Raw genomic sequence first — 72,089 nt, forward strand, 5'->3', positions numbered from 1 at the left:
GCCATCGAACCCATCATGTTCAGGCCAGAATGTAACCAGTATCTTATGTTCAGGACTTACTCTTTGGGTTTCACTCACCTAACAATTGTTCCATTCCTAAAGCCAATTTTGCCAATCCTTTTCCCTTGTGCAAACAGGCCAAGTGATTTATTCTTGCTGCTGCAAGGTCCCATCTAAGAAGCCGCATCACAAACACGAGTACTGAATACCTCAGGACTCAGAAGCACGGGGACCTTTACTCACAGTGTGTGAGCCCTGTAGATGCCAAACAGGTCCCAGAGTAAGTTGTCTCCTCCCGAACATCCCTGTCTCCTGGCTTCTTGTACTTAGGGATTTTACATGCTGTCATATTGGATTGCCTTCTTTTTTTATCTTTTTTGTTCGTTTGTTTTGATCCTCTCAAATCTGCTCTCTTATTAGTCTTAATGAAGCATTGATTACTTCATTTCCTCACTCTCTACAAAATTTGAATTGATTTTCAAAATTCTCCAGGATAGTGCCTAACCCATCTTCCTTTTCTATTACTGTATTAGTCAGGGTTCTCTAGAGTCACAGACTTATGGGTAGTCTCTTGGTAGTAAGGGAATTTGTTGTGATGACTTACAGTCTGTAGTCCAACTCCCCAACAATGGGCAGCTGTGAATGGGAAGTCCAAGGATCTAGTAGTTGTTCTGTCCCTGTACAAAGGTAATAGATTCCAACAGATGTGCTGACCAGTAAATGCAAGCAGGCGAAGAAGAGAGAATCTTCCTTCTTCCAGTGTCCTTATATAGTGGGTCTCTAGCAGAAGGTGTGACCCAGATTAAAGATGTGTACCACTATGCCTGTATCCAGGACTTGTTTTGCCCCAGGCTGACCTTGAATTCAGAGATCTCCTTGCCTCAGTCTCCTGGGTCAAAGCTACTTTGCCTCAAGCTCTCCATGCCAAGATCCAGGTCAGAAACATGTATCTCCCAGCCTCAAGACCTGGATCACAGGTGAGCCCTCCAATCCTGTACTGTAGTTCATTCCAGATATAGTCAAGTTGACAGCCAGGAATAGCCATTACAGTTACTGTCCATGTCATGAACTGACACAAGATAATTGTCTGTCATTAGAACGTCCTAAATCTCTATAGTGTACTGTCCCCACCATTTCAGGCACATGACCTTCCTTTACTGCTCTCTGCCCCAAACTGATAGGTGTAACTCTGGAATCAGGGAGTGGTCAAATCAGATCTTTGTAAGCACTGTGCAGAAATCCTGGGGAATTCCGAAGAGACTGTTAAATATGGACGGTGCTGAAGTAAATGATAATTTTAGAAAATCCCTAAACACCTCCATTTCATGAGTCAGAATGCTAGTAGTCCATGTGTGCATGGGTGTTGTTCACAGGGAGGGCCTGGTGGTACCTTTCTAGTTTTAGGATATTAGTACAAATGGCATCTTTGTGATTATTAAAGAGTGCTGGCAGCCTAGCAAAAAAACAAAACAAAACAAAAAACAAAACAAAACAAAACAAAACAAAACAAAAAACCCAAAAATGTGTCTTGTGTAATCACAGAGACATTTAGGAAGTTAGGAAAACTAGTTACCAATTCCTGGCCCTAGGCTGCAAAGCACATTAGACAGGGTTTGCAAACACTCTTACAGAGTTTAGGATGTATTGGTCATTTTTCATGTATCCACATTGATACTTGATAAGGGCGACTTAAGAAAGGAAGGGTTTATTTGGCTCGCAGCTTGAGGCATAGTTCATCATGGGAGGAAACTCAGGGTGGTAGTACCATGAGGCAGCTGGTCACATTGCAAAAATCTGCAGTCAGGGCGGTCAGGAAGCAAGGAGAACTGCATACCAGAGCTCCCTTTGTATTGAGACCATGACTCTAGAGCACAGGATGGTGCTGTCTACCTTTAGGGGGCATCTTCCTACCTTAATTAATGCAATCTAGAGGCTCCCTCACAGAGGTACCCAAAGGTTTGTCTTTTAGGAGATTCTAGGTCCTGTTATGTTGACTATGAACATCAGCCATCAGAAGAGAACATCCCAGCTGAAAACCACGGAAGGCAGAGATCTCAGCTCTGCAACTTCACGGGCTCGTTCTCCTCCAGCACCCCTGTGATGGTAGGAACATCCCATGGAGTGGTTATCCAGCAGCCTAGCTGACTGACACCTTGATTTCAGTCTCTTCAGACTGAGCAGAGGAACCAGGACTTCCAGCCCACAGAACAATGAGATGGTAGATGAGTGGTCTTCAAAAGATATATGATCTGCTATGTTTATTTTGTTTGCTTATGGGAGTGCACATGGACGAGAGAGCAACTCGTGGGTGTCGGTCCTATCCTTTATCCTGTGGGTCTAGGGGATCAAAGTCTGGTTGTCAGGCTTGGCAGCAAGTTCTCTCACCTGCTGGGCATCTCCCCATCCCAGATTATAATCTTTGAAGTCACTGTGATGGTTTCTAATAACTGATAGAAGTCGTCTGCTCTGGGATTCACGGCATCTGTGGTAGACCAGCCTGTCCTGTGTCCCTTCCATTTGGGAGACACTCTTATGCATTCCTTGTCCAGTTCTTATGTTGCTCTCACTCAAAGCATCTGCTTAGATGATTGTTAGCTAGTTTCATCATCATCATCATCGAGAGAGAGACAGAGAGAGAGAGAGAGACAGAGAGAGAGAGAGAGACAGAGAGAGACAGAGACACAGAGAGAGAGAGACAGAGACAGAGACACAGAGAGAGAGACAGAGACAAAGACAGAGGGAGACCTGGAGTCCACATAAAAAGCCAGAAGTAAGGTTGAATTCACTTGTAAGGCCATTCACCTAGAGCCATGCACAGAGATGCCTGAGGTCTGTCTCAGCTGTCGTCCCTCAGGGTTTGTTTGTTTGTTTGTTTTTTTTTTCAGATAGTTTCTCACTGACTGAAACTCCTAAATTCACCCTCCCATTGCAGCCTCCCAGGGCTGGAGGTACTAGGGCTTGTAGCCACTTCTTTCTTTTTATGTAGATTCCACCTCTGAAACCAAGCCCCTGTGTTTGTGGAGCAAGAACTTGAGCAGTCGAGTCAGCCTTGGAGCCTCAGGTTTTAAATACTATTTTACGAGTGCTTTTTATCTTCCTTGTAAATTTGTTAGGAGGTAAACAGAGCTTAGTTTACTGGTCTCAAAGTTTCCTAATTTAGATCTGGTTTTGCTCAGCCTCCTGTGAACCAGTAGATTCAAACCTTGGTTTTGTAAGGGCAAGTTCTAGAACTATTATATTCTTCTGAAGCAGGCTGGCTCTCTCGTGAATTTTTCTGAATCCTTGTTGTCTTTTTTCTTCATATGTTAATAATCCATGTTTCTTGTATGCTTTTTTTATTCCCTTATCTCATTGCTTGCTTTTTCTTTGCTTCCTAACTTGGGATTAGATATCCATCACAATGTCTCAGGCACTGAAGAGTCCGATATAATGACACCCCTCTCCTACTCTGTCCTTCAAAGCCAGGCCGTGGTGGAAGATCAGTTCCACATTTCCTGGTGTGTGCTTGAGCCTCCTGAGGCAGTGCAAGGCCAGCCTGGGAGACTTACACTCACTGTGATATCAATGCCCTTCAGGGCCCACATTGAGACTGAATTCCTTTTTCTCCTGTTTTCATAGTCTCTGCTAACAATCTTGGGATCCTGGATTACAGCTAGAGAGACACTGTACCCCGGACACCTTCCCTGACTCCCCAGTTCTTGAACCTTCAGTAAAACTTGGTTTCTATCTTGCTCGATCTGCCCTCCTTTGAAGGCTTGTGTGAGTGTGTGTGTGTGTGTGTGTGTGTGTGTGTGTGTGTGTGTGTGTGCGCGTGCGTGCACACACGCATTCATGTCTGTGGAGGTCAGAGAACAATATCGGTTGTTCATTAGATACTGTCCACCTTGGGTATTTGTGATGGTTTGTATATGCTTGGCCCAGGGAGTGGCACTATTAGAAGATGTGGCCTTGTTGGAGTAGGTGTGTCACTGTAGGTGTGGGCTTTAAGACCCTCATCCTAGCTGCTTGGAAGGGAATATTCTGCTAGCAGCCTTCAGATGAAGATGTAAAGCTCTCAGCTCCTCCTACACCATACCTGCCTGGATACTGCCATGTCCCTGCCTTGATGATAATGGACTGAACCTCTGAACCTGTAAGCCAGCCCCAATTAAATGTTGCCCTTATAAGAGATGCCTTGGTTATGGTGTCTGTTCACAGCAGTAAAACCCTCATTAAGACAGTATTTTTTGCTGTTTGTTTTTTAAACAGGGCCTTTCACTGATCTGAAATTCCCCAAATGAGGCTGCCTAGAGAGCAAGCCCCAGGAATCTATCTCTAGTTCCCCAGGTCTGGGATGACAAGCACACCTTACCCACACCCAGATCTCTATAAAACAAAACAAAACAAAACAAAGACGGACAAACCACCCTCTGACAAATAAGCGTGGGTTCTTGGCATTCAGATGAGTATGGCTGTGGAAGCCATGACCCAGGGGCTAGACGCCGGTAAAATCAGAAGGATTGTCAAGTGTTCCAGAAGGCAGAGATTTTTGGGACAATGTGGGAAACTGCACAGGTATGGGCTGAGTTTAAAGGGGGTGAAAGGTGTAATTTGGTGAGTTTAATTACGTTGGGGATGTGGAAGATGACGTGTTTGACCCCCAAAGGCACCTTTAAACTGAGAATTCCCTCTAGTTTACCTATGGCACACGAAAGGACACAGGCACCAGACAAAGACATCGCGCTATTCTGGCCCTCAAATGCTGCCATTCTCAACAGCACGCGTTTCCATGTCAGCAGTGCCACCGGAGTAGAGCTTGTGATTTAGAACTGACCATGGATGCCCTTAAAAATAGCATTCCTACACACATTAATTCAGTGAGTCCTTAGAAAGTCTAGCTCAATGAGCTGCAATAAAATGTTCACCGGATGGGAGAGAACTCAAAAATTCCGAATAAGGCAAAGCCCTAGAGTCTTTCATCCAAGAGGAATATGAACCGCTCGCAAACTTTCTCTGCTGTTAAATTACATTCTAGTCCCAACTGTGCATTTGGCAACTTGGGCCTGTAATAGGTGCTCAGGGAATGCAATCAAAGCAAGATCAATGTACCTTTTCCTAGAGGTATTGGGCTCTCACCAACAAAATGCAGGCAGGAAGAAAAATGCTGACAGAGCGCTCCGGGAAGGCTGTGTAGCAAAGTGCCAGCTCAGCAGGCCTGTGGATCTGAGTTCAGATTCATAGAACTCACATCAAAACCAGCACGGTGTAGCACATCTGTAACTCTAGTGTGGGGGACACAGAGACAGGAGAATCCCTGGCAGTCACCAGCTAGTCAGTCTAGCTGATTTGGTGAGTTCCAGGGCTAGTGAGCGAACTTGTCTCAAGACACAAGAACAGCTTGAGGAAGACACAGTGTTGACCACTGGCTTACACAAGCACCTACAAGAAAGCAAGAAAACACAAATGCACACACACATTGCACACACTCTCGTGTGCATGCACATATGATAATACAACACACCAGCCAGAGAACACGAGCATCTGATCTAGAAACACTCATCATATAAATACACTAATTTTATTTGTAGGTTAATGGACCCTGTCCCTAGACAAGCTTTATAATCTACCGAAAAACTAAGTAGACAGTACGAAGGACTCTCACACCCTCTCCCTTCCCTGTTTATTCTGTTAGCACATGTCACATTAGTGGGACACATCCTTTAAATTTAATAAGCAGAAGTTGATACATTATTATTGAATATGATCTATGGGTTACACTGAAGCCCTATTTTTGTGTGATAAAGTAATATATTTTGACAAATGCATAATGTTATTTATCTGCTAATACAGTATAGAAAAAAATAGTTACATTTCACTTGTAATTTTCTGATAACTTGTGATGTTAACCAGCTTCTGATGCCTTAATGTATGAAGAATCTGTTCAAATATTTTAACTCATTTTTCCTTCTTTTGAGATTGGGACATTTGTCTTCTCATGGTTGACTTTCAAGACAGAGTTTGCTATAGGGACTGGAGTGTGGTGAAGCTGTTAGCAGTGCTTATTGTTCTGGCTGAGGGCCCAAGTTTGGTTCCCAGCACTCACTCAAGAGGCTGACAAACGACCTGTAACTCGGGTACACGGGATCTAGTGACCTCCTCTGGCACCTGCAGTGTGACACACGTAATTGTGACTGTGTATGTGTAAGTTTGTGTGTTTGCACATGGTTTTGCATGTGTGTACATGTACACATGTGTGTGCCAGTGTGTATGTGTGTCTGTATATGTGTATGCGTGTCTGTGTCTGTATGTATGTGCATGTGTGTATGTTCGTGTGTGTGCACACATTTTGCATGTGTGTACATGTATACATGTGTGTGCATGTGTGTCTATATATGCACATGTGTGTATGCATGTGCATGTGTGTGTGTGCATGCACGTTTTTGTGTGTGTGTACATGTATACATGTGTGTACTGGTTTGTGCGTCTGTATATGTGCATGTATTTGTTCATGTATGTGTGCATGTTTTTTCAAGCATGTATGTGTGTACATGTGTGTTTGTGTGCGTGTATGTATGTGCATGTGTGTATAACAGAGTCAACCTTGGACATCATTTGCACTTTGTCTTTTGAGATAGGATTTCTCATCAGCCGGGAGCTCTTCACTGATTGGACTAGGCTTGTTGGCCAGTGTGCCCCAGCCACCCACCTCTTCAGTACTAAGATTGCAAGCATGTGCTGCCACTTCTAGCTTTTTACATGGATGCTTGGATCAACACAAATCCTCATGTTTGCATGGCAAGCCTTTCACTGACATCTTCCTTGTTCCAGGTCAGAGTTCTGGTTTTATAGAACTTGAATTCATTAATTTCCTCTTTCGATGAATAGTGTCCTTCCTGTTGTACAAAAAGCCAATGGGGAGTTTCATGGATTACGCCTGCTGTATATTCTAGAGGTTCTGTATCGTGCATTTTACATTTGGAGTATGATGCGTTTTGAATTCATTTTTATTGTGAAGGGGAAACTTTGTCTGCCTGTGCTGTTCTTACACATACTTCAGGATGTTCCAACATCATTTAGTGAAAGGCTTTTTCTTGATGTATTAAATTGTCTTTGTTTCCTTGACAAAGGTCACTTGATTATGTCAGTCCATTTCTGTCTCTCTATTTTGTTCTATCAATTCAATATTCTGTTTTCCTTCAGTGCTACACAGCCTTAACCACAGCTGCTGCTCTAAAGAAAGTCTGGAGGTCAGGTGTTGAGAGAATTCCTCCAATTTTGTTTTTATGTGATGTTTTATAAGGTTACTATCACCGTGATGAAACACCATGACCAGAAAAATGTGTGGAGGAAAGAGTTTATTTGGTTGGTGTATCCTAAATCACAGTCCACTGTGGGAAGCCAAGGCAGGAATTCAAACCAGGAGCCTAGAGGCAGGAGCTGAGGCAGAGGACCTGGAGGAGTGCTGCTTACTGGACTGCTCCTCCTGTCTTACTCAGCCTGTCTTATAGCACCAGACTAGGGATGTCCCCACCCACAATGGTCTGAGCCCTTTCACATCACTGATTAAGGAAATGCCCCTACAGGCTTGCCTACAGCCAAATTTCATGAAGGTAATTTCTCAATTGAGGTTCTGTCCTCTCAGATGATTTTAGTTTGTGTCAAGTTGACATAAGACTAGCCAGAGCATGTAATGATTTCTTTGTAAACTTTTCTTTTGGAGGGGAAAGTAGGTGGTTAAAGATGAGTTATATATTTACTCTCTTTCTCTCCTCTTTCTGCCTATCCTTCCTCTCCCTCTCTTCCCTCTTTCTCTCTGTGTACATGCATGTGCTCGTGTGTGTGTGTGTGTGTGTGTTTTGTGTGTATGCATTCCTATGTGTTTCTGTCATGATATACATGTGAATGTCAGAGGACAACCTTGACTGTTGACTTTTTCCTTCCACCTTATGTGAGACAAGATCTAATCATGGCGGTACAGACCAGGCCAGTGTTCCTGGACTCTCCTATTTCTGTTTTCTGTGTCATCATAGAGGCAGTGGGATTGCAGCTGTGCATTTTGTTATACGCCTCTATGTGTGTTCTGGGAACCCAAATTCAGGTCCTTGTACATGTGTGGCAAGCACTTTACCCTCTGGGCCATCTCTAGAACCCTACTTTCTTTTGTTCTTGGGGCTTTTGGGGGGGTGTTGTTATTGGTGTTTTTGTTGTTGTTGTTTTGTTTGGTTCTCACACCTGTCTTAAGTTTTTATTAAACAAATCTGTCACTTAGTTGATTAGAGTTACTGGGAGATAATCGTTGAAGCTATTGCGAAGGTCTTATGTCACTGATTTCTTTTTCAGAAGGTTTGTCATTTGTGTATAGGAAGGCTATTGATTTATGTTGTTAATTTTCTAATCCTGCCATATTGCTGAAAGTGTTTATCAGCTTTAAAAGTTTCCTGGCAGAGGTTTTAGGGTCTTTTATAGTAAAATCATACCATCTGGAAACAAAGATACTTTGACTTCTTCCTTTTCTATTTGTATCTTGTTTCTATTTTTAGTGGAAGGACTTTGGGTTTCTTTCTGTGTAGGATGATGCTTGTGTGCTTGCTGTAAGTTCCCTTTATTACATCAAGGTATGTCCTTTGTGTTCCTAGTCTCTCCAGGGTCTTTGCATGATGGAATGTTGGATTTTGTCAAAGAACTTTTATGCATCTAATAGAATGAAACTTTGCATTGATTCTTTTGTCTTTTTTCTATTTCATTGATTTTAACCCTTAGTTTGGTAATTTCTTCCCATCTACTCTTTCTTTGAAGTATTTTTTCCTGTTTCTCTGGAATTCTCAAGTTTGTGTTAGTTTTTAATATGAGATTATTCATCTCTCTCTCTCCCTGCCTTCCTTTCTCTCTCTCTCTCCCTGCCTTCCTTTCTCTCTCTCTCTTCCTTCCTTTCTATCTCCTTTCTCTCTCTCTCTCTCTATATATATATATACATCTATATAGATATAGATATAGATATAGATATAGATATAGATATAGATATAGATATAGATGATATAGATACTCCCCAGTGTAAGGGACTGTCAGGGCAGGTCGGAAGGGGTGGGTGAATCGGTAGGGGAACACCCTCATAGAAGAAGGGGGGAGGGGGGTAGGATAGGTTGGTTATGAATGGGAAACTGGGAAAGGGGACAACATTTGAAATGCAAATAAAAATCCAATTAAATAAAAAGTAAGGCTAACATTATGTGCACTTAGCAAGCCTGCTAATTTCCTGTTAGATTTAAAAAAATAAAAAACAAGATCCAAAAGTCCCCTTGTTTTTCACTGGAGAAAAACCAGTGTAGCACATGTTGAGTACCAGGATGTTCATTGCTAACTACTTTCCCTCTTAGCCTCTCTTGTAGCTAGGCTTGTCCTGTTGCTGCACTCTGACCAATGAGAGATGAGAGTGAGAAGAAACTGACACTGAAACTTCTGTGGAAACTGTTACTTTCCAACAAAATAGAAGAGATTTTTTTCCCTCTCTAGTTGTATCCTGGTTGTCTGGGATTGTAGAATAGAAATGCACCTGGAACCGTCGCAGCCATGTGGAGGTGGGGTGATGAACATGTGGTAGCCATGTGGAGATGGGAGCGACTAACCTGAGCTCAAAAAGCCAGCAGCTCACCCGAAGGAACTTGAGCCCTCCATGGATGACCCACAATACAAATGGTAAGAATTCAATGCAAGAGAATCCTGGGATTGAAGACAAGTTACACTTCTGGTTTGGGTGGTGGTGGGGGCTGAACACACTACAGATCATCACCAACGTCTCTCGTCTGTTTTTTTGTTTGTTTGTTTTGTTTATTTTATTTATTTATTTATTTATTTATTTATTTATTTTGTCTCAGCATTCCCTGCTCATCCTACGAAGAATGGGCAGGGAGTTGGACATTAAGATGAGTGCCAAAAAAAAAAAAAAAAAAAAAAAAGAGCTGAAATATTATTAGTGTTGAACCTTGAGGAAAAAGAAGGTTGATGCTGCAATGAGAAGTTTCCATATTGACAGTTTTTTCTTTTTGTAATTTAGTTATAGTTGAGACACACAGACATTAAATTATAAGATAAAGTCCAGGTGTCCCGAGTGATAAGGCAATGTGACGTGCACAGCTGGATTCAGAAGTATGGCCCATTCTGTGGACCAGGGGCAGAGCACGTTTACATTCACACGGCTGCACTCTGTGATGTGTCTCCATCAAGCCTAACCAATGCGATTTCCTGAACGAAGACGTTAAGGCTGAGAATGCGCTACTCTCTCCGGCTCTGGTTGACCAATCAGAGTGGAGCGTGCTCCGCCTATGAGGAGTGGGTGAGCAGTCAGCACCGGTTGGAAGGAGAGGCTAAGAGACAGAGCGAGAATCTCAGAAATTCCAGGGGAAACAGCCCAAAGTCACACAGGCATGTAGACAATGCTAAAAACACCAACACTCAAAGAAAATATGAAACAATTAGTATTTACTTTATATTTATAGAATAGTTGTTCTTGAATTATATATCAAAAGAGACTAGAACTCTGTTCGTTTTAAGAGGAATACATAAACAATATAAGGATGAAGAAAAGCTAGTAAGAATCTCATGGGAAAATACATTTATGTAAACTCTTAATAAAACCCAGTGTAACAGAGGCTAAAAGGATGTTTTGGCAGTCAGGAGAATGTGATGGTTTGAATTTGCTTCACCCAGGGAGTGGCACTTTTAGGATGTGAGGCCTTGTTGGAAGAAGTGTGTCACTGTTGGGGTGAGCTTTGAAACCCTCCTCCTAGCTGCCTGGAAGACAGTAGTGTTCTGTTTGCCTTTGGAACAAGATGTAGAACTCTCATCTCCTCCAATGCCATGCCTGCCTGTGTGTGTCTTTCATTCAAGAACATAAACCATTGAGGCAGGTAGTGAACATGCTGCTGAAATTTATCAATAATAACTTCTACACACATGCACATGGAATTAAAATAAAACGAAATGAGTGACAAGTTTTTAAGAAATAAAAATATATAGCATGGCTATATAAATATCAGTAAAATGTATTTAAGGGGAATGTGGCATTGTGGAAGAAGAATCTCCTCAGAGGACAAAAGGGAAAGCAATTATATCTGGAACAACTTAGGAAGTCTGAACTGTCTATCATCAAATGATAGTCTTCAATTAGCCAAAGCAAGCATTAGTGGGTTTACAGAAAGTAAATTACAAATCCAAAATTGTAAGGAAAACTTTCTACAAAGGTATCTGAGTAATTAAGTTACTTCAAAGGAAATATTTAGTAAATTTATAGAAATTGTTAACAGCTTCGCTGTGGTATAATGATATGCAGAAACATTTACATTGGTGTGTACAGTTTGCTGTGTTTGATATTATATATACACATTGGATGTCATCACATAAGCAAAATCAGCCCACGTTTCTTTTTGTATACATGGTGGAATGTCTCATGTGAAACCAACCATCCTAACAAATTTGTACATGTGCTGTACCTTGTTCTTGTCTATAGATAACAGTGATAGTTGACACTGAGCATCAGCTTATCTCTGGGCATGGCTGTGAGGGATTGTCTTGATTACAGTAATTGAGATGGGAAGATCCAATTTAGTTGTGGTCTGTGCTTCTCACAGACTGGGGCTCTGGACTGAGTAAAAGGGAGAAAGTGAGCTGAGCACCACCTAGCCTTCATTCCTCTCTTTCGTGACTGAAGACACAATGTGACCAGCCATCTTGTCGTTTGTCCCCATGACCTCCCTGTCCTGTTGGGAATCACCTTACAGCAACATGCCAAAACAAACTCTTCTTCTATTGAGTTGCTTTGTCAGATATTTTGCCACAGCAATCAGAAAAGGAGCTGACACAGGCTTTCTGCTGATCAGATATACAACTGGTCTACCTCGGGTAACTAAGACTTTGTATCAACTGAGCAAACAACCATTTTCCTCACTGGAACCAGCAACCCCTGCTAACTACTATTCTATTCTCTGTCTCTATGAATTAATCAGTTCATATCCTTGTTATAAGTGGAATACTGGACTACTTGTCCTTCAGCTGACTTAATTAACACAATATCTTGCACTTTTATCCACATCTCAGAAACTGACAGAATTTCTTTCCCTGACAAAACAGAAAAAAACAAAAACAAAAACAAAAACAAGTATCCACTGATGTACAAATACAAAAAGAAAGTGTGGATTCTATTTACAATGTAATGTTATTCGATCTTTAAGCAAATGGGGTCAATGAAACAGGGTAGCATGTAAATAAAGGCTCTTACTGACAAGCCTGGGGACCCACATCCAATCTCTGGAACCCTTACAGTGGAAGGAGAAGACCAACATCTGTGAGTTGTTCTTTGACCTCTACAAATACACCATGGTGCACACACACATGTACACACACACATGCATAATATTTTAATATGCATTAATAGTATACTTTTCCCTTGAAAAAATCTTTTCTCAACCTAAGAAAGCATCTTCTTTTCTAACATTTTTTCTTACTTTAGCATGTTGTTTTACAAGTCGGTAACAAAGTCCCCATAAACAGTAAAGAATTGGTATCTAAAACATTTCGTTTCTTTTTCTATGTGTAAAATTATGTAGTGAGACAACCTTTTAGGTTGTCTTTAGATCGGAATAACCAAAATAGACTCTACTCCAAAGAAAGACAGACAGGAAATGAGCTTTTTGGTGATTTGAGATTCCTGGTGCTGCTGAAGAGGTATGTAAGACAACAGATGTGTGAACTGCAATCCCAACCCACAAGGAACTGAAATATCATGGGACCGGGGCTTGTCCAAAAGATTGTAACTCTTCAACCACAGAATCAAAGATACTGAGACAGGGAACGTGCCAGAGGAAGATTTCACAAGTTTTCCAGTAGAAACCACTGGCCAGAAATAGGACATGGGGAAGCAAATGAGTTCAGTAGAGACCCTGCAGAGGAACACCAGAAAAGGTATCAGCGATGGGAATAAAAATGTCAGGACAGTGTGTGTTGAAAGGAAACTGCTCACCTGATGAAGTGGAGGAATGAAGGTGCAGAGTGGAGGAACGAAGGGGGTGGAGTAGAGAAATGGAGGGAGTGGAGTGGAGGAATGGAGGGAGTGGAGTGGAGGAATGAAGGGGGTGGAGTGGAGGAATGAAAAGAGCAGAAGGGAGGAACGAGGGAGGCAGGGAGAATACTGGTGTCTCTTTAGAGGACCCCACTCCTTGCTGGCCCAAATCCTTCCATGAGCTCTACTTCTTGAAGATTCTGCCCTCTCCCAGGAACACCTGGACTGAGGCCAAGGTGTAATACACCAATCTTTTTGATTACTTGCAGGACTATTAATAGGGATAATTAGGTATACTCTAAATGGTCACCACTAATAAAATGTATAAATAAAACTGGTAAGATGAATCATCCGTGAAGATACCTGATCCCTGACCACCTGAGTTTGAGCTCCAGGATGGAGGAGAGACCTGACCCCTACACACTGTCTTCTGACCTCTAAACACACTGAGGCTCATGTGTAATCCTATGCATGAACACATGCATAACTCAAAGTAGTAGGAAGGCTTTTCAAAGCATACATAAACCATGGTGTAGTTATTCAATAGAAAGCTATTTCGGTGGAAGTTTATTGACTAGAGCTGCTGGGTTGAACAATAGATAAATGTCAAAATTTAAAGATTTCTACTCAGGACATCTATGGGTATACTTAAATTACAAAGGTTTTCTATTTGGTGAATAGGATGTCGTGCAATAATGCTAACTGTGCAAATGCTGTAATTTAGTTATTTCAAACACATACACAAGCACACACACACACACCTAGTGCCTCATCCATGCAAGTACTGTATGACTAATCTATACTTTCAGCCTGAAGAGAGAAAAAAGAAAGCCAGAAAATTATTTGTTGGCATTTGGCATAAACTGCATGTGTGTGTTCTTAACTCTGGGATGAGACATGAATGGCCTTGTAAGCCTAAATTTCTTAAAAACCTGAAGCTAATAGAGAACAGATTAAAGCTACTCAGAGCTGGCAGTGTTTATTTTATGATTCTACACAAAATCTCATCTGTTATACAATATTTCATGATGAAAAAAGGCAACAGCTAAAAGGAAGATAAATGTAAACGGAATTCTCCAGTGGCTCACCACCAAAGTCTGGTCCTTTGGGCTTCACTATTGACAAGAAGCTTGGCACCCAGTGCCTTTGTCATCAGTATCAAAGTGCACGGATTATGATATATTCATTCAACATAAAATTATTAAGGTTAAGAGGTATTAAGGAGAGCCACTGTGGTTCACAATAGATGCCAATATCATCACATTTTAAATAGATGAGTTATTTTTATTTTTTGATTGCATGTGTATGTCTTAGTCACTCACTGTTCTATTGCTGTGACCATAGACCATAGCGACTTACGGCTTCAAAGGCTAGTCCATATCGTTGTGGTGGTGAGAATGGCAGTGTGCAGGCAGACATGGTGCCAAAGAAGTAGCCAAGAGTTCTACATCCAGAATTATAAGCAACAAGAGGAGAGAGAGAGAGCCACTGGATCTCATTCGGGTATATGAAACCTCAAAGCTAACTCCCAGTGACATGCTTCCTCCAAAAATAGCCATACATACGCCAAGACCACACCTCCTAATCTTTGTCAAGTAGCACCACTCCCTAATGACTAAACATTCAGATATATGGAGGCCATTTTTATTCAATGGATAAAAGGATATGGTGGGGTATATAAGCCATTGTGCATAGGCGGGGATCAGAAGGCAACTTGCAAGACTCAGTTCTCTCCTTTCACCATGGAGGTCCTGGAAATTAAATTCAAATCATCAGACTTAGCATTGCCTTCACCAGCTCAGTTAACTCCTCCCCTGTGCACCCCAGGATGGAATGTTTCTGTTTATACGACATTGATTTAGAACACCTCCAAATATCCAGGCTCCAAACCACACAGCCTACTGTTTTAGAATGAGGATCCTTTTTCCTATTTGCTGTGGGTGTGCTCAGAGAGTTAGAAGAAGCCACACAGATGGACACTGAATTGACATTCTGATGGTGGCAGAGATGGTGAGAGGGTTCCTTCGCAGAGCCGAAGTTGGGATCCACCCACTCAGTCCTTTCCCTCTTGGAGTAGCACCTGTACCCGAGACCCCAAGACATACAGGAACAGAGAAAACCATGAGGGAGAAGGTCCAATGGACATGCACTTGGTTCTGTCTCCATATGTCAAGTATGACAGCCCTCCCATCCCTCAGACAGAGGCTGCAGGAAGCTAACCTGTAACCGTGCACAGAGGATAGTTGGAGAGTCTCCTCCAAGAGGATCTCTCATGGGTCTTCTCTGAGGATGAGAGAGAAGATGTCCAGGAGACCTTGGGCAAGGGGCTCTTACATGGGAGGGGTTTAGTAATGACCTCAGTTGTGGTGGTTTGAATATGCTCAGCCCAGGGAGTGGCACTATTAGGAGGTGTGGCCTTGTTGGAGGAAGTGAGTCATTGTGGGTGTGGGCTTTAAGACCCTCATCCTAACCACGTGGGAGCCAGTCTTCTAGAGGGCTTCAGTTGAAGATGTAGAACTCTCAGCTCCTCCTGCACCATGCCTGCCTGGATGCTGCCGTGCTCCCGCCTTGATGATATTGGATTGAACCTCTGAACCTATAAGCCAGCCCCAACTAAATGTTGCCCTTTTAAGAGTTACCTTGGTGATGGTGTCTGTTCACAGCAGTAGAACCCTATTGAGATGGCTGTATTGCTTACATTATTGAAATCTTAATATCACTGCTACCTTTGTCATCAACAACGGCCACCTGCACTCTTCCCTGATTTGCCTTCTTTCAAAAACACAAGGTAGAAACTTCTTCCCACACACTGTAGGTGGTTGACAGTGGTGAGAGGCATGGAATTCAAGCCAGTGAACAAGCTGCCTGACACTGCAGCTATGAAGGGCAGGAAGGAGGTGTTGGGTGATGTTGTCTGTGCATTCTGTGACAGTCTCATCTTGTGGCGGATGGTGGGTGAGGTGTTTAGAGAGGAGGCGCTGTGGCACTGTGAGTAAGTAATGTTTCTGTGGAGTTAGGAAGTAAAGTCCTGAGGGAACTGGTGCTGTTGGTGTGGGCACAGACATGTCAAGGAACAACGACTCAGCCCTGGCACAGTCTTTCCCCACATGAAGCTCAGAGGGGTGGCAAAGCACTCCTTCTGTCCAAGTGTGAGTGTTGACTGTGTGCAGATAATATCCACCATAGCTTTCTCCCCCTGGATGTTTATGACATGAAGGCTGCTCCCCACAGAGACCACTCCTACTGAGATTAGCTATGCTCATCTTGTTCAGCTGTATGTAATAGCCCCCGCCTCCTTGTTCAGGTGTATTTAATAACCCTGCCTTCTTGTTCAGCTGTGGGTAATAACTATGCATCCTGTTTAGCTATATATAAGAACCTTCTTCCTTTTTCTCCTGTGTGCAAAACCCTTGCCTCCCTGAGGTTATAATAAACACATTGAGCTTCCAGGGTGTGGGGGTGGGGGCTTCCAGGGGTTGAGGGTAGGGCGGGGGTAGGGATGTTGTGGTTTCTGGAGCCCAGACCAATGGATCCTAGCTTTTCTGTGTCTATGTGTCTGTGTGTCTATCTTTCTTCACCCCTTCATGACCCGCATTGGGTCAACCCCTGGATCCTTGCAGAATGTATCTTTCATGTGCATACTGTGCCCAGGTCTGTCCATGTGACTAAGTTCCCGGTGGAATGGGCTTGGCCACTGTGGATGGCAGTGGCATGCGTGTCCTGTGAATGCAGCCATGGAGGAGTAGGAAAAGCAGGGGACAATGACTGACCAGCAGAGCCCCATGACATCCCCCACCTCCATTCTGAAGAAGAGTCAGCCCTAGAGAGAATCTCAGAGTGGAACTGCCACAATCCTCTTGGCTGCAGTTAGTTCCAGTGAAGTGACGGTGTGCCTGTAGCCCCAAATAATCTATCACACGAGAGTCTGTTTAACGAGTGCAGGCATTTGGTTTAGCGCATAATGAAAATAAATCTCAGTGCAGTGTTTCTGGCTGATTTCCCCAGTTAGAGTCTGTCGCATTAGTGTGACTTTTCTGGATTATGAAGCTTGCACTTGGCACACTTGAATTCCATAAAAAGTCCTTCTCTGAGGCTGATAAAATGGCTCAGTGGATAAAACGTTTGTCACGAGAGCATGCAGACCAGAGTCGAGATGCCCTGAGTCCACATAAAATCCAGGCAGGTGTGGCAGCCACCTGTGATCCCAGAGCTCAGGAGGCAGCGATTGGGATCCCCGAGGCAGGCTGGCTAACTCCACAACCTTGAATTGATGAGCTCTGCACTCAGCAAGAGACACAGCATCAGTAAACGGAGTTGGGGGGTGGGGCAACCCAGGATGGTGGCTGATGTCATCCTCTGGCTTCCATGAACATGTACACGCACGCTTGCACACAGGTGCTTCTGCACACATGCAAACACGCACAAACATGTGCAAAAAGAAATCATTTCCCCCTGATGCTTGGCGGTGTTCATCCTTTGTACCCCGAGGCAAAATGCTCACACACCATGGCACCCCAGTGTTTTCTCAGCAGCCTTGGGGGACTGGAAATGAGATTCTAGAGCCACCACCTCCAAGCAGTTGTGGTGACCTCAGCCCCCACGAGCAGTGCCAGACAATATGAAGAAGCCTTTTCCTCACGTCTGTTTGACATGACAGCTCATTACAGAACAGAACACACCAACAGAAGCCACATCCCCTGGCCTTCCACACACCACCATGTGACAAATATAAAAAAAGCCAAGGTTCTGACCAGAGGTTCCACACTCCGTGCATTCTGTGTGCAACAGGCTTCTTGGGGTTTCTGATTTGTTTCTATAAATTTTAACAGGGGTGAGGGCATGCTCTGTGATGGCTGACTCCATTTTCGAGCTCTTGGTACAAAACCTTTCTAAGGGAAAGCATGAAAGAGTGTGAAAGAACTGGGCAGGGGAGGCCTATCCACTTAATGCCTGAATGGCCAGTGTTGTCCATCTGTCTTGGGGTTTTGCTGCTGTGAACAGATACCATGACCAAAGCAACTCTTACAAGGACAACATTTAATTGGGGCTGGCTCACAGGTTCAGAGTTCAGCCCATTATCATCAAGACAGGAGCATGGCATCATCCAGGCAGGGATGGTGCAGGAGGAACTGAGAGTTCTACATCTTCATCTGAAGGCTGCTAGCAGAAAACTGACTTCCAGGCAGCTAGGATGAGGGTCTCAAAGCCCACACCCACAGTGACACACCTACTCCAACAAGGACACACCTCTAAATAGTGTCATTCCCTGGGCCAAGCATATAAAACCATCACACCATCTATCTTCTGTCTATACTATTATTATCATCATTATTATTCTTACGTCTTTGCAAGAGGTTAACACGCAGACTCCTCAGTCTGTGCTTTACCTAACTCTTTATGTACATGGTTGCACTATAAAGTCTATAAAGTTTGCACACAGGGTGATGCACAGACCTAAAAGAACCGCAGCATTCATCCTGAAATAGGCACGTGCCTGTGAAATAGCATCTGCCATTAAGATTTCGACCGTGAGTCACCTCAGGTGGAGCACCCTGCTTTCTACCTCAATGCCCACAAACTTTTCCCTGCTGCTCGGTCTCCACAGAAGAAATGGAACTGATCTGTGTAAGCCATAGTTTGAGCATAAGACTTACACGTGACTTGGGAGATGGGCTTTGTGGTTTGCTTGACACTCAGGCCTGAGGATTTAATTTCTACTTCCAGAACCCATGTAAAATCTTCAAATGGCAGCATCTGTGTATAATCCCAGCAGTGGGGCTGCTGGCATGGCAGCCTACATAGTTCTACAACCCTTGGGTGGATGAGAGACCTGATTCACAGACAAAATGGATAACACTTAGGAATGATACCTAAGGTGGTTACCTGACCATGTATGTGCATGTGCGTGCGCGCGCGTGCGCGCACGCACACACACACACACACACACACACACAAATTCTGAATAATGCATTCTTCTGGGTAAGGATTCTTCATTCAGTGTTGTTTTTTTGAGATTCATTCCCATTGCTGCATATGTCCTTGAGTTGTCCCTTTAAAAGATTCTGCTTGGACTAACCACCAGTCCTGAGAACCTGCAGCATTTTCCAAGCTCACTGAGAAAGGAAACCAATGGGAATGGGAGGTGGAGCTTTGCAACTAGACACTGGCTCCACCAGCCCCAGTACCATGGCTGCTATCCCTGATCCTAGCTTCACCTAAACTAGGTGAACCTTACTTGAACCCATTTATGTTCTGATCAATATACAACCCCTACTTTTGACCCAAACTTGGGGAGCCTCTGGTCCTGTTGCCCACCAGGCTCACACTCTAATAAATTGGACCCTGGGCAAGCCCTGGCACCCTGATGGATGCCTATGGTGCTGTAGGGTTTTATTTAGTTCACCTGCCTCATATGAACAGAATAATTATTATATACGTGTGTATTTGCACATGTGCAATGTTTTTATTTTTCTTCAATAAAATTAGGGTTTGTAGGTATAACACATAGAAAACAGATTTTAATTACAGATAAAGATACAGATAAAAGTAAATTTTTGGTGTAGCTTTGGCCCCTGTGATAGTTTATTAGGTTATACTTAAACAAAAATATTCACTTTTTTTCTGAAATTAATTCAAAATCCTGTACTTGGTAGGCAATGCCAGGAGAGAGGTGAACACTGAGCTATGAGAACCAGCACACTCCTCCTTTTTCATGTGTGTGTGTGTGTGTGTGTGTGTGTGTGTGCACATGTGTCCATGTATGGCATATTATGCGTTTGTTTGTGCATACATGTATGCTGGTGCATGTGTGACCTTGTGCATGAGGAGACCACAGACCAATGTCCACTGTTTCCTCCAGTCACTGTCTACATTGCTTTTCTGAGAGAGATCTCTTGAGACCTGGAGCTCATTAGTTCAGTGAGGCTGGCTGGCCAGTGAACTCTAATGAGTGACCCATTTCCATACTCCCAGCACCGGATATAGACACACCAGGATCTGAATTCAAGTTCTCATACTTGCGCGACAGGTATGTTACCAAGGGAAGCAACTTCCCAGCCCTTCACATGCCCCAAAGCTGTTGTATTGTTCTACACGTTCATCAAACATGCAGGTAAACTCTGGCTTCCCCATCTTTTTACCATTTTTTGGGAGGGGGGGGCTATATAGTCTTTCCCATACTATGGAAAGGATTGAGACACCCCACAATCCTGTGGTATTTGAGAAATTAGAAAAACAACTGAGAACCTTCTGCCATCACTGTAAAATATGAAGGAATGAGAGACACTGGACAGATAGAAAGACCAAGGCTGCTGAGAATGCTCACTGCAGGAAAGATGAGTAGAGCTAATGAGAGAAAGGAGACCGTGTAGCCACTGCAGTTATCATCAGAGGAAACATAAAGCATGGGAAACCAAGGGATCTTGACAAGAGTGCCTCAGTGGAAGAGGACACAGGAGAAGTGTGGCCTCCAGCCAGGCGTCCTCAGATCTGTCTAATCAGCAAAGGCAGCATCGCCTGGGAGTTTGTTAGGAATGCTCAGTCCAGGCCCTGCCCCTGCTCTGCTGGAATCCACACTCCAGAAGCCTCTGTAGTTGATTCTGATGCAGGATCACCAGCAGGTGAAGAATCACTGCCCCGAGGTGAGACTCATCCCTGTGTAAATAATCTGACCTTTTGTTTCCCCAATTCATCAAATCTAGGTTATAAAATCATTTGTGCCTCACTCTGAAAGAAAACCGCTGCTATGGAAGAGGCACCGGCTGTAGAAACATCTCTGTTTCCAAGAATTATGGTGTGGTGTGGGATACTGTCCTAGCCTGGTGGTCATTGCCATCTAATCAAAGCCACTACGGTTATCTGCAAGAGACCCTCAAGTGCAGGCCATCGAGAAAGGGGGGGAACATTAGGCTCCCCCTCCCCATGCTCTTTTAAGTAATCATAGTTAAGCTAATTGATTCAGCAAGCAAAACAAAATAGGTTTTTTTTTTTTTGATATATTGTGGTATCCCTTTCAGGGATGAATAGAAATTTATTATTCACATTTCTTCATTCAAAGCTAGCGTTAAGGCCAGTGAGCTAGTACTTCCTGACAAGCCCAACAGGATGAGATATACACATGCATCCATACCATACCATACCATACCATACCATACCATACCATACCATGCTCTCTCGCTCGCTCTCTCTCTCTCTCTCTCTCTCTCTCTCTCTCTCTCACACACACACACACACACACACACACACACACACACACACACACACACAGAAAGAGAGAGAGAATAAGTAAAGGAATAAATGTAATTATAAAAAAGTGTGTAAAAAGTTAATGTCACATATGGATGGAGGGACACATTGGAGTGCAGGGAATGAAGTCATGTGGGAGGTGTTTCTCCAAACAGGTGACTGAAACAGGAAAACTGCAGAGCAGAGAGCCTCGGTTCTCACTTTATATCTAGGGTTTGTAGTAAGACTCAGCCTTAAGTCACAAGCTCAGAGCTAGGAGTCACTGGGAAGTGAGGAGTGTAGGGGAAAGAGGCCACCGGGTTGGGACAACGGGAGTGTAGACTTGTCATGTGTGCAGTGACCTAGGTCAGGTAGAGGGTCTCTTGCCAGGCATAAACCCGGACTTAGCCCCTGTAGTCCTAGGGCAACTGGAGCTGAGGAGGTGCTGTCAACTTTCCTTTTAGATTACCGTCTACAAAAGACAAGTGTGCACAAGTCATTGTGTCTGTGTATATAGCAGGAAAGTCCCTCGGGTGTCACAGACCCAGAAGTTTTTGCTGTGGAGCCATGAGATTGCAGGGTGCTGGGCTCCTCTACCACCACCTTTGGAGGACCAGAGCTCGCTGGAAAGATTGGTTTTGTCTAGAGCCTTTCTGTATGAAATGCACACTGTTCCCTGCAGTTCAAGGCCCCAGAGCACACTGATAACATGGTCTAACCATGCAGCTGGGACAGGGACACTAGAGACATGACCAGCACAGTTATCCACTTGCAGGTCAGGACACAAGTCACAAGCCTCCAAACTGTGTCTTAGTCAGGGTTTCCATTCCTGCACAAAACATCAGGACCAAGAAGCGAGTTGGGGAGGAAAGGGTTTACTCAGCTTACACTTCCACACTGCTGTTCATCACCAAAGGAAGTCAGGACTGGAACTCAAGCAGGTCAGGAAGCAGGGGCTGATGCAGAGGCCATGGAGGGATGTTACTTATTGGCTTGTTTCCCCTGGTTTGTTCAGCTTGCTTTCTTATAGAACCCAAGACTACCAGCCCAGGGATGGTACCACCCACAATGGACCCTCCCACCCTTGATCACTAGTTGAGAAAAGGCCTTACAGCTGGATCTCATGGAGGTATTTGCACAAGGGAGGCTCCTTCCTCTGTGATAACTTCAGCTCCTGTCAAGTTGACACACAAAACCAGCCAGTACACTGTGACACTACAAACTCATGCTAACTCAGAGAGACTCTGTGAGACACAGACCTAGTCTCATCCCTGTATCCTGGCAAAAGGCTCCCAAATTTCTAGGACTCTCTTGGGATCATATCTCAGGTTCTTTGTGTGTTGACAAGTCAACTGAGGACTGGTAGCCCCCAGGTAGCATCAGCACCCTACGGGTTACAGGAAGAATTAAGTGGTTGGAATTTCAGTCTACCTTCTTGAGAGGCTCTTTCACGACTTCTGTGGTGATGTGAATGTTTATTCACCTTAGCAAGGACACTGATCAGACCAAAGACATTACTACACCCAAGTCTAGCATGGAGAATCAATGACTTTACTTGGGAACTCACTGGAATACAGGAGATTCCGGCAGCTTCTTCAGAGTAAAGTCCACCAAATCGTGGGTGAAGATGTGTGAAAGTCAACTTCCTGAAGCTCCCTCCAGGCATGGGCAGCTCCCATCAAGAATTCCCTTTCTCCCAGCAGGCACCCATTGCTTATGGTACCTTGGAGGGAGGATTGAGCCTCAGAACAGTTTTAGATTCCCCAAATATAAGATTCTGTGAAGAAGGGATGTTTTAGTTTGGAGGAAACAGCTATAAAACGGAAAGGAGATGGGCTAAAGGCTGAACTGATCACCAACTGCCAATGATGTTATATCAATTATGCTTATGTACATAACTGAAGTGGCAGAGTTTTGTGAGCCCCCAGACAGAACACACAAGGACTGAAGGGCTGTGTCACTGAAGAAGGCATAGGATTTCACTGTCCCTTGCCACAGGGCCACCATGCACATCTCTTCAATTGCATCTTTTGCAAGATTCATTATTTTTATTTAGCATGTGACTTATGTATGATATATTTCTGTATGTTCCTGTGTGTGTGCACCTGCACATGTGTATGCATGAACTTAGAGGCCAAGGACTGATGCTGGGTGTCTTCTTGAATTGCTCTCAACGTTTTATAGTGAGACATTGTGTTGGTGCAATGTTTTTATGCTACTTTATTGGGGTCTTTTACCTTTCACCCTTTAAACCTTTTTTCTCCACACTAATTCCTTCCAACTCCCCAATACCAGATAGGAGAAAAAGAAGGTTAGCAGGCAAGGGGGACATAGACCTCAGACCAGTTCCTGCTGATTAGAGAGACATTGGGTTCCTTGGGGCAAGTCCAATCATCATCGTCAAGATAGCTCCAATTTCTTGTCAAACCACAACCATAGCAACCAGGAGCAGTGGGAGAGCAGCAGCTGCTACAGATCTTCTCAGGGCTCTCCCATTTGCATGCTCTCCAGGGTCCCCACAATTAAACTATCTGCAGCTGGCAAAAAAAATCACACCCCTGCTAGTGCATGAGGCAAATCATAATCACCTGCTGGGAAGCAGCCTCTCAACCCACACCTGGGATTAAAACAAAAACATTCATGTAAGATAACTGGTTTTTTAGAGGAAACCAAAATTCTCACTACAACATGGTCTCTCACTGAATCTAAAGCTCACTGATTGGGTAGACTGGCTGCCATGTATGTGCCAAGGACCATCTTAACCTTTGCTTTCCTAGTGCTGTGGTAACAAGTGCACACCAGGTTTTTGTCTAGGTGCTGGGGATCTGAACTCAGACCTTCATGTTTGTTTGAACACTTTACCCCAGCCTTACAACAGTCTTTTTAAACTGATACATATATGTATCGGTTTTGTTTGTTTTTTCTGTTTTGTTTTTTGTGTGTTTTTGGGTTTTTTTGTTTGTTTGTTTTTGTTTTTGTTTTTTTGTAATTCTGTGGGGAACTGGCTACTTCGTTGACTTGAGAAAGCAGTTGTGAGACTGGAAACTGTAGCTAGTGGAAGGGAAGATCTGGTGTGGTGCTGCTTCTGAAAGACAGGCTTGGGAATGTCACCTGTTGCTATTTTCCGATAGATAGTGTCAGAATTGAATCAGACTGAATTGGAGGACTCCCAGCTGGTGTGCAGCACAAGAAATAATTGCTTGCTGCTGGTTGCACATCTTTGATGTGGATTGTTATAGTGAGAGAGCAGGGGACAACACAGATAATGTTGTCCTGGAAACAATACCAAACGTAGCTCTCACTCCAGAGGGAATAGAGACAGTTTGTTTTGAGACAAAGAAGAGTAAGTGTGGTCCAAGAACATGGATTTTGGAGCCCCGAGTGACTGGCATGTTCTACTACTCAACTAGTCACATAAAGTTTTAATGGGCAGAGCAAAAGAACACCCTAAATCAATACTTCTCTGAGGATAGCCAGTAGACTTCAGTACGTCTGAGAAATTTCTGTTGAGGGTTTCAGCTGCTATCCTAAGACATACTTCGTCTTTGTGTCTGTGGAAGCTAATTGCTCGCCATAATTATATTCTGAAGGTCTTACTTCATGGTCAGAGGATGTTAGATCAGATGCAAAAGGTGTATGGCTACTAGGGAAACTGAGTGTAGCCTAAGAAAAATCTGTCTCTAGATTGACAACAATCCAAATTTGCACAGCCAGGAAGCCTTCAGCATCTTCCTCACACATGTGAATTTTTCCGGGAACTTGAGTTCACTTTTCTGAGTCACTGGCACAGAAGCCAGCTCCTTCCATCTTTCTAACAACTGAAGTCAGGAAGTACTGGGCTGACATCAACTCACAGACCTCTCCACTCACAGATCAGAGCATGGCGACAGCTGCTGACACCCAGGCTTTTTCAGATCGTGACAGCTGGACTTCAAGAGCAGTAGGGAAGAGACCAAGCTAAATTCTTCTGCAACCTAGCCTTGAAAGTTCCCGATGTCACCCAACTCCATTCAGTTCATGGAAACACCAAAGCTTGACAGCATCAAATAGAAGGGGACTTAGATTGCACAAATATCCCCCACTTGACCCCCATAGGGATAACAGAAGAGGGAGCCAGTTAATTCCCTCGCTTTGAGGTCTGGCTTGCAAATATGGGTGGGGTTGTGTCTGCTCTAAGTTCTGGCAGGACAAGGGACACGTTCAGCATAGCCACTGTCCCTCGATGCCTGGACCATCCATGTTGCGAGTACACTCCTCCAGTCCTTAGCAATCCTGAAGGAGTCAGCGCTTCTCACCACTCGCCACCCGTTGCTCAGAAACAGGAAGTGGGAAATAAGCTGCCCACATCCTTTAGGACGAGCAGCAGTCACTGAGCTTGTGAATGGGCTCCTGTCCCTCCATGTGGAAGCTTCATTAGCCCCATGAGGATGTGGTGGCTTAGGCTGTGAGCACATGGTAATCAGTCTAAAGCAGAAAATCTATTGTGTTACCTTTGACATTCTCTAACTCCCACCTAAAACCTAGATTGGGAGGCAGGATATCTCCTCTGAGAGGGACTCTACACGTGCCAAGGATAGCAAACACCTACATTCTGGTTTGCTATTCTCTGAGCTCTGGGCAGGTGTTCTATCTGCTCTCTGTGCGTGCATATGTGTGTGTGTGTGTGTGTGTGTGTGTGTGTGTGTGTGTATGTGTGTGCAGGTGTCTAGGAGTATTTTTGTACGTATATCTACATATGTGTGTGTATGTTTATATCTTTGTCTACATGTGTGTCTCTGTATGTGTTTGTATATATGTATATAACTGTTTGTATTTGTGCATGCACACAGGTGTGATGTGTGTGTGTCTGTGTGCATTTAAGTGTGTCTTTGTATGGTGGGAACTATTTGTACATTTATCTATGTATGTATGTGTGTTAGTATGTCTCTTTGAGTGTGTCTTTGCACCTGTGTGCCTGTGTGTATCAGTGTGTGTGTGTGTGTGTGTGTGTGTGTGTGTCAGTGGAATGGTGTGAGAATCTTTGTGTTGTTACCATTGACAGGAATCTCAGCAGGGAGAAGTAAATGTCTGTCATATGAACCCAGAAGCTTTGCTTCTCTGAGCAGAGTGCCTCTGCTGTCAGAGCACACAGACACCCTCTAGAGTATCCTGGTGTGGATCCAAGGGGCAGATGTAGGAGACAATACGACTTTGATGGTGACCAGTGGTACATCATAGAGGACGAGTGTATTTGAGGGACCATGGCTGCAGGCTGTCTGTGAGAGGAGCTGCTGGTGTGGAGTCCTGGGATGGCGACCTCTGGTAATCTTTGTTCTCTTGGGACGTTCAAATCCAGGGAGAACACTCCACTTTGCTCATCTAGCTCTCTGTCTCTCACCTGAATAAAATACCTTTTTGGTTTTAATTACCTCCCTGGGGTACTAATTATGATGGCTTTCAAGTTACAGGCCAAAAACATTCGAAAACGGGGTTTACTGGGGCATGTATGAAAAAAATCACACCATGTTTAGGTGGCCCCATCTCCTGACAACAGGAGCTTGTGTGTGCTACATCTTGCTGACAACTCCTGTCATTTCTGAGTCTTGTCACACTATCAGGTGTACATAATTTGACTGAAAAACATTTTTTTCCAGAAGTAGAATGGAATTTATGGATTTACTGTTTTCTTCTGGCTGGAAGAAGAGACCAGGGGTAAATGATCCAAAGAGGCAGACCTGCCAGTGCTGTTTCTAGTAGAACATGGCTGGCCGTGGAAGGAGCTGGGGCCAGGTAGGAGGCTCACTGCTAGGAACAACCCAACCCACCAGATCCCATTCTACTTTAGACACATCTGATCTGTCTTCCATGGAGCAGCACAGCTTTAAGAATTAGGTCACTGTGCCATCTAGCCCAAGGTCCTCTGGGAGCAGGTGTGGCTTCCTTGGCTGCTTAGGTGAGGTTTCTGGTTCAGAAATGCAGTCTTAGGAACTTTCAGTGGCTGTGCCTATGTACAAGACCTGCACAAAACTGAGCCGTCTCAAACCCAGCAGGAAGTCCCACCCCTGGCAGAGGAACCATTGGCAACTGTTGGCTTCTGGAAGAAGGAAACTAAGTTTTCCTCAGGGATGCAGCACATGAGAGGCTACCCAGGTTCCAGCACATGGTTTTATATCCATACACATCCAGGCAATCTAAGTGGACTAAACAGGTTTAAAGAAAGAACACATAAAATGGGAAGGGAAAAGCGGTTGGGATAGGGAAATGTCTTAGTCAGGGTCTTATTACTGTGAACAGATGCCATGACCAGTGTAAGTTTTATAAAGGACAACATTTAATTGGGGCTGGCTTACAGCTTCAGAGGTTCAGTCCATTAGCATCAAGGCAGGAACGTGGGCAGCATCGCAGCATCCAGGCAGATGTAGGGCAGGAGGAGCTGAGTTCTACATCTTCACCTGAAGGAAGCCAAGAACAGATTCAGCATCCAGGCAGCTAGGAAGAGGGTCTCTAAGCCCACCCCGAAAGTGACACACTTCCTCCAACAAGGTCATGCCTTCTAATGGTGCCACTCCCTGGGCCAAGCATATGCAAACCATCACAAGAAATAATTGGAGGAAGGAAATGAGGGGTGGATTTGTTCTAAGCACATAATAGCACACAAGCAATTCTCAAACAATGAAGAAACAAACAAATGTTTCGGCCTTAAATGTAAAAAGACACTTAAAAGCAACTAATATTTCTTTAAATGTTTACCTTTTGCACGCTCTGCAAGAGATGTATTAGATCACACAGGGTCTTTGAAAACCACTACATTGTAACTATGTGGATATACCTCACTTTACAGAGGAGACAAAGTCAAGTGGAGAAAATAGAATGCAATTGCCAGAATAGATGCTACAATGTAAGGGCAGAGTCTACACTTATGCTCAAAGCATGTCGGGAAATCTAGTCACAATAACAGTAACTATTGCAGACACTGAACTATTAGACACCTTGTTTGTCTGGATCCTGGTACACACTACCAGGGCTCACTCCATCCAACCTTTATATATCAACCTCACAACATGCATCTTTATTTCCAAAGTGGAAAGTCAAGCATGAAGCCCAGGACTGGCTTCTTCTTCAAGTGCTCATGAAGTCTGAGTACCTAAGTGCTTATGAGAACATTTCTAGAAAACAAGACAAGAACCTTGTGACCTCCGTTTCTTCAAAACATGGGATGATTCTTGGATCATCCTGCCAGGTATAGTGGATAGGATTGAGTTTACTTCCGATCATTCATTATCACTTGTTCTTGTTATTCAATCAAATGTTTAAACTACCCAGTATATGCCTCTATGAAAAAAACATGCTTTTTCCACTTGTGGCTTGTCCTTCTGGTTGTATACAGTTTGAACTAATGAGAACTTTACCGAATTGTCTGATGCTCTGAATAAAGCTGGCTATTGCTTGAGACTTTAGTCTGCCTCAGCTCCATTCTCCCAGGTCCCACCCCCTCTAGAACGGTAACAACGACTGTGTTAGTCAGATGGTGATAAAATGCTTGAAGAATCGTACTGATTCAGCTTCACGGAGTCCAGTGGATGATTGGTTGGTCCCACCACTGAGGCCAGTGGTGAAGCAGACCATTGGGAAGCACAGTTCTGTCTCCCATGGTGTCTGGGTGACAAAGAAAGGAACAGGAAAAGACAGGGTCCCAATATCTCCTGCACCAGGCCTAACCCTACATCACTTTAGACACTAGCTCTCAATTCAAGGGTTTCTGGGAGACTCACGTTTCAAGGAGCCAATGGACTGTTAATAAATCATTGCTCCACATTAAAGGAAAAATGGCCAGATACTCAAGGACTGGTTGCTACTTGCTGTCATTTAGACTTTCTCTCTTCTGTCTAGTCTTAGTGAAAATGGATGATCAATCGTGGGGCCCCTCTGGTACAGATGCACAACAAGGGTGAGGATCCACTGGCAAAAGGGGCTGAGAATGTGGGCACAAAAACATGAGCAACTGCATCTAGGTACTTATGACAGCCTGAGACAGGAAGTTCAATGCTGAGTTAAATACTGTCAACTCAGAGACTGACAGGGCTCCACTATGTTCAATAGATTTGCACAGAGAAAAGACCTCTAATCATTCCCAAAGCTTATTTTCAAGATGACTATTTGTACCTTGCCTCCTTGAAACCCGGAGGCCTGGATTCTTTGCTCTGTAAGTGGCACTTATTGATCACCTATTGTGTACCTGGCGTCTCTGAAGCTTCACGGCATTAGCACACCGCAACAGCTCTTTCAGGCAGGATTTCCTAGTCCAATGTTAAAGGTTCCGCCTTGAGGTTTAGCTCGCCTTTCTTAGATATGATCAAAACCACAGAGGGAGTCAGTGGGCAGGTCTCTGGACAACCTCTAATCTTATTACTATCCCATAATATTCCAGTGACGTTGACAGTAGGACATGCAGTGACCTAAGCAAATAATTCAGATTCCCTGGTCTGTGGAGGGAGGAGGGGAGAGGCTTACAGCGGGAGACAAAGTGTTAGTACGTCTCTGCTGCTGTGATAAAATACCTTGACTAAGAGTGACATACGGAAGAGTTTACTTTAGCTCACATCTCCAGAGGGACAAGAGTCCACCTGGGTGGGGTGGCACAGCAACAAGAGGCAGGCACATCAGCAGGAACAGGAAGCTGAGAGATCGGCAACAGTGGCTGAGGCACTGAACTCTCAGCCTCTACTCCCAGTGGAGGGAAGCTGGTGTCAGGTTAAATCCGTCAGTTCCAAAGGGTTTGTGTTTTTTAAATCTCTTTGTCAGGGCGTTAGGTCTGACACAGAGGAGTGAGGAATGGTTATTTACTAGGCTGAAGATTGCCCCAAATAATTTATAAAAAGGCCCTGGAATTGCACCATCCCAACCCCTCCACCTCTCTGCAGTTTTAAGCAGTCAACCTTTGCAGCCACAGCTTCTTTCTAGGAATTCTCTCACAGTACCACAGTGCAAGCTGCACTTAGTCCAACTTTAAAGCCTCCAGAGTCTCTCATGGTCTCAACACTGTTTAAAAGTCCAAGAGCTCTTTTAAGACTCAGAGCAATCGCTGAACTGTTACCCTCTGTAAAGTAATAATCAACAACAACAACAACAACAACAATAATGATAAAGTAAATTACACAGTATTTCCAACATATTGTTAGATCAGGATTGATCAAGGAAACATGAAGATAAAAGGGGAGACAAACCTCAAGAGAAGTAGATCATGGTCCTTTAATGAAAACGAAAAAGAATGGCTTCTGCATGGGAGGGGAGGCTGCACCCCTAGGTGCAAGGGGCTTGGAGACTTGTAGGACAGAGGAGGGAATTTCAAGGAGGAAAGTTTAATCGGGGTGTGGGGTGTGTGTGTGTGCGTGTGTGTGTGTGTGTGTGTGTGTGTGTGTGTGTGTGTTCTTTATAGTTCCAAGGCCACCAAGTTCAGCAGTTGTCTGCGGTTCCTTGATTGAGGGCATCAACCCTTCTGGACAACACTTCTTGATAGAATATACATTACCAGTTGTGGATAACCCTGGTGCTGTTTGTATTTTGATGCTAATTCTGCTTCCCTAAGAGGGGCTGCCTGGGATGAGGAGTGAATCCTGCACTCAGGTAACTTCCTGTGAACCTTCCCCTAATGAATAAACATGTCTAGGGACCAATCACTGAGCGAGGAGTAGGCGAGACAGGACCTCGAGTTCGGAAAGGGAAAGAAAGGAGGCAGGAAAAGGTGACTTGCTTTTGGACAGGGAGGGCTTAGAGGACAAAATGTAGCTAGAAAGAGGCTCCCTGGTTTAGATGGCGGATCCGCCAAGATTCGCCAACGGAGTTATATTTAGAATAGCTTACAAAATTAGGATGCTAGTTGCTGCGCCCAGCGATTGAGTTACCTGTTGATTCTAAACCAAGATTGTGTGGCGTTTTCCTTAATGCAGCGACTCAACTGAGTTCCAGAAAAAGGTATGGGGGTGGAGCACCTTAGCCAGCCACGGGGATTTGGAAGTGTGGGGCTGGTGTGGCAACGACCCCGCCATGGGAACTTGGCGAGTCAGGAGGAGATATTTCAGAGCTCCGGATTCAGAGAGTCTGCCAGGTTGAGAACAGGCTAGGCCAGGATGCCCACCGGTATTCTTTTTTTTTTTTTTTTTTTTTTTTTTTTGATTTTACGCGACAATTACCAATCCAAAATGGAGGAATTGAGGCATAGTTAGGAAATGCCTGGACTGAAGCAAGACCAAGACTAAAATCCAACAGGACAAACACCCAATTCTGTAGCTCCAAGTCCATGTCTTTCCTTTCAAAGGGACCTACCCCTCCAGCTTGGCTGCCTACGACATACCTCTCTTTTCTTGGGCTGGTTCTACTGCCTGTGTGTTGACCTCCTTGGCACGTATCCTAGAGCTCTTGAATCTGTAACGTCGGGAGGGATACAATGCAGCCTCGGGCTCATTTTGTAGCTTTGTTCAATGGTCCCTCAGGACCTCCTGTCCTCTCTTATGCAAGGACTTTCATGCAGGAACTTGCTTGACACATATTGCCTGGATTTAGAGACTTTCTGAAACTGAGGAGAAAAATCCAGGGCATCATCCCTTTTGTAACCTTAGTACCATGTGGGTGACATCACAGAGTTAGACAGCCACCTTCAACCCCATTAGCAGCAGCTTTACTATTCAGGTGTTTTCTAAGAGCAGACATCTCCTAAGGCTCTTTGATGAGGGAGAGGCTTAGTTGGGTGAGGTATTGCCCTCTGGGAACCTTTCTTATTCCTTCAATATAGAGAGATGATCTTTTTTTAACAGGTACAACCTCTCACCCTGGTCTTCTGTCCATCCATCCATCCTTCCTATCATGTTTCTATCTGTCCCTCTATCTTCCATTCTTTCAGTGACTAAATTAATATTTATTGAGTTTCATTTTCATATCTTCTAAATGTACTTCAGCAGCTGACCTCAGTCTCCCTGAGTCCTTCTCCTAACCAGAACAAAGGATCTTTCTTGATCTCACATTTTCGGCTCTTATAAGACAGTTATTTTACCATCTTCTTTCTTTTATCACCCTCAAGACTGAATGAAACCTCTTCCTCTCACCTTCTCTGAGAGGTCGTCTCTCACAGCCCAGTTTCTCATTTTTAAAAATAGACCTTAAGAGAAAAGGTGAGGAGAAGCAATATCAGCGGTGCTCCTACACGGACAGAAGCACTGTTTGCTTGGCCCCTGATCCTCCCAGAATCCTGCTGAGCTGCTGGGAGGCTCAGCAGGAGGGGTGGCAGGATAATAGCCCAAGGGAGGAAGAAGGTTGAGTTACTCTAGAGTGCTATCACCCCAGGATAGTTAGAGACAGCCCCTTTCACTCAGCTGCCTAAGTTTTTTTGTTTGTTTGTTCTTTTGTTTTTTTTTGTTTTGTTTTTGCAAAAGTAATAAGAAAACTTTATTTAAAGTAAAGAAACAATAGAAAAGATCAGAACACATCACAAAGAAACAGCAGGCCACACTACCATCCAGAGTGTTGTTGGGTTTTCCTTTCGTGAGGTTAAAAGAAAGAAGAACTTTGGCTACTAATGGACATAGTGGAGTGAGTGGTTCTCTGTTCAGACTGATAGATTAGGCCATATTATCTTCTTTTAACTGTATATGTATGTGGAATCAGAGAACTATGGGACCAGCGTGAGGCAAGAGTGTGGTTGAGGCATGTTCAAACCCTAGAAATTTTGCCCTGAGATTAGTTGGTGTGGGGACAACTCCACCCCTGCTTTGGGCCCATCAGTCCTGGTGTAAATAGATAGCCCTGCACCCCACCTTTTGCCTAACTAGAGGAGATAACCTAGCACAGTGGCCAGGTTAAACTTTGTCTTCCCTTATAAGGTCATGTCCAGAAGAATCTGGAATTCCTCTTTATGCAAACTAGGCATATCCATTGTGTTAGCCTAGGCATATAATGCATACATCATAGCCTGCCTAAGTTTTGAAAAGGGCTCCTGACAGGGACCTTCTACAAGGAGAAAATATCCCCAGGGTAAAGTTCAAGGCATCACCTTCTTCCTGACCAAACAAAAACAAAAGCAGCAATTAATGTTTGCCTGCAGGGCTCTTTCTTGCATGTAACTTTGTTCTCTGGTTCCCACCCACAGGGTCAGTATCCCAGAGAGAAAAAGTTATCTCTTTTTCTTTTATTGGTATATTTTTCAAACACATCATACTTTTTTTTTTTACATACAACATGGCATCTTCTGAATGCATTTTTGAAGATAGTAAGTCATATTCATACTTGGAAGAAGACAAGAAAATGTGTTAATACTGAAGTGCAACAGTTTTTCTTATTTATTTATTTATTTATTTATTTATTTATTTATTTAACTTGTTCACTTCACTCCCATTCAGTGTCCCCCTCCCAATAACCCCCATCCTTCCCCCATCACACCTCTCCTCCTCCTCTGAGCAGGTGAGACCCCCCTGGGTATCCCTCTATCCTGGTACTTTAAGTCTCTGTGAGGCTAGGCACTTCCTTTCACACTGAGGCCAGACAAGGCAGCACAGCTAGAAGAACATATCCCACACACAGGCAGCAGCTTTTGAGCTAGGCCCCTATTCCAGTTGTTTGGGACCCACATGAAGACCAAGCTGCACATCTGCTACATATGAGCAGAGAGGTCTAGGTCCAGCCTGTGTATGCTCGTTGGTTGTTGGTTCAGTCTCTGAGAGCCCCAAGGGTCCCCGTTAGTTGATTCTGTTGGTCTTCCTGTGGCGTTCCTTCCCCCTCTTCTTCCGTAAGAGTCCCCAAGCTCCATCCACTGTTTGACTTTGGTGTCTGCATTTGAGTCTTTCAGAGGACAGCCATGCTAGATTCCTGTCTGCAAGTGTAACAGGGCATCATCAACAGTGTCTGAGATTGGTGCTTGTATATGGGGTGGGTTTAAGTTGAGCCAGTTATTGGTTGGCCATTCCCTCAGTCTCTGCTCCAGCCCCAATCCCTACATTTCTTATAGACAGGATATATTTTAAGTTAAAAGTTTTATGGGTGAGTTGATGTCCTTATCATTCTACTGGGGTTCCTACCTGGCCACAGAAGGCAGTCTTCCTGGCTCAATGTCCCCAATGCTGCGAGTCATAGCTAAGGACAGCCCCATTGATTCTTGGGTGCCTCTCCTATTCCCAGTCTCTGTCTCTTCCTGGAGATGTCCCCTATCTTCCCTGCAGATTTCATTCATTCTCATGGCCATCTGCCATTTCCTTGCCGCTCCTCATACCCACTTCACTCCCCATCCCCTCTCCCACTCAGTTCCCCCCCCTCCATCTGCCTCCCACAACCATTCCATTCCCAGAGAGGCTCAAGCTTGTGTCCTCATTCCTGCCCAGCCTCCTTAGGTCTGTGGAGTGTGGCATGGGTATCCTGTATTTTTTGGCTAATATACACTTATAAATGAATATATACCATGAATGTCCTTTTGTTATCTCACTCAGGATGATATTCTTAAAATCCATCCATTTGCATATAGAATTCATGATGTCTTTTTTTTTTTTGCCGAATAGTAGTAGTCCATTGTGTAGATATACCACATTTTCTTTTCTTTTCTTTTCTTTCTTTCTTTTTTTTTTTTTTTTTTTGGAGCTGGGGACCGAACCCAGGGCCTTGCGCTTGCTAGGCAAGCGCTCTACCACTGAGCTAAATCCCCAACCCCTGATATGCCACATTTTCTTAGTTGAGGGATATCCAGCTTGTTTCCAGCTTCTGGCTATTATAAGTAAAGTTGCTATGAACATAATTGAGCAAGTGTCTTTGTGGGATGGTGTAGCATCTTTTGGATATATGCTTAGGAGTGGTATAGCTGGGTCCTGAGATAGAACTATTTCCAATTTTATGAGAAGCTGCCAAATTGATTTCCAAGGAATCAGTATCCCTGACCTCAAGTGGTACTACAGAACAATAGTGACAAAACTGCATGGTATTGTTATATAAACAGATATGTTGATGAATGGAGTCAAACTAAAGACCCAAAAATAAACCCAAACACCAATAACACTTGATTTTTTGATAAAAAATCCAGAACCATACAATGGAAAGAAGCAAGCATCTTCAACAAATGGTGCTGGTCTAACTGGATATCTACATGTACAAGAATGGAAATAAATCTACACTTATCACACTGCACAAAACTCAAGTCCAAGTGGACCAAGGACCTCAACAGAAATCAGGATACACTAAATTTCATAGAAAAGAAAGAGGGAAATAGTCTTGAACACATTGGTTCAGGAGACAATTTACTGAACAGAATACCAGTGGCTCAGGCTCTAAGATCAACAATTGATAAATGGGACCTTATGAAACTGAAAAGTTTCTGTCAGGTAAAGGACACTGTCAATAAGACAAAGCTGCAGCCTACAGAATGGGAAAAGATCTTCACTAACCCTACATCTGACAGAGGGCTAGTGTCCAAAATTTATAAAGAACTCAGGAAGTTAAACACCAACAATTCAAATAACCCAATTTAAAAATGGGGCACAGAGCTAAACAGAGAATTCTCAAGAGAGGAATCTCGAAGCACTTAAATGTTCAAAGTCTTTAGTCATCAGAGAAATACAAATCACAACTCTGAAATTCTTTTTTTTTGAAGTTCTTTTATTTATTTATTTATTTTTTATTAACTTGAGTATTTCTTTTTTTTTATTAACTTGAGTATTTCTTATATACATTTCGAGTGTTATTCCCTTTCCCTGTATCCGGGCAAACATCTCCCTCCCCCCTCCCCTTCCTTATGGGTGTTCCCCTCCCAACCCTCCCCTCATTGCCGCCCTCCCCCCACCAGTCTAGTTCACTGGGGGTTCAGTCTTAGCAGGACCCAGGGCTTCCCCTTCCACTGGTGCTCTTACTAGGATATTCATTGCTACCTATGAGGTCAGAGTCCAGGGTCAGTCCATGTATAGTCTTTAGGTAGTGGCTTAGTCCCTGGAAGCTCTGGTTGCTTGGCATTACAACTCTGAAATTCTATCTTATACTGGTTAGAATACCTAAGATCAAAACACTGAAGGGATAGCATGTGCTGGCTAAAATGTGGATCAAGGGGAACACTCTTCCATTGCTGGCGGAAGTATAAACTTGGACAACCACAAGTTCTTAAAGTGGGTACCACAAAAAGTCCATTTGCAACCACACAGGATCTCCCTGCATCAGACAGGGAGTTTATGAGCCTTGAAGAGGCCTGGTCTAGTTTCCCAGCTTGGACCAAGTTTCCCTTGAATGTGACTCTGTGAGTCACTTACTCCTAGCTCAAGTAAGTTGAGAGATGCTTGTGTGAGCATAACTTCGTGGGGATTCTTACCAAAGTCCTTTGCAGAGCTGTTAGTATGATTGTGTCCACTTTTATCTCCAAGAAAGAAAATAATATTAAAACAATTTGTGAAGTTATTTGAACCTTTCTGGAACCTTTTTATATACCAGGAAGGACATAGAAAGGACTCATGAACCAAAGATTCAGTCTTACAGACAGCAAAGCTGAGGCTTGGCTTTTACAAAGATACTTTCTTAGCCAACACCATACAGGTGGCACACGCAAAAGCCACAATGAAGATTGAACCTACTCCTCTCTGTTTCAAACCCATGCAATATTAATCTCATTACTGTCACACATTATCAATATGCTGTATTCCAAAGTAGAAGAACACAGAAGCAAATTAACATGTTTGTTTGTCTTCCGGACAGTCCAACATCGTCAAGGGAAGGGAGACAGCATTAGTAAGAGAGAGAAGAAACAATATACCTACTCTCTTATTGAAAACACATAAAGCTTCTGCACTGCCTGCTTTTATGTCAACTCGACACAAGTTAAGAGTCCTCAGAGAGGACAAAGCCTCAGGTGAGGAAATGCTTCCACCATGAGAGCCAACTGTAGGACATTAATCATTCGTGATCAATGGGGGAGGGTCTATCTCATTGTGGGTGGTGCCGTCCCTGGGCTGGTGGTCCTGGGTTCTATAAGAAAGCAAGCTGAGCAAGCCATGAGGAGCAAGCCAGTAAGATGCACCTCTCCATGGCCTCTGCATCAGCTCCTGACTCCAGGCTCCTGCCCTATTTCAGGTCTTGACCTGACTTCCTTCAATGATGAACAACAATGTGAAAGTGTAAGCCAAACAAACCCTTTCCATCCAAACTTGCTTTTGGGTCATGATGTTTCATTGAAATAGAAACCATAACAAAGACAGCTTCTGCCTTGGCTTCCTAGCTCGCCTTAGTCCTCTTAATCTTCTTTTCTTTTCATTGTTCCTCTTTGTAATTCTTCCTGACTGTATCAATAACAACAATTACAGATAATGAATACTTCCTCTTTTAAAAATGTTTGATTTTTGAATAGGCAGTGGTGGCACAGCCCCTCTTATCCCAACAGCAGGAAGACAGAGCCCCTTTCTCTTGCTCTACTTCCATTACTAAGGTCTCATTTTCTTTTGGCTGATCCAGGGTCTTCCTAGCTCTGTCTCAACATCTTTCCCAGTAACCCCCTTCTAGCCCATCTCTATCCCTTTGTGTCATCAGCTCACTTCAAAACCACTTCCTGTCTGGGACCTCTGGTGGCCACATTGGATAGGCATTTTTCACCATCCCTTCTGTCTTTCATTCTAGTCTCTCCATATTTATTCTTAGTCCTATAGCAATTTGCCAGCAGAAGCCACTAGTTCCACCCCACCTCTAATCTCTAGGGAATCTGCCTGTGAGTGAAGACACAGGGTTCCCCTTGGGCAGCAGTTCTCAACCTTCCTAATCATGTGACCCTTTAATACAGTTCTTCATGCTCTAGTGATCCCCCTCAATCAAAAATGTATCTTTGTTGCTACTTTATAACTGTAATTTTGCTGCTGTTATGTAAATATCTCATATGCAGTATATGTGTGACCTCTGTTCAAGAGGTTATTCAAGCACCAAAGGGGTCTCAACCCACAGGTTGAGAACCACTGTTCTAGGACTTTGCTGCGATTCCTCTTAGACATGCCTCATAGCTTATCTCCATTGCTGTCACCCTTTGACCCATAGAAACACTCTATACTCTCTATCAGGGACACTATAGCTACCATAGTGGCTTAGAATCCGGAGTGGGCAACAGCAGCCAAAAGAAAAGAACACCCATCCAAAAATAAAATACCAGATACACTTAACACAACAAGCTTTAGATGCTACCAGGGCAAAACACAACATGAGCAGTTAAAACAATATGCCTCCTCTAGAAGCCAACAAGCCTATTACAATAGGACCTGAGAAAAGCTGTTTGCTGGAACACAAGACAAGGACTTCACAATAGCAATTATGAAAATGTTCAAGGACCTAAAAGAGGATATAAACAAACAGTTTGATGAAGGCTGTAAAAACACAGTTTTACAGAACAATGAAAACATTTCAAGACATGAGAGTAAAATTTAACAAGGAAATATATTTGCTAGGTAAAACCCAAACTAAAATTAAACTGGAAGTGAGAAACTTAGAACATTAAGCAAAACCCACAGAGGTGAGCTGAGGGCAGGGGTGGTGCATGTCTTTAATCCCAGCATTCAGGAGGCAGAGGCAGGTGGATCTCTGTGAGTTGAGGCAAGCCTGGTCTACAAAATGAGTTTCAGGACAGTCAGGGCTGCAAGAGAAACCCTAGCTCGAAAAACCAAAGCAAAAGTAACCAAACAACCAAGTAAACAATAAAGTATATTTGGGGGCTGGAGACATCAATCAGTGGTTGAGTGTTCTTGCAGAGGACCCAGTTTGGATTCCCAGCACCCATATGATGGTTTACCATTAACCCAAATACCAGTTCCATTATCTGATGCCCTCTTCTCATCTATGTGGCTGGGTACCAAGCATGTATATGGTGTGTGTGTGTGTGTGTGTGTGTGTGTGTGTGTTTGTATGTGTGTATAAATTATACATAAAATATAATTATATATATAATTTAATAATAAAAATACTCAGAAGTAAGCTTCACCAACAGATTAAAAGGCAGAAGAGAGAATTGGTGACAAGGTAGAAATGGATAGCTTAGTTAAAATATTAAATCTAAAAGGTTCAGACAGAAAACCTCCAAAAAATCTAGGACACTATGAGAAGAACAAGACTAAGAATAATAGGCCAAGAAGAGAAGAAGAAGAAACACACGTCAAAGATACAGAATAGCAATAACAGTATCATAGAAGAACATTTCCCAAATTTACAGAAAGAGATGCCTATCAAGGTGCAAGAATATAGAGAATATTAGTAGACAGGACTGGAAAAGAAACTCTCCATGACCATAATAAATCATTAAACCTACAGAACAAAGAAACATCCCCCAATTGTCTTTAGATCATCGTGGTAGTTGTGACACCAAAACTACACAAACATCCAACAAAAATGAAAAGCACGGATCACTACATCCAACAAAAATGAAAATTATACATCAATATCTCTTTTGAACATAGATGCAAAAATTCTCTTTCAAACACTTGACAACCTAATTGGAGAACACATCAATGGTTTAATTCTTGAGAAGCATGGATGGGTTCAACAAAATGTAAATTAGTAAACATAATTCATCATATAGAAAGACTGAAAAACAAAAGCCACATGATCAACTCATTAGATATAGAAAAGTCCTTTGATAATATCCAACCTCCCCTCATGGTAAAAGCTTTGGAGAGACTAAGGATACAAGGGACAAACCTACACAGAAAAATTTTTTACAGCAAGCTCATAGCTAACATCAAGTTAAATAGAAATGAGCTTAAAATATTTTCCACTACAATCAGGAATAACAGTGGAATGTCCACTCTCTCCATATCTATCAAAATAGTACCTGATGTCTTACCTACAGCAATAAGACAACTGAAGGATATCAAAGGGATACAATTGGAGAGGACAAAGTCGAGTATCTTTATTTACAGATGCTCTGTTTCTATACATTAAAGTCCCCAAAGACTGTACCAGAAAACCTTTTCAGCTGGTAAACACTTTCATCAAAGTTGCAGCACACAAAATTAACACCCAAAACGGTATCCTTCCTGTAGAGAAACAATTATCATATTAAAAAAGAAGTCAAGGAACTGGAATCTCAAAGAATGGGTTCAAAATGATCCTGGAATAACTCTAACCAAGCAAATGAAAGACTTATGAAAATGAAAGACAAATGAGAAAACACAAACAAATCAAAGACGATGCCAGGAGATGGAACGTTCTCCTATATTCATGGATCAGTAGGAGTAACACGTGAAATGTCTACCATCAAAAGCAAGGTGCAGAGTTAAAGCAATCATCATCAAAATTCCAACACGATTGATTACAGAAATTGAAAAATAAAAAATAAAAAGCTTTAACTTCACATGGAGACACGAAACAAAACCCTCGATGGCTAAAGCAATCGTCAGTATTAAAAGAACAACTGGAGGTATTGCCATTATGGATTTCAAGTTAGTTATATCGCAGAAGTATAGTAATTAAAAATAGCAAAGTATTAACATAAAAACAGAAACACTCATTCATGGAACTGAGTGGTACGACCAGATTTAGTTCCACACACCTATGGACATTTGAATTCTGACAAAGAATCCAAAAATACACACTGGAGAAAAGACAGCATCTTCAACAATGGTGCAGGCCAAGCTTCACGGCTTTGTGTAGCAGAAAGAAAAGAGATACAGATCTATCAGAAAGCTGAACATGAAGTGAGTCAAGAACCTCAACATAAGGCCAGAACCTGAAGCCGATGAAAGATCAAGGAGAAAACGTGCCTGAATTCATTGCCACAGGAAAGGACTTTCGGAACAGGACACCTATAGCATAGGCACTAGGAAGAATACATAAAAAATGGATGGAACCTTATGAAACTGAAAAGCTTCTGTATAGCAAATAGCATGATCATTTAGGCAAAACATCAGCTTATGGAGTGGGAAAAGCACTTTACCAAGTCTACATCTAATAGGATCTTCAATATATAAAGAGCTAAAAAACCAAAACCAACAAAATGAAACAAAAACTTGGAACATCAAGAAAGCAAACAGTCCCATTAAGGATGGGGTACAGAATTAAGCAGATGAAACACAAATGGCTGAGAAACACGTAAAGAAATGCTCAACATCCTGACATATCAGTGAAATGAAAATTAAAATTATTTTGAGATTTTTACCCTACTTCGTATGGCCATGATCAATAATAAAACAAATGACAGTAGATGATGGCAAGGGTGCAGAGAAAGGGGAACACTCATCCATTGCTAATGGGAATGCAAAACTTGTACAGCTACTATGGAAGTCAGCGTGGCTGTTCTGCAGGAAGTCAGGGATAGATATACCTCAGGAGTCAGATATACCTCTCTTGGGCATACAACCAAAGAATCCTTCATCCTACCACAGGAACACTTGCTTAACCATGTTCATTGCTGTTCTAGTCATAACGTCTGGAAATTGAAAATTGTAGAGATGATCATCAACTGATGGATGATGAAAATGTGGTATGTTTACATGACAGAATATTATTCAGCTGTTAAGAAAAATGGAATTTGCAGGTAAATTAAATGGAGCAGGAGAAGATCATCCTGAGTGAGGTAACCCAGATTCTAAACAACAAATATGGTAAGAGTTCTCTCATATGTGGGTCTTACCCTTTAAGCCTTTGACATGTGTGCTACAATCCAAATTACCACAGAAGTTAGGTACCTCTTAAAGGACCAGGATGGAGGAGAAGAGATCCCGAGTGAGGAGAAATAGAAGCTAGTGTGATGGAGAGATAAACAGAAACCTACAACAGGAGGATTAAATAGGGAGGCATGAGAGAGAAGAACAGAGAGGGTGGTCTCTCTAAAGTAACACTAAAGCCTTTTGAAAAAACACATAAACGCCCAATACCATAGACACTTCCCCAAATATATATGTATAGGAAAGGAATCTAAATGGAGTCCCCGAATAATGTCCTAACTGGACACCTTATGCTACTAAGTGAAACACTCGGTTCCAGGAATGTGTTACAGTGTGTTGAGTTGCTGGCTGAAGTGGTCCCACGTAAGCCCCAGATATAACAGGCCATCATTTACTCTCTGTAACCCAATAACAAGGCTCTATTTACTTCTGTCATCAAACCCTGAGAAGTTGAGCTGGTGTATAACCAGAGGCCTTACCTTTACTGAGTAGGGTCCATGGTGCTGGTAGGTACTCACCACACTACCAAAGGAGAAAGGTAATCATCAATATCAACCAGAACGAACCCTGCAACCCGCACAGGAGACCTACCTGCATAGCAACAAAATGACATACCGCCGTAACCACATATAAGCACCTCGTTCAACCATATCTGAAAAGCACCTTCTGTACTAGTGGGAATTAACACAACTAGACAGTGTGCAGAGAGGGAGACACTTTAGAGCACTCAGCCCTCAGTGAGAGGTCTTCATCACGCCCCTTCACTCAAGGCTCAGGGATCAAGGCAGAGGAGAAGACTATAAGAGCAGGAGAGATGGAGATGGAGGGCTTCAAGGAAACAGTGCTTTCCAGTCACAGCAAGTCTGAGGTGCATATTAGCTCACGGGGGCTGTGGCAGCATGCACAAGATCTCCATAAGGTTCAAAGAGGACACCCCAGAATTGAGAGGGAAAATTAGGAATTACTGTATTAAGTGAGGAACTTTAATTCAGAAAAACAAATATCACATGTTCTCTATCATGTGAAAGTCCTAGACTCTAATATATTTCTATTGTATATTAATTATATGATGTTATATTTATGTTGTATATTTATCATATATCATATGAGACATATATATTACATATAATTTTATGTATTTGTGTGTTCAGATCACATGTTGGGAATATCTGCAGAAGCCAGAAGACAGCATCACAGGTTCCCTGGAGCTGGAGGTACCCTGATGTAGGTGCTGGGAACTGAACTCAGGTCCTCTGAAGATCAGGAAATTCTCTTAACCTTGGAGCCATCTCTCCAGCCCTTACATGTGTGTACTTATATGGAGGTAATTGTATGTGAAAGCCAGAAAATTAGAAAGGGGCCCACCCTTAAAAAGGGGAAAGAGAAAGATTAAGGCAGTGGTGGTGGGGACAGTAGAATCTGGAATATGGGGGTGGAAGGGAAATACACATTCCCATTCCCCTGCACTCATTCGACTGTAGCGTAGGATCACACACTTTCAGCTCACCACAACAGAAAGGTGTTCCCTGGTGTAAATACAACCAAGAACCCATAGCTGGGATGCTCACATATGGTAAGGAAGAGCCTGATAGCATTATTTTGTTAAGTAGACTTAGTATCAAACTGCCCACTGAGTTTATAATTCTATACCCATAAACTAGTGCAACTCTCAGTCCTTCTCAGATAGAACTTTTGTGCAGTGAATGGCAATTAGAGATTTATAGTTTGTCAGAATGTCAAGAAAGTTCTCAGTAGTCCCAAAAGGGATGTATACATCAGCCCTCCTCACCGCATGGCTCATAGGATGTTACAGAAGAGGGAACAGAAGAAATATTATAAGTTCCAGTAGTGGGGAGGACCGAGTGAGACAGGCCCATTGTGCTCATGAACTCACAGTAGCTGTGGCTGCCTGAACTGGATCCATACAAGATTAAACCAGTTAAAATTCCATTGGCCGAGCTTTAGCAGTTGAAAACTGACAGGGGTTGGAGAATCAGTTTCCTTCAAGGAACTGGCCCCTGCTGCATTGCCTGTGTGACAGTGGATGACCCTACATTCATGCAGGTAAAGGTCACTCTGGCTGGGCTCTGTGAGTTATGAAAACAAGACATGAGTTGGGAGAGCCGTGTGCTCTTGAGTGATCGACTCTTGCTGCATTTCATCAGATCAGCTGTGCCTGCTTGTAAGAGTCAATCACTGTTGGGCCTGTGGGTATTCCCTCTTATAAGAAGACAGACAGATAGGTCATTGGAGTGTCCAGCTGCTCCTCCCAGCCATTTTAATGCAATTCTGCCCCAAATGCATGTTGGCTTATTCATGGTGTAATCCTGTTGTTGGATTTCCTGGTCAGCCTGGGATGCAGATATGTCTCCATGGGTTTTGAAGTCTATTCACTGTTGGGAGTGATGCCCTTAAAACCCTCCATTATTGATGTTAATATTATGGTTAGAGTTAAGTATGACTGGGTTCATGGAAAATCCCCAGCCAGCTGCAGAAGACTAATACAAATCTGGTGGTCAGGCTGACTAATGATATGACAAACTTGTGACCTTTCTGAGAAATAAATCTGATGTCAGGATGCCCAGTGATATGACAAACCTGTGACCTTTCGAGAAACCAACATCCTGTCGACATCAGCAGATCACAAGAGTACTGTGTCCTTGGCTTGTGTAGATGCTTCACACTTCCCCCCTCCCTCTGTTACCCCTGCTATGGTATAAATTCAGCCTTGGGAAAAAATAAAATTTTTTGCCTTGATCAGACTCTTGTCTTGTCCTTCTTCGAGTCTCTTGTCCCCCATTCTCTCCTAGGTGGTCTCCAACCTCCGCTGACTGCCCTGCAGGCCAGAGCAATTCACAACATGGAGATTGAACTGTCTTTCCAAGCCTAGTTCATGGTTGACCTTGTTTTCCAGGGTCTTCCTTCCAGCTGATCCATAGCTATCTCAGGACCTCAGGATCAATCCTAGACACACAGGCTTCAGTCTCTTCAGCTACCACAGCTGCCCGGTCCCAGCCTCAGGGAGATCTGGCCTACTTCGTATATTAAGTCAGCATTCAAGAGAGGCAGACTGCGCCTATGTGGTAATCCCTGATTGACATGATAGAGAAAAGGAAATAAAGGACACAGATAGGGAACATTCAGGTCTGGCCAGATGTGGAGCTTCCAGATGTGATAGTTAATCTTGATTGTCTACTGTATTGGATCTGAAGTTGATCAGCTTCCCCAGGGTGAGTCTGTGAGAAGGACTTATAGGAAGGATTAATGGAGGGGAGAACCCCCACCTCTCAAGTGGGTGTCACCCTCTGAGTAAAATCAGTGTGGCCTGACTGCCTTCACTTCTTGTTGGTGAGTGCATCTTCTTCACTCCTGCTGCTGCTGCTGCTGCTGCTGCTGCTGCTGCTGCTGCTGCTGCTGCTGCTACAGTGTCTTTCTACCCTCACATGACAGTTTCTTTAACTTCCCCAGGTAGACTGAAAAGCAGCATGTCTCTGGAAATCTTCCAGGTCTATGGACTCAAATGGGAACTGCTGAGGTACCTCCTCATTTACTGAACAACTACTGGGTTCTTAGCTCCTCCTGCAACAAAGATAGCCACCATTGGTCCTCAGCTCACATGGTGTAGTAAACTCCTCCTCATAGTATTAAGTCATTCCCTCCTACTGGTTCTGATCCTCTGGAGATGCATATGAACCTAGGCATATACTGCGCGTCCATTGAGAATATGTATTCCCCCCACCCTGACAGTGCCTGCTTGGAGACCTAAGTTCAGGAAAGCCCACTCTGAGGGATCACTTCACAGGACTGCCTGTGACTTCTGTGCACTGGAAAGGACCGTGGCAAGTGGAGCCATCAGCTCATGAGTTCTACTTAAACTAACGGAGAGCCTGGGGAGGTTGTGTAATTGATGAGATCTGGCGGGCAGCTTGCTCCCCACTGCAAACAGCTCTGCTTGGGAAGGTTGATTTATTTGTGTTTTATGGCTTATTTTGTGGTGAAGAAAAATCAATAAAGCCATTCACTTTTGCATTTTGAATGCGCCAGGCAAAATCAGAGTGGCGTCCAGCCAAAGCTTTACGATTTCTATTTCCAAAGGTGTGAACCGGTGTGAGTAAAATCAGACTTGAGCCTGAAGATTACCCCAGCATTTCCCCTTCCCAGGTGCTGATCCTTGATGCAAGGCAGGCTGGAGAAGACCCTGCCTTCTCACTGCCAGGGTCCTGCCTATGTAGGTCATAGGCTCTATCTATGGCCAGAGCCCCGCTGAGCTAAGTCTAGGGCAATTGGGACCACTAGGAGCACTGGGAGGCACTGAGAGGCACTGGGCGGCACTGGGAGCACTGGGAGGCACTGGGAGGCACTGGGAGCACTGAGAGGCACTGGGAGGCACTGGGAGCACTGGGAAGCTTGGAGAGCCTGGTGCACTCTGCCTTATGTAGACCTTCAGGTTCCCTCTGCTTCTCTCGCCTTTGGTCTTTCTCTGTATCCCCAACACTCTTTATGTCCCTCTCTCTCCCCCTTTCTCTATCTCTATCTCATCTCTTTCTGCCATGCTCTAAAGTCTTTCCCGTTCAGTGATTGTCATTGTCTGTCTCTTTGTTCTCTTTTACCCTGTATCTTTGCCTCTTTGTCCATCTTTCTGTCTCTCCAATTCTTGCTCTTTCTGTCTTCTATCTCTTTCTTTATGTCTCTCTCTCTCCCTCTCCCCCCTCTCTCTTTCTCCCTCCCTCCCTTCTTCCCTTCACCTCTCCCTCTCTCTTTCTTCTCCTTTGTACAATACTGTCTCTGCCCTTCATTCTCTCCTATCATGGAGAGGTCCACCCCAAAGCCATCTGTGTCTGATAGCTACTTGTCTTGAATCACCTTGAAGCTCCCTCTTGGGCTTAGCCCAGGCTTCTGTGGCCCAGCCCAGTGGCCACCTGTCAAGCAGCGAACAGCTGCTGCAGTCTCCTCATGGCAGAGAGCATGCTGCCCTCCTTGCTAAGACCTCAGGAGGTTCGTGTCTGCTCTGTCAATGTAAGTCACTGCCAAAGTTCTCCCTGGCTCTTCTTTTTTCAGTTTCCTTCACCTACCCTTTAAGTATCGGTTTTCTCAGAGAACACGTCCCATCTCCTTACCCTTCAACATCATCCTGGGTCACTCTCAGAATTCCAACGGTTTATCCACAATTCTTTGCTCAATAATTTCCACTCCATATCTCCCATGAGGCCTTGGCACTTGCTGCTAGACAGACACACAGGCTGATGTCGGCTTACCAAGAAATTGATTTTCACAGAGCACTGATTTGCACTGGTGGCTTAACCCTCCACATGAACAAAATTGTTGAAGTCCAGAGGGTCCCCAAAGCACTGGAGTTGACCTGTTCAGGCACTAGGTAACCCCAGGCCATTAACTCTTCTACTTCCTTCCATGCCCATACTTAAATCATATCTGTCTTACTTCTGTGAACAGACACCACAACCAAGGCAACCCTTATAAGCACAACATTAATTAGGGCTGGCTTACAGGTTCTGAGGTTCAGTCCATTATCATCAAGGCGGGAACACTGCAGCATCCATGCAGGTATGGTGCAGGAGGAGTTGAGAGTTTTACATCTTCATCTGAAGGCTGCTAGCAGAATACTGGCTTCCAGACAGCTAGGATGAGGATCTTAAAGTCCACACCCACAATGACACACCTACTCTAACAAGACCACATCTTCTAATAGTGCCACTCCCTGGGCTGGGCATATACAAACTGTCACAATATCTAAGCAAGTAAAGTTAACTCAGGTCCTCCCTGATCATAGGAATTCGAGAAGTGTCCTATGGATGAGGAAAGCATAGGACAGTGCACATCTGCAGGACATGAAACGATGAGAGACTAACAATTTATGCTACAACGTATGACTGGAGAGCCAGGATATGGTGATTAATTCTTCCAGAAGATGTGTTAGGTGTCATGGTAAAAGGATATGTGAGACAGAAATAGAAACAACAATGAGAAGCCACTAGATGAAGAGAGGGAAAGTGGTATTCCAGGAGGAATGACAGGACAGTCAGAGCAGGCTGAAACTTCATGCTGAAGAGTTGCAGGGGCTCAAGGTTAGCCCTGAGGGGAGCAAGAGAAGAGAGAGCAGGATCAGCCCAGCTGCTGAAGAGCAGAGTCACATCACGAAGACCTCAGGACACCAGCTCCTTATAGGTGTTTATAGTGGGTGTCTGATGATTGTTATATAGGAAGGAGCCAATGTGCCAGGTCCAGAGAACAGGTATCTAGAAGTTTTCTTAGCCTACTTATAAGAGAAGGATGCAATGAGGGTGATAATGGCTCATGTCCAGCTGAAATGTCAAGATCACCTGGTCTTCGATCAATTCACCTGTGCTTGCTTATAAGAGTCAATCATGATTGAGCCTGTGGACTGCTGACATTGTGTTATAGAAGAAGAGGGCAGGGAGGATCATTGGACTCTCACCTAAGTGTCAAGCCATTCCTCTCAGCCTGGGAAGCAAGCCCAGGAACTCCATCACGTTACATGTTAGGAGCACACGGAGATGTAGACACCACTTCATAACAATCTCAGGAACCCAGCATTGTCTGCCTGTGATGCCCAGGGAGATGAGCCTCGCCTAACTGAGTCACCTGCCCACTGTCTCAAGCATTGCCAGTATTGAGCTCCAAAGTCTAGGAACATCCTCATAGCGAAGTGTAGCTGAGCACATGAAGAATTGCTCTGACCTTCTCAGATCCCCTTCCCTAGAAGAGTCCATCCCGTTGCCAAGATACGTCTTCTCCATTGCTTGCGCTGCTATGACAGCCATCTCACTAGCACAACGGGGACCAGGGGACTGATAAGCCATGATGTATTGCTTCTGGGGGAATAATATGAAACAAAATTGCAAAGGCTGACTGCTGGACGTGAGATTCTAATTAGAAATTTGGGAGATGAAAGATCGGATAAATACAATGTCATTCAAAAACATATTTTTTTTGTCTCTGATAAGTATAACATTATTGTAAGCCATGAAAACGTGTAAAGAAATTTGATGACACTCGTGATTAGTATGGCAAACAAGATATTTCTTTCAAAACACAACAGTACCATTATTTGTTTCCCAAAAACCTAACTAGATATGTTATTTTCTACCATTAACATAAATGATTTAAAGACAGATTTTCGCAGTGGAACAACACCACCAGAATCTCAGTGATGTGTGCTGTGAAAGGGAGTAAAACACCACAAGTATCTTACAGGCGAAGCTGAGCAGCATGTTACCACAAACGCACAAGTGAGCAAAAGGCATGGTAAATGCAAGTCACCCAGTGAAGCACAAAGAGAACCTCTTCCTTCTAAGAAAAGTAGAATGCATGGAGGGTCTCTAACAGGCATCGTGTCAGTGGGTTACAGTGTGGCTTTATGTTCAGACATCAACATGTAGGCACCAGATGACCTCGCAGAAGTCAGGTTGATGACAACCCACATGACATCAGCACTAGAGGACATACTTGTATATGATGGGCATGTATGTGTATAGTCATCTCCATATGACTATATACATATACATGTATATGGTCAGCATGTATGTATATAGTAATTTCTATTCACAAACATGTAATATATAGTCAGCATCTACATGTATAGTCATCTCTGCTGATATACATGTATATGGTCAGCATAGTTTTCTCCACTGACATACATGTATATAGTTGGCACATATGTGTATAGCCAGCCACTTCTACCTACATACATGTATATGGTCAGCATCTATGTATGTAGTCATCTCCACTAATAGACATGTATATGGTTGGCATAGTTTTCTCCACTAACATACATGTTTATAGTCGGCATGTATGCATATATAGTCATCTCTACTGACATACCTATATATGGTCAGCATTATGTGTATAGCCACCTCTACTGAATACATGTATATGGTCAGCATCTGCATGTATAGACATCTCCACTGATGTACATGTATATAGTTGGTGCATTTTTCTCCACTGACATACATGTACATAGTCATGTGTATACCTCCACTGACTCCAAGGAAATAAGACTAATTTTGCCAAGGAATATTACAGGTCTGTTTAATATACCCTATATCCTATCAATATCTGGGTGTGCTAAAAAATCTGCATTCACTGGCCCTTTTTAAAGAGTCTTGTTCAGAAAATACAAAAGAGAGAGAGAGAGAGAGAGAGAGAGAGAGAGAGAGAGAGAGAGAGAGAGCGCCTCAGTCCTTTTTCAGATTTCCAGGTTCTGTTACAGGAACTGGGGAAGTGCCTGTGTAACTATGAAAAGCAGGTAAGAAATAGCAAACAGGGAGTCTGGGAATGGGGTTTGCTCCCTCTCCATGACTGCTGCCTCGCTACCTGCCTTCCATCCTGCAAGTCCCACTTCCTTCACTCCTTCCTCCTTTCCTCACTCCCTTTTTCCTTTTTCTCTCTCTTTCTCTTCATTCTCTTTTTATTTTCTCCTATTCTTCCTTAATTAAAATGCATGTTGGTATCCTGAAAGTTCTCTATCTTGCCTGGCTCCCTGCAACACTGATGTTTATTTTTGGTTTCAACTTAAAATTGTCTCTGTATTTTTCTGTATCTGACTATACTTCTGTAACAACAGCAGCAAGCAGCACCTGGCATTTAAAAGGATATTTTACACGACAGTTGGGACCCCGTGAATGGTGAGGAGGCACTCAATGAATGAGTCGGAAGCTCTGAGCAGATGTTCCCTAAGAGGGTCAGGGACTCCCTGGTGTCACCAAGGTCCAGCTGTCCCCTTAGTTCACCGATGGTCTCTGTGACCCCTGAACATATATCATGTTGGCTGCTGCGGTCTGTACAGCTCCACTCCACTCCCTGCCTTCTGCTATCTGCACATAAAGCATGGCGGCTGCTGTAATCAGTTTCTGCACACAGGGGCTTGGGCTTTCAATGGGAAAAGAGATTTTCCAATGTTGCTAGTGCATGCCCCTTGCAATTCTGTATGCACATGCTAGACGAGTGGCTTTCGATGAGGCTTGGTTCTTGTGTTGTCTCTACAAGCTCAAGTGCAATAGGATTGCCAATAAGCAGTCTGAGCATGCACCCTCTAAGCACCCTAAGGTTGATTCATTCTTTATCTGGTGTGATTTCCTCTCCTAATTCCATTAACAGATCAGGCTGAGGCAGGGAAGGGTTTACCTTGTGTTAGGTACTCCAGGGAATTCCACCCTTCCTCCTGACTTCCTCTCATGCCATTCACCAATGTACCTGTGAATGGGTAATTCAGAAGCAAGTGTCAGACTTTAAAACCCTGCCCAAGTCCAAGAAACAGTAGCTTATTTCATCAGCGACTCCTGTCCTGTCTTCTCCTCATGAGAAGAGCTTGGGAAATCTGGGGAAGGGAAGACTGGAGACATTAGGATCACATAACACTTTGAAGGAAGTTCGTGTTTGTGGATATGGTTGTATTGTCTATCTTGTGTGTGTGTGTGTGTGTGTGAGAGAGAGAGAGAGAGAGAGAGAGAGAGAGAGAGAGAGAGAGAGAGAGAAAAGAGGGGAGGGAGAGATGGAGAGAGATCATGAATAATTAAATCCACTGGTTCACCAGAATCAGGAGGATTCCTTTCTCTGGTCTGTCCTTGATATCCTGTATGGGGTAAAAAGACATTTGTATGTCTCTCTAAGAAATGCTCACACACTGAAAACTGAAGACCATCTATTTTAAATAAATGCTCCTAAGGATATATAACTAATATAGGTAAATGCAAGACTTGAATTTATCCCAATGAATACAGACTCTCCAAACCTCCACAAATTGCCTTAAAAAGTTAATTTCCAATGTCTAACACTTCAAGGACATGTTGCAAGCCAATAACAGCTGACTGAAAGCTGCATTTGAGCTATGCCTTCTACCATTCCACATGTGTAGAAGGTCTTGAACCATTGGAATGGCAGCAGAAAGAAGAAAGTGGGTGATCTCTACACTACATCCATTTGTGAGTGAATCTCCCCTCTACGTAATAGCACAGACTGGCTGCCCCAACATGACCCTGCAGTCTCCCTGTGTTAAGGGATATGAAATGCATTGGAAATCACAAGAATTGAAGACTGAAGTCCCCAAACTGGGAGGAAAAAAAATGAGTGAAGAGCGTAGAAGAGAGAGCCAGGGCAATATCTAGGCAATAATTTTTCTTGGTCATGACTCCCAAAACAACTGTAGATAACAACTACAACAGTAACAAAGTTGGGATTATACAACAAAGAAGCAAAGGAAACAAACCACAGAAAGAACAAACTCCCTACAGAATGGGAAAAGGATTTTTCCACCCTGCAGAGATCAAGGTGTCAATATGCAAATATATAAAGAACTTACAACTCAATACTGAGCAGACAAACAGCGTAATTGAAACAGGGCTAAAGCATCTGCCCGAATAGTTCTCAAACCAAAGGCTTACAAATCGCTGACAAACCAACTAGGAATGTTCAACATCACTGATCATCAGGAAAAGTCGTGGCCAAACTACAGCAATGGGTCACATCACACCGCTTAGATTGATTGTTAACAAGAATAGGCAAAACAGGTGTTTGAGAGAGTGTGGAGGGAGGGAAGTTCTGGATCCCTCCCGGTAGGTTGAAATGTCAGTACCATCCTGTGAAGACTAGTTCATAGATTTCTGAAGAAACTAAGATAGAATTATGTGTGATCCAGCAGGCCCACAATTAATTATATATCCCAAGGTAACTTATTCCTGCCTATTCATTACAACAGTCCTCACGGTTGCCAGGATACAGGAGGGCTCTACGTGTCCACCAGTGGATGAGTAGACGGAGACATTCTACAGAAGTCGAATAGGTTTAACTAAAAGGTGGTATCTCCGAATAATAGAACACAGCTGAACAACCCGAAAGGCCAAAGTATTGATTCATGAGAAATGTACATTCGTAAGAGCCCCATTTCCTGAGAGTAGCTATATCCAGAGACGATAACTTTTATGGTTACATTTTCACGGCATTCTATGAAAGACAAACCATAGGGATGGAGGGTCTGGTGTGTAAAGAGCAGAGGAGAGAAGGGAGGTTGGCCATGAGGAGACTTCACGAGGACATTTTTAGATAACAAGTAGCCCTGTTTCTCTGTGGAGGAGCACCCATGACACTATATATCTGCCAAGATTCAAACTGCAAAATGAGCAACAAACCTGCCCCTGTTTTCAGACAAAACAGTCGTTTCTATAATATAGAAAATCATTAAAATTCATCAGTGGAGAAGGCTTTTTGAAATAATAAATGAGTTTACCATTCTTGGGATATGAAACTCACACAAATACCAACTGCCTTCTACTCCACAGTGTCCCTGACTTACAGTGGATCTGACTTACGGATGTATTTTATGATGGCGTGGGTGGGCCTGTCTCCATCTCACCATGATGGTGCGAATGTGTACCCATCCAACGGTGGCGTGGATGTGGCTCTATGCAGCAGTGGTGGGGGAGTGTACATGTATGTCTTGATTTCATTTCCAGGACCCGATTCAAAGAATGTGGAACACTCGGTGGTAAAGGGGCAGCTGATAAAATCCATGCAGAGACCGATAGGATCTCTTAGAAACTAACCAAGAGTAAAGGAGAGCAGTGATCCTGCAAGGGAGTAACGGATAGAAAAACACTTGTTTCGGTACCAAAGAAAGAAAGAAAGAAGGGAACATACAAGAGAAAGAGACTCCAGAGTTGGAGCTGGAAGGCTCAGTCCCACTGGGAGCACTTCATTCCAGAGTGAGTAAGTGTGTCGGAAAAGGGCTAGAACCACTGCCTTGGGCAAGGAGGGAGCTAGAGAAAAGAAAGATTGAACAAAAGCTTCAGCCATGCTGGTGATGTGCTGACGGAGGGAGGGGGTGGTACAGACAACGAACGAACATGTTCTGTTCTGGACATTCAACTGTTCTTTTTCCCTCTCTCCCTCCCTCTCTCTCTGTCATTTCTTTCTTCCTTTGTTCCTTTCTTTCTTTCCTTCCTTTCTTCCTCTTATTTTTTCTTTTTGTTGTCTATGTAGGGATATGTGTGTGCCCAAGTGTTAATATGTGTGTGTGTGTGTGTGTGTGTGTGTGTGTGTGTGTGTACATGCATGTAACATTCAGAGAACAACTTCATATGCTGTTTGTCCTCAGGCTCTGTGTACATTTTTTGGCAAGGTCTTTCTCACTGACTTGGAACTTTCCAAGTCTAGGTTAGATGCCCAGTAAGTTCCAGAGTTCTGACTTCTCTGACTCCCCAGTAGTAGGTTTATAAGCTTGTATCTTGTGTGTGTGTGTGTGTGTGTGTGTGGTGGGGGTGCATACATACCATAACATTAATTCAATCCTAATCACAGTTCCAATGGCATTATCCACAGAAATATAAAAAAGAAGTTCTGAAATTCATTCAGAAACAGGAAAGACAGTGAATAAACAGAGAAATCTTGTGGGTAGGTAGGTGGGCAAATTGGTCCTGTCACTTGCTTGCCTAGCAGTTAATCAGTTTGCCAGGAGCCTTGTCCTCACAGCAGGACTATCTCAACCTGATCTAAAGGAATACATTTCAAGGACCCTGAAGACTCTGCCCTGGTTTGTAGTGACCTAAGGGTCAATTGAGCTCACTAATCCCCCACCCTCACCGTACCCCCTCCCTGTATGCCCAGTCTCCATTGCTGTAACTTGCCCTTTAAGGAATGTATAAAACTGTACTTTATGGATTTTTTGGGGGTCTCCTCTCCTCGTGAGGTAGGTGGACCCCAGCTTGCTGGAATAATAATAATCCTCACTCTATTGTACCCATCTCTGGTTTCATGTCTCATTCACGGGAGTCTCCTGGTAATTAAGACTCAGGTGGAGTCTTACACAACAAGGACAGCAAGGATAGTAGTAACAACAACAGAAGCAGCAAGGATAGCAACAACAATAACAACAGCAACAGTAACAACAGCAGGAACACAGAAGTAACAATGAAACAAAAGCAACAAAAGCAGCAATAATAACAGCAACAGCAGTAGCAATAATAGCAACAACAACGGGAACAACAATAACAGCAGCAATGATAGCAGCAACAACAACAAGAACAGCAACAATAAGAACAACAATAACAGCAGCAATAATAATAGCAACGACAACATCAACAAAGATCCAAACACCTGCTCAACAAAGATGAGACCAGATGATCACATCAAAAAAGACTAAATGGCCTAACTCCAGATACCTAGATCCCAACATAAAAACCCAACAACATGAATAACCAGGATAATGTTTTCTCCAGAAATCGACACCCTATTGTAATGTCTGCTGAGAAAAGCAACCTAGCTGTTCCAAAAGCCAATGATTTCAAAAGAGCAGCTCTAAACAGATTCAAGGAACTCAAAGAAGGTGTGAACAAATGAGATGCCCCGCCCCGTAGTCTTGGGCATTTGAATACTTGTTCCCTGTTACTGACACTGTTTATGGGCTTAGGAGGTATGGCCTGGCTGGAGGTAGTATGTCCTTGGGGGACCTAAACAAGGAGGGCTCAAAAGATAAAATAAAAATGGCCGAGAAACATGTTTTTTAATAATATTCAGGTTCCTTAGATGTCATGGCAGTGCAATTAAAACTACTTTGAGATTCCTTTGTATCCCAGTCAAGCACACTGGTCCAGGTGAAGGACAGCTATGGCTGGGGGACTGGCGCCTGCTTATTGACTACTGGTGGGGGCGCAAACTGGTACAGCCAATATGGAAATCAGTGTGGAGGACCATCAGAAAAAGACAGAAAAAGATCTACCATATGATTCAATTATATCATTTTTGGGTATATACCCAAAGAAACTCATTTCTTACTCCTGAGATTCTGTCTCTTGACTATTGATTGCAGTTACAGTCATGATGCTAAGGTAATGGAAATCAAACAGTGAATGAGTAACGTAAGTGTGGTATACTCACATGATAGAATATTACTCAGCTGTTAAAAATAAAGTTAGTGAATTTACAGTAAATGGACAAAGTGGAATTAATCATCCTGAGTGACAGAACCCAGATTTGGAAAGGCAAACATTCTATGTATCCTCAGCTGGTAAACCGATGTTCTCTTTGGATCATTAAAGGTCTGTTGCCAATTTGATGGTAAGACAGAGTTGTCGAAGATACTTGGGTCATAGAACATGGTGAAGTCAAGCTGATACTAACCTGGAAGCTTCATCTTTATTGGCTATCCTTCATGGTGCTGAAAGGTGCTATACACATCACCAGAGGAGAAAAGCGACCATGAACCTCACCTGTAAACAGTGACCTCTGTGAGCTACAGTAACTGGTCTGATAAAGTACGGCCGTGACTGCATCAGTGGCACAAAAGTTTGGGACTTCCAACCACCTTCTGATGGGGATCTAAATCCTTCTTCATGGTATGGAATCCATACCGACACTACTAACATAGCCAAGAGACTGTGGGTAAATAGGTCATGGGCCCTAGGAAGAATTGCTTACTGTTAATCTGCTAAAAATTGATTCAAAATAGAGAATATAAAACCTAAAATCTGAAGTGTTTAAAATAGAAAACAACAACAACAACAACAAAAAACAAAAACAAACAAACAAACAAACAAAAAAACCGAGGAAAAACCATACCAAATTCTAAGAAGCAGCAGGGGCTGCTGAGAGGGCTCAATAGATAAAAGCATTTGCTGCGGGGCTGGGGATTTAGCTCAGTGGTAGAGCGCTTACCTAGGAAGTGCAAGGCCCTGGGTTCGGTCCCCAGCTCCGAAAAAAAAAAGAACCAAAAAAAAAAAAGCATTTGCTGCAAAACCTGATGATGACCTGAGTTTGATCCCCAGGACCACAAAAAGGCAGAGAGCTGATTGACTCCATAGAGTTGCCTTCTGACCTCCAGTAGCTTACAAAATCAGAACTGACAAAGAGAATTGCATGAAATTAAAATGCTTCTTCACATCAAAAGGAACAGTTGAGGGAAGAGATTAGGCCTTCAGAGAATGGGAGAGAACCTTTGCTGGCTAAAGACCTGAATTAGTTTCTTTTCTAATTGCTGAGAAAAAAAAAGCTCTTCAGGAAGTCGCAGCTAAGGGAAGAAAGGTTTACTTTGTCCTGCTATTCCAGGATGGAGTCCTCTGGAGCAGGGAAGCCATGGCTGCAGGTGCAGGAGGCAATTGGACACATTGTAGCCCTAGCCCGGATTGAAAGAAAGATGAATGTTGCTGCTCCATTCATTTTCTCCCTTTTCCCTTTTGTTTCAATATGAGATTCAGACCCAAGGGGTTGCCATCCCCATCCAGGGTGAGGATTCCTTTCTCAGTTCAACCTCTCTGGAAATATCCTTCCTCACAGACATGTGTGACACAGACGTGTCTCCTAGGTGATTCTAAATTCTGTCAAGTTGATGGTTGAGACAGTTGTCACACCCTGTTGACTTGTTCCTCAGCTACCTTATGACGATGCTTCATTTCTAAATAAAGACAGCAATGAGGCCATTATTCTGCCTAACATGCTATTAACTGTGTCACATACAACCAAATATGCACTGACTTATCCAGAATAGATAACAGAGTCCTTTTGTAAATGTGTGTTCTTCTTATATCTCGTAAGTGAGGTAGGGTGATAGGTTCAACCATACTTAGGAATTGGTGGTAACTCGTGCTATGTTATTCGGGGAAGGGAAATATGGCCGGGCACTGAATTTATGTGAATCTATTCACATCATCAGTACAATCCTCATTTCTGTAACTGGCCATAGCTGACATTTTTAGCTACCTGTCTCTCCTACCCACTATGTATTTTCTCCTCCCTCAGCAAGCAGAGGCTCTTTATAAAGAGAAGTGACTCAGCCATTCAGTTTTGAACTGTTTGGGCCATTTATTCTGCTCTTCTTTATTGGTTTGTCACAGTTTCCCACTGAGCTTGATGACAGGATAAGGTAATGCCCTAAAGGATGTCTGCACTCCACACATAATCCTGGTATTCTTGATCAACCAACACCAACGTCTTTCTCTTAGCTTAAGGGCAACAGAAACCCAAAGTGATGAGGGGGAAATAATTTTCCAATTCAATGGAATACGTGTCCTTTCTTGTGGAAACACTCTCCTACCCCTGCATCAAAACCAAGTCTTCTGGTCAGCAGAGCATATTATAGTCATGGGGATGGGAAACTAAATTTTACTAGAGGTCATGGGGATGGTGTTGAGTGGTTTCATAAACCACTTCCAACCCTTGAGTTCTAGACCTGTGAATCCTGGGTGTAAGAGAAACAAGACCATGTATTAGAGGCCATTTGGAGCATGGACAACCTCCTGGAGAACCTTGCCCCAGATCTGTCACCCTACAATAGACTATTCTGTCCTTTGTCAAGCCAGCTGCTGTGTACAATGGGAAACATGGATAAGAAGAGTGATTTCCTGAGTGTAGCAAAAGGGCCCCATGCTTTCGAAATGGGTTATTGCTTTGGGTTTTCCTCTGCTTATTTGCCGCGTGTCTGTCCTCTCTGCTAAGATGCCCCTCCACTCTTTAGTCCATTTGTAAATTAATTATTCTTATCACTCTGTTTAAAAGTTCTAGGTCTCTCGTAGCCTTGCACTTTTCACAATCTTTTCAGTTTTCCCTTTTAATCCCTTAATTGGAAATGTTCATTGAACAAACAGTTTAGCTTTGGTTCAGTGCACCTGGCCGTTTTATTTCTTTCACTTCTAAGGTCTCTTCCGTGGTTTTCTCTGGGATTCAATAGTTTCTCTCTACTTTGTTGTAAACGCTGCCATTCTCCTGCTTCTCTGGGCGAACTGTGGCCTGCTTTGAGTCTTTGCTTGTTCAGCGGATGAAGTTCCCATGTTCTTTCGCCTGCAGACATTCAATCTTCAATCTTTTAAATACATATTTAAAAAATTTGTTTTATGCATATGTGTCTTGTCTAGTTCTATGCCAAATGTATGCAAGGCACCCTTGGAGGGCAAGACTATCAGGTCCACTGGACCTAGAGTTACAGATGGTTGTGAGCTCCCCAACATGAGTGCTGGGACTTGAACTGGAAGACTCTTGGTCTGCAAGAGTAACAGCAGTTTTTAGGGACATTCAATTCTTTCTGCATTTGAGTCTTTAAATTTGCATTTAAATTTTGTGTATGAGTGTGTACATGTATGTGTGTGTGTACATGTTTGGATGTGTGCACGTGTGTATGCATGTGTGTATGCACATATGTGTGCATGTGTGTGTAAGTACACTCACATGTAGTAGCCAGAGGACACCTCTGAGTGACATTCCTCAGGTTCTGTTCATCTTCATTCTGAGACAGAGTCTCTCAGTGGCTTAGAACTGCTCAGGTAGGCTCCACTGCCTGTGGAGGGAAACCTCAGGGGCTCTGCTACCCCAGCCAGCTGTGAGACCACACACCCAGCTTCACTGAAGTGAGTTCTGAGGGAAGAACTCAGGCCTTCCTGCTTGCACAAGTGCTTCACCAAGTGAGTTCAGTGCCATCTTCTGCTTCTAATGCCTTACACAGATCGTAAAACAAACACAAATGAAAGGGAACCAGACAACTGATGGGCTTCTTTGGCACTTAATTTGATTAATGAACTTAGAGAAATACTCCTTATTGGGGGAGATTTTGTGTGTGTGTGTGTGTGTGTGTGTGTGTGTGTGTGCGCGCGCGCGCGCACACACGCGTGCGCGCTAGCATTACATGCCACAGCACATGTGTGAGGGAAAGAGGACCACCTCAGGTGTCAATCCTCACCTTCTACCTCATTTGAGACAGGGGATCTTTACAGTGAGAATTCTGGTTTCTTAAAAAAATCCAATTATGTTACATGAATATGTTTTTGTTTTAATCCCTGGTGTGGGAATAAGAGGCTGCTTCATGGCAGGGGATTATGATTTGCCTCATGCTCTAGCAGGGGCGTGAGTTTTTGCCAGCTGCAGATACTTTGATTCTAGGAGTGGGTATAAATGGGAGAGAGAGCCTTGAGAGGTCCTGTGGTGGTTGCTGCTGTCCCTGCTGCTGCTGGTGCATCCTGCTGTTGCATTTGATATTCCTGAATTGCTGGCTTGCTGGACTGTTGTATATTCTAATGGTTAAGATTGAACTTGCCTCAAGGAATCCAACACCCCTAATCAGCCTACAGAGATCTATGCTCCCTTTCTCCTCTAACCTTCATTCTCTCCTACCTAGTATTGGGGTTTGGAAAGAATGGTAGAATATGTGTTGGAAGGAAGGTAGAAAAATAGAACCCAATAAAAAAAATACACCAACGGTTCTTTGTTAGTCTGTGTAAGTCAAACTAAATGGCCCTTACGCTTCCAGGGTTCCTCTGTCTCTACCTCCAATCTTTCCATGAGGTCTTGGGATTATAGCTATGGGCTACAATGTCCAGCCTTTTGTGGGTTCTGAGATTCTAAACTCAGATCCTCATGCTTGTCTGGTAAGGTCTTCACTAATTCAGTCATCTCCCCATCCCCTCTTCTCTTTCCTGCTTCTGTGTTTAATGAGTTTCATTGGGAATTCATGGGGAATTTTGATAAGGGGGAAAATGAGTACGTAAATAGAATTGATAAATCATTTAATGATAAATAAAATCAAACACAAGTTGAATTTGGTATTTTAATGAGGCCTACAAGTGTTCAAAAATTGTACATTGCATCTAGGACTGTTGGGTGGGGAGGGCGGCTATGGTAGCTGAATGACTAAGGTGAGGGTGTTTGTGCCTGGAGCTGAGGTCCAGGCTGGCAAGAGAAAGAAAGACTAGAGCACACAAGCTGTGGCAGCAACAACCGGGTTCTGTGACACACTTCTCTCTGTCACCTCCTGATTGGTCTCCACCCATCACTGCTCCAGAGGTAGAGATGATTTTGCAGCTTCAAGCACTTAGTGGCCAACAGGACAGCTGCTCCAGACCCAGGAGGGCCAATAGCAAGGTGATCCCTCCACACACATTCAACAATATTAGACCCTAACAAAGCACTGCCTTCTCCTGCCTCCAGCTCATCCCACTCATCCCAGCCCAGGCTTGAGCACAGAGAGGGCATTTTGGCAAACAGGACTGCCCCGGAGTTCACGGCTGGTTCTACATCACACAGCCTTCCTACAACCATTCCTCCCAAATCCAGAAGATCTACCTTTCTGGCGAGTGAGATGGGCCAGTGGGTAAGATGTTTGCAGTGTACGTGTAACAACTTGAATTTGGACACCTAGGGCACTCGTAGAAAGGTCGGTATATTTGTGACTATCTATAATCCCATCCCACTGGAAATGGGGCCAGATTGTTCACAGGGCTCAGAGAGAGACCATGTCTTAATAAAGAGGATGGGGATCAATGGAGGAAGACATTCTGGCCTCCATACCAGACACCTATCTGCAAACTCACCAGCATATTCTCATGAACATATACCCTTACACACAGGCATACACACATAAACACACACACACCATATGTTATCACAACAACAAATAAAACAAAACCAAACAAACCAGAATCCCACTTCTCTACAAGGTTCAGTTTGGTGGTGCATAGTGAGCTCTCTGGAGCCCTCTGCACTGGGCCAGCTGCAGACCCATCTTGTGCTTGCCCAGGGCCTTATGACCTCATCACAGGATGTTACCATGTATTGTGGATGCTGGTAACCTATTGCCCTGCCTTTTCATTGCTATAGGTCAACTCAGTGAGGCAGGTGTGAGTCTAATGTAGCCTCCCATCTCCTGCCATCCAGTGTAGGCCAGGCTGCAGGAAATAGTAGGCTACAGAATGAAAGAACCACAGGACAGAGATCATTGTCTGTCGGCTCACTGATGTTCACATGCTCAGTATTTGTTAAATGAAAGACTGACTGGGGGTGGAAATCAATACCCATTGTGGTTAGGACTAAAAGGAGCAAGCAAGGGAGGCTGATGGGAAAGCATGCCCTTTCATCTCACTCTGTGTAAACAAGGCCTTTTGAAGAGCAGCTTCTTCCTACGTGGGCTCTGTTCCTAGAAGTCACCACCTGCAGGCCTTCCATTTTACCAACATCCGGAATAAGCTAACACAATTCCATTCTGCTGCTCCCCCAAACCAACGGGGGAGTATTTATCATTTCACACAGGAGAGGAGCCTATCCTGGCTGGGAACACATCCATCCAGAGAGCAGAGACCTAACAGGGAAGAGAGAGAGAGAGAGAGAGAGAGAGAGAGAGAGAGAGAGAGAGAGAGAGAGAGAGAGAGAAAGAGAGAAGAATATACCCAGCTATCTGCCTTCCAGACAGAGGCTGATCACAGACCCTGAGCAAGTCACACACCAACTAGTCCCATTGTCCTTCCACATGTCCCTTATCCAGGAACGTCTTTGGGAACCTTCTGAAAACCTGCCTCTCTCTGGAAACAAAACATATAGTGTTCTTTAGTGTAATCTGAGGGTCACATGACTTTGGACCCACTTACTTATGTCACAGCACTTCCTCACAAGGAACCTGAAAAGAACACGCTTGACTTTGCTGGGGTGGGCCAAAGCTTTGTGTCATCCTCCTCCCTCTCTGCAGTTCAACCTAATAAACGCTTTGCCTGAAGCTCAGTACAGCCTTGTACCATTCTTTGGGGCTCTCTAAACCTAACACTAGTCTTTTGCAGAGCACCCACGACCCTGGCGTGTTGCAACTGTCAAAGTATTCTGAGCTTAGCAGCTACCTCTTAAACTGCGTGACCTCTGCGAAGTCAAGTTTCACGGCTTAGGAAGGAAGCCATACACTGCAGCGGTAGACTGCGGCGCCATCATTTACCATCTTGGCGGTCATGGCAGGAGGCTGCAGCCAGCAGCAGTTCCCACCTGGAGAGGTTGGCCACTGCACTCCTTTACTTTTCCGGTTGCCATGACAAAATCTGATGGCCAAGAAACTTAAAGTAGAAAGGGTTTATTCTTCCACATAGTTTCAGAATCTAGGGAGGCAGAACAAGAGACCAGTTGTATCTTTGCCACATTGTATCTTGTGGCAAAGGAACGAAAGATGGACAGGAAGCGGACCCACGCTATAAAGCAAGACCCACCCCTCCAGTGCTTCACCTCCTCTAGCAAGGCGCTGTCTCTGTGCTGGTTTCCTCTTGTCAGAAGTCAGCCACCTGGCAAGAGAGAACCTCAGTGGAGGAGTTGCCTCTGTGAGGCTGGCTATGGGCAAGTGTGTGGGGGAATTTTCTTGATAAGGGTTGGTGGCGGAGACCTCAGATCACTGTGGGTAGTGATAGTCCTGGGCAGGACTAGAATTAGGAGGCAGCTTTAGTAAGTCATGCCAACAAGTGAGTCAGCAGCTTCCTTCTATGGTTTCTGTTTCAGTTTCTGCCTCCAGGTTTTGGCCCTGAGTTCTCACTCTGACTTCCCTCAGTGGTGGACTAAGTTGTGGAAGTGTAAGTCACATAAACCCTTTCCTACCCAAGTTGCTTTTGGCCACTGTGTTTTTAATCACAGCAATTGGAAACAACTAGAACCATACCCTAAAGTGTCTCTAGCTTTACCCAACCTGCTAAGAGTAATCAAACATACAAGTCCTGGGGTAGCATTTCACATTCACATTTCAGAAGTCCCAAACAGGACCTTTCTTCCTCAAAGCACTGGCCTGCCACATGCTAAACAGGGTAATAGCCTGGGTGGGGGGAATGAGCTCACAGAGTGCATGGCTGCAGAAGTGCCTGCTGGGTAAGAACAGGCTGAACCTAGCAAAGCTGCTATGAGAGCTCAGGCCAAGATCAGAGGTAAGCTCTCATTTGTCCCCCATCATGGATCCTTACTGTGAACCAGATAAATAAATGTCAGGTTTGTCCCAGACTCGGAACTCTGACAAGTTAAATTCTGAAGCCAAACAAAACAAAACACACACACAAAAAAAAAACAAAATAAAACAAAACCACCACCACCACCACCACCACCAACAGCAACAAAAGGTTGAGGTAGGCAGGCATTCCGAGATTAGAATGAGTATCCCTAGATCCCGCGAAGATGGCAATGTATGTGGTAAAAAGACTTTGTTGACCTGTCTGTGGTCGTGAATTATAAGATGAAAAAGTGGCCCTGGATCACCTAGAAAATCCAGACTAATCACAGGAGTCCTTGGGGCTGAAACCTTTTTAAAAAATTATTTATTTACATTCCAAATGCTGCCCCCCATCAGTACCCTTGTCACATAATCTCTCCCTCTAACCCTCTTCCCCTTGCCTCTGAGAGGGTGGCCCCCACCCTGAATATCCCTCCAACCTTGTTCATCAAGTCTGTAGGATTAGGTGCATCTTCCACTGAGGTGGAACAAGGCAGCCCTTCCTCCCACCTCCCCTCACCTCCCCCCACCCCGCTACAAAAATGCCAGGGTCTAGCACCAGTAACCTCTTTGGTTGGTGGCTCAGTTTCTCAGAGTTCCCAGGGGTCCAGGTTAGTTGACACTTGATCTTCCTGTGGGGTTCCCATCTCTTTCAGGTCCTTCAACTTTTCCCCCAACTCTTCCATAAGGGTCTCTGACCTCTGACACCTGTCCAATGTTTGGCTGTGGGTGTCTGCATCTATCTGTTTCAATAAGCTGCTGGGTAGAACCTCTCAGAGGGTGGTTATACTAGGCTCCTGTCTGTAAGCATAACAGACTATCATTAAAAGTGCCAGGAATTGGTGCTTGCCCTGGGATAGGCTGAGACCCTTCTTAACTGTAGTCATAAGGATGCAGCTTGGCAAAAGCCAAACCTTTTATCTGAGAGTTGTGGGTAGGTGTAGGGTGTATCATCGCCTCAATGCCAATTTGATGGGGTTTAGTGTCACCATAGAAACAAACTTCTGGGCATGTCTCACAAGGGAGTTTCTCTATTAGACTAAATTAAATGAGGTAGAAAGAGCCTAACTGTGGGCAGTATTACTTATGAGCTGGAGGCTTGGACTGAATAAACAGGAGAGAGTGAGTTGACGGCCAGTTTTCATCTCTCTGTGCTGGATGACCACAAATGCAGTGTGACTCCCTGCCTCACATTCCTGCTGCCCTGCTCCTGTCTGCCATGCTGGACTGTACTCTGGACACATGAGCAGAGACTCTCCTGGGTTTGAGTTGTTTTGTCCGATACATTGTTGCAGCAATTAGAAAAGTTACCAAAGAATCCTTGCTGCATTTGGAGAAAATGAAATACCCCTCGCCTGAGCTGAACTCATCCCTACAACCTCAAGGGACTGGCTTCTGCCAGAACCCAGATTGAGGAATCTGCTCCTCCCAGCCCAGTGCCTCCTGGTAGGAAGGCAGCCCTGCGGATACTTCTACCTCAGTGTTCTTAACCAGTACAGGATTTGTAGGTGCCAAACTGTAAGACAAGTTGGAGTTCCTTTAATCCATTCCAAATGTAATAGTCTGTATAAGCAGTAGTAAACAAACAAACTAAGAGACTAAAGGTTAAAGGTCAGGATTAACAAAGGGAGATAGGCTGTAAGCAGTCAGGGGATTTTGACACATTGGCTGGAACCTGGAGTTCAGCATTTGAGTACTGATGCCCGGCATGGAGAAAGGGCTGTGGGTGCTGTATAGAAAAGCAGGCTGCCAGAACTTCTACCTTACTCCTGCCCTGTTCTCTGTTGTGGCTAGAGGAGAGACTAGTAAGAAAATGTGCATTTCTGTGAAATGGGTCTAGAGCTGGTAGAGGGTTTTCTTGGACAAAGTCCTGGGTTCCACCAAGCTCCATTTCAGCTGGGGACAGTGGCACATACCTGTCATCTAAGCACTGGGGAGGTGGGGGCAGGAGGATCAGTTCAAAATCATGCTTGGCTACATAGCAAGTTTGTGGCCACCCTGGATTCCATAAGACCCTGTACTGGCTGGTTTTGTGTGTCCAACTTGACACAAGCTGGAGTTATCACAGAGAAAGGAGCCTCAGTTGTGGAAATGCCTCCATGAGATCCAGCTGTAAGGCATTTTCTCAACTAGTGTTTCAAGGTGGGAGGACCCAGTTCATTGTGGGTGGTGCCGTCCCTGGGCTGGTGGTCTTGGGTTCTATAAGAGAGCAAGCTGAGCAAGCCAGGGGAAGCAAGCCAGTAAGTAACATCCCTCCATGGCCTCTGCATCAGCTCCTGCTTCCTGACCTGCTTGAGTTCCAGTCCTGACTTCCTTTGGTGATGAACAGCAGTGTGGAGGTGTAAGCTGAATAAACACTTTCCTCCCCAACTTGCTTCTTGGTCCTGATGTTTAGTGCAGGAATAGGAACCCTGACTAAGACAGACCCCCATCTCAAAATAAACAAAAGAAACTAACAGGAGCCAGCAGGGATCAAATCTAAGTACTGTGGTTAGATCAGACCTTCTCTGGCCTTTCTCCCCAGGATGCTGATTTATTTGTTTGTTTGATTTGGTTTGGTTTTTGAAACTGTGTCATTACATAGCTCTGGCTGCCCTGGAACTCATATGTGGTCCAGGCTGTCCTCAAACTCATAGAAATTTGTCTGCCCCTGCCCCTTCCCCTAACCCTGCCCCTGCCCCTGCCCCTGCCCCTAACCCTGCTCCTGCCTAGATTAAAGGTGTGCACCATCATACCTTACTCAAGGTGCTAACTTTTAAGGCAACAGTTCTCAGCACTAGGTATACACTGCAAACATCCAGAGAACTCAGAAAGTAAAAATATGGTGGCTGTTGTTAACTTTTCAAGAAACTGTGACTGCTTCTTCTTGCCTGTAGTTCATTCATGGACATATATTTTAGTAGCACTGGGCCACACTTACATGCCACCATAGTAGATAGATCTTCCCACACATGTCTGTTCCATGGGCCCTACGTAAAGTGGCATACACTGAATGTTGGAGGTCCACATGGGAAGGCTGAAGAGAGTGCAGAAGTTGGAGAGAGGGCTCAATCCAAAGGACATTAGGGTGGAAGGAATAGGATAGAGAAGGGGGGTTGGGAAAAGGTGGCAAGGCAGCAGCAGCAGAGGCCAAGCCATCCTGCAAAACGGTACACACACCTGACGCAGCAGAGACAGATATCCTGAATTGTCCCCTCACCACCCTTTTACAGCCCCCTCTTTCCTTCAAAGGACCCCATCTTTCAGCCTGGCTTTGCTCCTGTCATTCCATAGGACACCCAGCCTGAGCTTGACCTCCTATCTGACCTTGATCTTATACACACTGTACTCTCCCCTGGGCACTGGAAAGTTCCAGATTCCTCCATACACCTCCCCTTCAGGAGCAATTAGGAATGGTTTTCCCACTATTTTCTGTGAGAACCACACCTTTGGGGCCTCTAGCAAGTACAGGCTATTTAGAAAAACAGCTAACACGGGCAAAGCTCCCAGTTACCTGGTTTTTACAGCTCGGAGAGGAACAATATTGTCGCTTCTGTCTTAGAGCAATTTAGAGGCACACAAGCTGTCAGCTTTGTACATCCATTCTCCGCTGCTCTGTGGTGGTTTGTGTCCGCTGTAGTTTGGGGCATTGGAACACTTGGTCCCAGTTGCTGGTGTTGTTTTGAGAGGTTTAAGTGGTGTTGCCTTGTTGGAGGATGTATGACGCTGGAGTTGGGCTTTGATTTTAAATCCTCCCCACACTTCTATTTTACTCTGTGCTTCATGCTGTCAGTTGGGGATGCGAGCTCTCAGCCTCTCGAGCTGACCATCGTGGCTGCTGTATTCTAATGTGCTTCCTTGCTCTAATGGGTTCTTACCCTTCTGAAACTGTAAGCCCAAATAAACTCTTACAGAAGTTGCCTTGGTCATGGTGCTTCATCATTCAGCTTCAATATGAGACCTAATACACCCGAGAGTGTCTGAGACATGGACCTGCGTGCTGGCATGGATCTTCTATACCAGTGACACAGGGCTGAGGGACCAGATGAACCTGGGACTTGCAATGGGGAAACTGAAAGCACAAGTAACCCAGTTGCCATAGTGAACTTCCAGCCAGGAAAAAAATAAAATAGAATGTAATGTCATCTCCAACAGTACTACTCTGAGAAAACATGAAGGGGGCTCCGGTTGAACCCTAAACAATTGAATCAGAAGTCCTCACAAGTTATCACTGATGTGAAATCTTCAACAAACATCAGAGGGGAAAAAATGTTACATAAAATCACCCAGCAAGTTAAAAGTCATACAATGTTTCCACAGATCCACAGAGTATAGAACGTTCCTCAGGCCTCTACTTCCGGGATCTCTGCTCAGCGGTCCCTCGTCCATCCTTCTTCCCACATGTACTGCACTGCTTTCTCTGAGTGGACAAAGCTTTGTGTAGGAGATCAGTTTCCCAACCTCCTATGGCTTCTCTGGGCTCTGCAGGCTGATCTGCACAGGAGCTTGTGACAAGATGGCAAGAGACAATGTTGTGTCTACACCGTTACTCCTAAATATAGACAAGAGTAAGGGCTCCTTCCCTCCATGGGTGTACAGTGTTACTGTCCAGAGCCCTGGGTTATAAAACAAAAATCTCAGTGCCCAGCACTGGCTACGCCTCTGTGAGCTGTAGGTCAAGGAGGTCCTTGAGGTCCCCAAGCAGCACGGGGTATTGGCACTGACTGCTCTTACTGCCTGATGTAAATAGAGGGAAAGCCTCTGTTGCTGAGAGCAGCAGTATGCTTTTGTTGTAGGACATAGAGGAATCGAACTGCAGTTGTCTTGGGAACGTCATCCTCCTTGCTGGACTGCTTTTATAGTGCCAGAAGATGCTATGCAGCTTGCTGGGTAGAGAAGCTATCAACTGTATGACCCAGACATGGACACGGCATGCTACAGCTCAAACCTGCAAAGCAAGATCTGCCCAGTGGTATGATAGTGTCACAACCGTTAGGGGATAACCACCAATTTCCGACTGTTTTTCAGTTCTGCTCCATAGGAGGAATTCATGCCTGGTGTTAATAACCTTGGTCGAAAGCCCAAGGTTAGAGAACTCATAGGCTGAGAGTCGGGGCAGTGGTAGTAGTATGCTGCTGTTGAATTGCTAAATGGATATGTTGTCAAATTGCCTGCTAAATATACCTACAGATTTCTACTACATCCAATCTTGGTCAGGGAAACTTCTTTTTGAAGAGCCTGTTAGTGCAAAGAATGATAATTGGCCAAAGTACTTGTGATGGTTTGAATACGCGTGGCCCAGGGAGTGGCACTAATTAGAGGTGTAGCCTTGTTGGAGAAGGCGTGGTCTAGTTGGAGTGGGTGTGTCCCTGTGGGTGTGGGCTTTGAGACCCTCATCCTCGCTGCCTGAAAGCCAGTCCTCTCCTGTTTACCTTCGGAAAAAGAGGTGGAAATCTCAGCTTCTCCTGCCCCATGCCTGCCTGGACACTGCCATGCTCCTGCCTTGATGATAATAGACTGAACCTCTGAACCTGTAAGCCAGCCCCAATTAAATGTTTTTATGAGTTGCCTGCTTTGGTCATGGTGTCTGTTTATGGCAGTAAAACCTTAACTTAGACAGTACTGAAAAGTGACAACTGACCACTCATCTCTAAATGGAACAATTATACAGCAACCCTAAGGCTCAGGGGCCAACACTGAAGGTGAGGTAGAGTGAACTCAGGAGATGAAGGCTGGTGAGGAGTGCTGTGATGCGATGTCTTCTGAACAAGACACTGCCTTCCATTCACACGCTTGAAGCAGCCATGACTATCCACAGCAGACATGGAGGCAGTCCCTATGGCTGAGGGATGGGCTCATGGGCCTTTGTCACCAGCAGAGGAGCTGTCGGCAGGTGGTGGATGAATGCTGAAGGAAGTGAACAGCCCATACACCTTCGGATGGTTCCAGTCCCACACGTGGGTTATATATTAAAAGAAAAATACCTAAAAAGGGAGGAAAACTTGTTCTCGGGAGAATCTCTGAAGAGCAGGGGCCAAAAGGGGCTGGGAGTGGATATGGTCAAGATACATTGTGTACATATATGAAATTATCAATGAGTAAATAAAAATATTCTTAAAAAAAACCCACAGGAGACAGAAAAGGCTTAGGATTCACTTCCGATGAGCTGAGTGAGCAGAGGCTTTGAGAGTGTGAATGGAGGAAGTGCCAGGTATTGGAACCCTGGCCTGGGAGGATGGTGACAGGAATCACTCTGGTCAGAGTTGTCACTGGCTTCATTCTGCCTGTTGACGGAGATCATGGATGTCCCATGTTAAAGGGACTCTAACTTAATCACAGGTGCCACATAGATGTGAAGTATCTGAAACCAAGTCATACTTCCAACAGGGACGCCCTGTTAGTCAGGACATTTCCGTTGTATGGAAATACTAGGAACGTCATACGTAATTCCCTACAAGCATGCACGCATTAGCAATGAATCAGGTGCGCACTGCTTAATCTTGAAGCTTTGTATCCCTGCAACAACTATAATTTGTTGAAGTTACAGTTTGGTCATTATTGTTCTAGACACTTTCCTTTTTGTCCAAAGTCACATATACAACTCCCAAAAGCAATTGTCATCCAACCAGTCCCCAGCTTAAACATGCACTGAGCTTTAAAAAATTTTTGTTCATTTCAATGTATGTGTACATATGTGTGTGCCTGAGTGTATGCATGTGTACCTCATATATGCAGGCTCCTCTCAGAGGCCAGAAGAAGGCATAGAAATAGAGTTAAAGGCAGCTGTGTTCACAAACACAGGAGTTAAGGGCTCAAAATCTAATAAAACTTCTAATAAGCATATAAATTTTATGTATCTAGTTGTTTTCTGGAAGCTTTCACTTGAAATGCCTGTTGTAATTGGTTGCCTGATAATAAACATTTCCCCAGGGGCAATGGTGTTTGTTAAAATATTTTAAAAATAATTTTGGAGATATGGTTAAAAGAGGTGAAGCTCAAAAAGTAGGAAGTCCAAAATGTGGATACTTCAGTCCTTCTTAGAAGGGGAACAAAATACTCACGGGAGGGAGAGGGTGGGGGGGACTTGGGAGGAAGAGAGGAGGAGGAGGGTAAAGGGGGGGCAGGATCAGGTATGAGAGGAGACAGGGATGATATACAGGGTCAGGAATTTGAACAGAAGTGTGTTACAGTGGGGGATGGGGAACTGGAAGTAGCCAGCAGCAAGATTGCAGGAAAGCAAGAGGACCCAACAGGGATGAGATTAGCTGAAAAGCCCAACAAAGGAGAAGGAGAACCTGTAGAGACTCTATCCACCCACTGGGCCACCCACTCATCTCCAAAGTTTAAACCCAGAATGACTCCTGTCTACAGGAAATACAGAGAAAAAGTGTGGAGCAGGGACTGAAGGAAATGCCATCCAGAGACTGTCCCATCTGGGGATCCATCCCATATGCAGCCATGAAACCCAGACAATACTGCAGATGCCAAGAAATGCGGTCAGGAGCCTGGTATAGCTGTCTCCTGAGAGGCTCTGCCAGAGCCTGATAAATACAGAGGAGGATGCTTGCAGGCAACCATTGGACTGAGCACAGGGACCCAGTGGAGGAGTTAGAGAAAGGACTGAAGGAGCTGAAGGGGTTTGCACCCCATAGGAAGAACAACGATATCAACCAACCGGACCCCCCAAAGCTCCCAAGGACTAAAGCACCAGAGTACACACAGGGAGACCCATGGCTCCAGCCGCATATGTAGCAGAAGATGGCCTTGTCTGACATCAATAGGAGAGGCCCTTGGTCCTGTGAAGATTCAATGCCCCAGTGCAGGGGAATGGCAGAGAAACAGGGATAGGAGATAACATTTGAAATGTAAATACATAAAATATCCAATTTAAAAAAAGGTGATAAAAACAGTGCTGTAGCAAGCAACAGTCCACGGAACCTTGGACTGGGAAGCTAAGTAGTGAGAGCCCTGTAGGTGCTCTAAGTGGCTCCTAAATGCACTGAGAAGTGCAGAAGTCACACATGTAAGGCTGTTCATATGCCTGAGAAAACACTAAAAGGTAGCCAAGCTCTCACCTCAGAGAGACCTTGATCTCTGTGTGAACATTCACTGAAGGGCTGAAGGTTCCTGGAAGAGAATGGGGGACGAAGGACACCAAGACAAGAGTCTGATCAAGGCGACAATTTTATTTTTCTCCAAGGCTGAATTTATACCATAACAGGAGTATCAGAGGGAAGGGGAAGTAAGAAACATTTACGCAGGCCAAGGACACAATATTCGTGTGGTCGGGGAATTGGCTGATGTTGACAGGATGTTAGAAAGGTCACAGGTTTGTCATATCTATTAGTCAGCAGGATGTTGGTTTTTCAGAAAGGTTACAGGTCATCACATTGGGCGTCTTGACGTCAGATGTATTTCTCAGCAAGGTCATAGCTTTATCATATCATTATTCATCCTGACCACCAGATTTGTATTAGTCTTCTGCAGCTGGCTGGGGATTTTCCATGAA

This window comes from Rattus norvegicus, chromosome 9 (genome assembly GCF_021556685.1).
Source record: "Rattus norvegicus strain SHRSP/BbbUtx chromosome 9, alternate assembly SHRSP_T2T, whole genome shotgun sequence".
NCBI classification, from domain to species: Eukaryota; Metazoa; Chordata; class Mammalia; order Rodentia; family Muridae; genus Rattus; species Rattus norvegicus.